Genomic DNA, 57,352 nt, shown 5'->3' with positions numbered 1-57,352 from the left:
TTCTGGTACATGTACTGTGAGTTCCTTCAACCCACCAATCTTAAGTAACGGTTTGATATCAGTGCTCAACTGAGCTTCCAAGCTCTCCAAATGTTCCATGTGTTGTACAGCTAGTCTGAGTTCTTCAGAGTCTATCTTAGTTCCTGATGGTAGGCTAAGTTGTGTTACATTCTTACAATGGCTTAGAATCTCGATCAGTGTTGACGGTATCACGTGATCAGGAAAGGCCAATCGTTTAGTGTAGTCTCCACAAGCCTTCAACACGTTCATCACAGAACGTTCCTCTCGACGGTCATAAAGTGGCCATACAAACTCACTCCATAGTGATGGCGTTTCGCTCACAACTCGTAGTGTTCGTGAAACATACCGCATCTTCACTTTATCACGTGCAGCTGGTAAAAAATACATGATATAAACTAACAGCTCCACAGGAAGACTTAAGATGTGTAACGATTTATCCAGCTGTTTCCTACCCCCACAGTTTTCCGAGATGCGAGTCTCGGTGCGAGCCGACATGTCCAAGATTTATCTGTACAAAGTACATTTCGATTGTGGGTAGCATAAGTGGATCTGAAGTGGGGAAATGGACTTACAAATCTGTGTGATTATGATTACGATAAAGTACGGCACAGCCTGTCCCGATCAATACATAATATTATTCAGTTATACAAAAATAAAATCTAGAAGCAATATTTCAACTAGCTAGCTATTCAGTTCAGTCAATTCTACAATGGCTGCAGGCACTTGCAAATTGCAATTGGTTCCAATCATTAGCTAATTATTCTATTTTAAAAAAAAAAAACAGTTAGATCTGCACAGTAGTCTGGAGTGATGTTTGAACAGCTTAAATTAGTGGCCCCTACTGAGTTGAAGTAGATGAGATACTGAGATGATGAGGAGCTAAGTGTATAGGTCAGTGAAGTCACAGTCAAAATACCTATTCATAATTTCAGTTGTATATGTAGTAAGATTAGATCTCCTCGAAAACGTCCTATATGACAGTGAGGGCAATGCAAATGTAGACAATCTCTTGGAATTTGGGACCAGTCTATAGGGACCCGCCGATTATGCTAGCATAATTTTGAGCATAATAGGTACCTAAAAGCATTGAGCATAATGCCAGCATAATAGGTTAAATATTTGTACGATAGTGTAAACTCTTGCTGGGAAAATGACAATTGCAAAATAAGATCGATATACTCTAATAGAGCAGTCAGTAACTCTAATAGAACAATCATCAAACTGACTGTTCTATTAGAGTATATCGATCTTGTCTCTTACATGCAGGCATGCAGCAAGAATTTATTATTTGTGTTCCAGCCACTCATTTTTTTCTTTCTATATAGTGTTAAACTAGTAGCAAAGCATATGAACTAAGGCATGAACATTGAGCATAATCGAGCATAATAGGTAAATATTGAGCATTAATTTAAGCATAATAGGTGAATTTTTTAGCAGTGCAGCATAGCATAATAGGTAAAATTATGAGCATAATCGGCGGGTCCCTACCAGTCTATAGACATACATTATAGGTGCTAGAAAGCATCAAGCATAATGCTAGCATCAGGGGTGGATCTAGGATTTCAGAAAGGGGGAGGGGTGCTAACATGGACATTTATATATGTGGCAAGAAAGTTGATACAACTAGTGTGCAAAGCACACTCAGCATGTGGAGCATGCTCTATTTAGGGGGGCCTGGGGGCATGCCCCCACAGGAAAATTTTGCAAATTTGGCCTACTGAGATTGACTATGGTAGTAATTTTGAGTGAGAAATGATGTCACTTTGTTTATGTGATACCATTATTCCCCTACAGTTTGTCAATAAAGCTAAAGGGCACAGCCAGTAGCTAAAATTCAATCTTAGACTACAACATCTTAAAGAACTAGTAGTGGAAACATATGGGTATCAGCTGCATGCACATGATCAAATTTGCAGTTGGTATTTGAAGTATACCATAATTTACAGTCTCATGGCTCAAACTACACTAGCTGTCCAAACAGTAGAAAGGGTAAGTGTGAGTCAAGATGGCAAGTAGACTCACCAGTGTGTGGAGTGCACGTGCACTCAGCATGTATAGAATTCTCCAGCTAAGGGGGTCTGGTGGCATACTCCCCTGGAAATTTTTGGAAAATGGCTATCACAAGATTGAATCTAGAAGCTATTTTTAACCAAATGTGGGTACAAGATGAATGAGTTAAGTTTTAAATAAAAAACAGAACTATACACTGTTTCTTGTTATTGGATTTTAAGAAAATGTTCATATAATAGTGGCTTGTCAAAGAGAATAAAGAATGTATAGTTAATTGAATGTAAGGTCAAGGAGAATATTTAAAACACAGGATTGGATCTGCTTCAGCCACTGTTCTGTAGTGCAGGTTGCAATTTCAATCTAACTTTTAAAATGATGGTCCATTGATGGATCCATCCATCACCATAATTGCTAGTCTACAAATACAACTAGTTTTTGGCCACAACTAACCCCTTTTTAGCACGCAATGATCATGACAACATAAATGCTGCAATATCATTAATTTAAGCTTAAAGTTGAGCTTCAAAGGATTTGATATTGCAAACTCCAGAAGCTGCTAGATTTAGATAAATATAGCATGGGATTTGATCAAGTAAGAAAAACAAAAACAAACAGCTCTCAGATGTTGCAGTCTTGTGAACTTTATAAATGCTATGAAATTTACTATTATATAAGACTATATTATTTTACTTGCAAGAGATGTGTTTCAACCCAAGAATCAAGTTTGTAGCAGAGCCTAAAAACACTTAAACTATTTGACAGAAAGAGTTGTTTTCAGAATAGATTTTCAATAATGATGTTTTATACAATTCAGTATGTTAAAAAGGTATAAATCTTTTTCCTAAAGTGATTGGTATATGGCATGCAGGATGTTTGGTACAATGGTGAGGGTAGTAGTGCACAGATCTATAAAGAATAGGTTTAGTTTCAGCTTACACTCTGGTAATTTCTTGAAAATTATAAATGATGAATGTTCTATTAGAGTAGATGACTGTTCTATTAGAGTATTTCGATTTTAGCAGCTTCTAAGGTAAGACTTACTCCAAAAGTATAATTTTGAACGCCTCCTTGGATAAGATTAGCTATTCCCTTTGCTCTTTCCATCTTTCCATTGCCCATACATGTGTATAAAATACAACTGCACTTGTACTACAGCTTCTATAAGCTTCCTAGCTTCCTCATTGTAATTTTGGAGGGGGGTGCTTCAGTCCCCCCCTAAATCCACCCTTGAGCATAATAAGTTGAATAATTTCAATTTTCCAGCAAACTTAGTCTGTGGACCAGACTTGCATGTATTTCATTGCATAAAGTGATTAATATACTCCATTACAATAGTCATAAAGCTACCAAGCACCTTCCACAGACTTAGTGCATAAACCAATTTTGCAAATTTTGCAATTTAGCTAGTAGCAATTTCAGATTAAATTTTACGTATAATAACATGCAACTTTTCATAAGTTACTGTATAGTACAATGAAATGAAGTGAGCATAATATTGAGCACAATAGGGGAAATGTTGAGCAGTGCATGCAGCATAGCATAATAGGCCTGGGTTTAAAAAAATGAGCATAAAAGGCTGCATGGTCCGTATACTCGGAATGTATTGACACCTGGGAATCATTCACACAAGTAGCTACAGAAAGCCAATGGAAACTTGAACAGTCAGTGTACTTTAAGCTTAGCCATAACGACACAGTGAAGAAATTGAGGCAAATATAAGTAAGTTAGAAGTTTTGTGTCTCTAATAGAACAGTTCTCTTTTTTTTAATAATGAATTTATTTCCCAGGCTAGATGGAATGCCCTTGCCACCACCATCAAACAGCACTGGCTGTCAAGTGCTGGGCAGCTCAGCCAACTCTAATAGAACAGTCACAATACTAATGTCATCACTTGTAATTGAGTTTTGTAAATTATATATTATACTATCAAAGAAGTGTTATCTCAGATAGCAAACTAATTTATATGCTTTGCAAAGCCCAAATTCAAACATAGCTGGGAGGTATAATTTTAATTTATTTTTCTCAGCAACTTGAGTCTTATTCAAAAAGGTAGCTATATATTATGCCCTTTATTCATCCAGCTATACCAAACAAAGTTAATATAACTAACTTGTGTACTAGAGTTCCATTCTTCTTTTAGTGGAATAAACAGTGTTTTATATCTTCTTACTCCTCTCAGCCCCTCCTCTAACAGTGTCTCCTAGATTTGCCTATGAGCTACAGCAACCATGCATGGGGGGCCATATCATGGAGAAGAATCGAAGTGATCTTTCAATCATTTTTTAATTTGTTTATTAAGACTTTACAACACAAGTGCTGAAGGTCTGTAGGACTCCTGGTCCTACAGCCTGTTTAAATCCATAGACCCCAAAATGTTATACTACAGCAGGACTTCTGAGGCACTCAGTTTGCAGTGTGCCAGAATTCAGTTTAGCTAGCTAACTACATAGAGAAGTTTGTATCTGTTGAAATACTTGACAGCCTTTTAAGAACAATCTATAATGTGCATTATACTCAATAACATGAGGCCTGTATAGCTAGCTATACACATACATTGCTCCAAATTATGTACCAACTGGTAGCTAAATTCGAGGCTGTTGTGCTTACGGTTCCTCATGCACTCTCACCTTTTCTGTACTACAGCAACTCAGTTACAGAATTATACACATTACATTTATAAGCTCTGTAGTGCAATGTTACAGTATAAAGACCCGAGGCATAGCAACAATGTAGGCAGGTGGGGCAGTTGCCTCACCAAATGTTGGTGACTGAAGTCATTGAACTGAGAGCTACATTGGACCTTTTAGATGCATTGAAAGCTTGCATTAACAAAGTTTATATGCTATTTGTACATAGTAAGAGTCCATCCAGGGGCAACTCTAGGGGGTTAGCTACTGAGGTTTTCAGAAACTGGTCAAGCAAGATCGATATACTCTAATAGAGCACTCACCCTAATACAACAGTCAAACAAATTTTTAATACAAATCAAATTAAATTTCAATCTCAGATGGCCTAACTTTCCCAGGGGAGCATAACCCAGACCCCCTGGATTGACCTGTTACCAGTGCTTATATATATATATATATATATATTCAAGGTCTGAGCAACATGCATAAAACACCATAATGTGCATTCTTTGCAATTACCATAATAGTAGGACTAAAATTACTTCCAGATTAATTTTCAAAAATTTCCTGGGGGGCATGCCCCCAGACCCCCTAGCTGGAGCATGCTATGCTTGCTGATTGTACTTACACACTAGAGTGCATGCATCATTCAGAGTGCATGCATCATTCATAAAGCATTGCAAGGCAGGCATGGGGCGAAGTACTTTGGTACTTGTACTTAAGGACACTAAAGTACACTTTCTTGAGTACTTGTATTTACACTTAAGTCCTAAGTAATGCACTTAAGGTACTTAAAGTACTTCAAAGTACTTTGAAGTACAATGAAGTCCATTTACATATGTACAAGTGAAATAAGTTGTAGCTATATAATATTATATTGGCTGGATTTGGCTCAAAGATAATACATTCCTGAAATGACATGGTCAGCTTTTGGTTGAAGTCACAATTGCTGCATTTGCTCTAAAAACAGGATTTAAAAGGTTTCCCATCTTCTGATTCATTTCTCTGTTGATCTTAGAAACAGTTGTACTGCTTTTGGCCTGAAAGATTTAGTTGATCATTATAAGAAGCAAGCAGCTATAACAGCTAAGAAGAAAGATAATGTCCTGAACAGAAAGTCAACAACAACGAAGTACACTCACTAAGCAGTTGGATGAATACATTGAAACAACAATGGCCCAAAATCCAGCAAATAAGATAACCAAAAGAAAGGTATTTACTCCTGAAAGATTTCTCCTTACAGATGGCATATTTTCATAATTTTATTAGGTGCAACCAAAACTACATAAATGTAATCGTGAACACTGTAAGTATAGTCTGTACTTGTACTTAAATACTTTCAAAAGTACTTGTACTTTACTTAAGTACTTTCACATGTACTTCACCCCATGCCTGTTGCAAGGTCTGCCTCACTTATTTAAAATTTCTAGCTACGCCCCTGAAGACTCCCTTTTGACGTGGATTATGAGCTCTTTCTCACTAGTAGCTATATAGCTTGATCACAAAAGTAGCACTAGATAATAAACAATGTGATGTGCATGCATGCATGCAGGCTGTCTGGTATAGCTATATCTAATTTCATGCATTATACTCAAACGATCATGCTTTTTTAGTATTCGACTACTCTCTACAGTTAACAATTGAGTATTCACGAATACTAGCTACTTGCAGTCTTACCCTTGTGACATGTTTTATACTGACTTTAAGCAGTTGACAGCATTTTCAAGTAACAACAAAGATACACACACTGTATTAAAGTACAAGAAATTATGCCAATCACTTTATAGCCTTCATTACGCCAATTCCTGATGGCAAATGCATCATGTGAGCTAGGTTAACAAGTACTCGAGTACCAATTTTACTATCTGAGTACCAAATCCTTAATGAGTACTTGAGTATTTACAGTATATTTCAGCCCTATAATACTCATTCTGATTTAGCTCAGGCATCACATAAATTTATATCTCACGTAAAATGCAGCTATATGTTAATGACATTGTGTTATTATTATCTAATCAAAAACAGCCAAGCTGTAAAAAAAGGTGCGGCCCCCAAAAAGGCCATGGTGAAAAAAGATGTGAAATCCAAGGTGGCGGCCAAGAAATGGCTGTGATGGTAGGTTAATGGTTACATTTTAATAACAACAATTCAGGTGAATTTGGTGCCAAGGCCAAGCGGCACAAAATTCACCTGAATTGTCGTTATTAAAATGTAACCATTAACCTACCATCACAGCCATTTCTTGGCCGCCACCTTGGATTTCACATCTTTTTTCACCATGGCCTTTTTGGGGGCCGCACCTTTTTTTACAGCTTGGCTGTTTTTGATCAGATAACACTTCTTTTTGTATTTGTATACTGCAAAGCCGGCCTATGGCTGGCTTTGGGGCTTTTTTAACCCATGTGGTTTTTTTCTTTACTACAGGAAGAAGAACTTAAAGAAGAATTTTAGTACTTCAATTATTTTTTGATTTTATTAGTAATTATACAAATTATATACATATATTTATTACATGCCCATTATTCCCCACAGGATATTTTTTGCAGCTGATCTCTCTACTGGGTGACTTGAAATGTAGCTGAACTATATACAGGATGGTTTCTTTGTAGCTGAACTCTCTACAAGGCAACCTCTTCTAGCTGGTCTCTCTACAGGGTATTTTGTTTCTAGCTGAACTCTCTACAGGTGGTTTGTTTGCAGCTAAACTCTCTACATGGTGGTGTCTTTGTAGCCGAACTCTCTACATGATGGTTTCTTTGTAGCTGAACTCTCTATAAGGTGACTTCGTGTAGCTGAACTCTCTACAGGGTGATTTGTTTGTAGCTGAACTCTCTGCAGGATGATTTGTTTGCAGCTGAACTCTCTACATGATGGTTTCTTTGTAGCTGAACTCTCTACAAGGTGACTTCGTCCAGCTGATCTCTCTACGGTGTGATTTGTTTCTAGCTGAACTCTCTACAGGTGATTTGTTTGCAGCTAAACTCTCTACATGGTGGTTTCTTGTAGCTGAACTCCCTACATGATGGTTTCTTTGTAGCTGAACTCTCTACATGGTAATTTCTTCTCTACAGGGTGATTTGTTGTAGTTGAATTCTCTACAAGGTGGTTTGTATGAGGCTGAACTCTCTACATGGCGGTTTCTTTGTAGCTGAACTCTCTACAGAGTGATTTGTTTGCAGCTGAACTCTCTACATGATGGTTTCTTTGTAAATGAACACTCTACAAGGTGACTTCTTCTAGCTGATCTTTCTACAGGATGAATTGTTGTAGCTGAACGATCTACAAGGTAACTTCTTCTAGCTGATCTCTATACAGGGTAATTTGTTTGTAGTTGAATTCTGTACAGGTGGTTTCTTTGTAGCTGAACTCTGTACATGATGGTTTCTTTGTAGCTGAACTCTTTACAAGGTGACTTCTTCTAGCTGAACTCTCTACGGGGTAATTTCTTTGTAGCTGAACTCTCTATACGATGGTTTCTTTGTAACTGAACTCTCTACAAGGTAACTTCTTCTAGCTGATCTTTCTACTGGGTGATTTGTTTGCAGCTGAACTCTCTACATGGTGGTTTCTTTGTTGCTGAACTCTCTACAAGGTGAATTCTTCTACCTGATCTCTCTACAGGGTGATTTGTTTGTAACTGAACTCTGTACAAGTGCGTTTTTGTGGGTGATCTCACTGCAGGTTGATTTGTTTGCAGCTGAACTCACTAAAGGGTGATTTTGCTTGTAGCTGAACTCCTTGCATTGTATCTAGTTTCTAGCTGATCGCTCTACAGGGTGATTTGTTTGTAGCTGATCTCTCTACAAGTTGATTTGTGTGTAGCTGATCTCTCTGCAGGTTGATTAATTTGCAGCCGATCTCTCTACAAGGTAATTTGTTTGTAGCTGAACTGTCTGTAAAGTGATTTATTTGTAGCTGATCTCTCTGCAGGTTAATTTGTTTTAGCTGAACTCTCTACAGGGTGATTTACTTGTAGCTGAACTCCTTACATTGTGTCTAGTTTCTAGCTGATCTCTCTACAGGGTGATTTGTTTGTAGCTGATCTCTCTACAAGTTGATTTGTGTGTAGCTGATCTTTCTACTGGTTGATTTGTTTGTAGCCGATCTCTCTACAGGGTAATTTGTTTGTAGCTGAACTCTGTACAAGGTGCTTTTTTGTAGGTGATCTCACTGCAGGTTGATTTGTTTGTAGCTGAACTCACTAAAGGGTGATTTGCTTGTAACTGAACTCCTTACATTGTGTCTAGTTTCTAGCTGATCTCTCTACAGGGTGATTTGTTTGTAGCTGAACTCTCTATAAGGTGATTTGTTTGCAGCTGAACTCTCTACATGGTGGTTTCTTTGTTGCTGAACTCTCTACAGGGTGTTTTGCTTGTAGCTACTCTCTACAGGGTGATTTGTTTCTAGCTTATCTCTCTACAGGTTGATTTGTGTGTAACTGATCTCTCTACAAGCTGATTTGTTTGTAGCTGAATTCTCTGCAAAGTGTTTTGTTTGTAGCTGACCTCTCTTCAGGGTGATTTGTATCTAGCTGATCTCTCTACAGGGTGATTTTTTTGTAGCTGACCTCTCTTCAGGGTGATTTGTTTCTAGCTGATATCTCTACAGGGTGATTTTTTGTAGCTGACCTCTCTTCAGGGTGATTTGTTTCTAGCTGATCGCTCTACAGGTTGGTTTGTTTGTAGCTGAACTCTCTACACGGTGATTTGCTTGTAGCTGAACTCCTTACATTGTGTCTAGTTTCTAGCTGATCTCTCTACAGGGTGATTTGTTTGTAGCTGATCTCTCTACAAGTTGAATTGTGTGTAGCTGATCTCTCTGCAGGTTGATTTGTTTGTAACCGATCTCTCTACAAGGTAATTTATTTGTAGCTGAACTGTCTAAAAGGTGATTTGTTTGTAGCTGATCTCTCTGCATGTTGATTTGTTTTAGCTAAACTCTCTACAGGGTGATTTATTTGTAGCTGAACTCCTTACATTGTGTGTAGTTTCTAGCTGATCTCTCTACAGGGTGATTTGTTTTTGTAGTTGATCTCTCTACAAGTTGATTTGTGTGTAGCTGATCTCTCTGCAGGTTGATTTGTTTGTAGCCGATCTCTCTATAGGGTAATTTGTTTGTAGCTGAACTCTCTATAAGGTGATTTGTTTGTAGTTGATCTCTCTGCAGGTTGATTTGTTTTAGCTGAACTCTCTACAGGCTGATTTGTTTGTAGCCGATCTCTCTACAGGGTAATTTGTTTGTAGCTGAACTCTCTACATGGTGGTTTCTTTGTTGCTGAACTCTCTACAGGGTGTTTGCTTGTAGCTGATCTCTCTACAGGGCAATTTGTTTGTAACTGATCTCTCTACAGGGTGATTTTTGTGTAGCTGACCTCTCTTCAGGGTGATTTGTTTCTAACTGATCTCTCTACAGGGTGATTTTTTGTAGCTGACCTCTCTTCAGGGTGATTTGTTTCTAGCTGATTGCTCTACAGGTTGATTTGTTTGTAGATGAACTCTCTACAGGGTAATTTACTTGTAGCTGAACTCCTTACTTTGTGTCTAGTTTGTAGCTGATCTCTCTACAGGGTGATTTGTTTGTAGCTGAACTCCTTACATTGTGTGTAGTTTCTAGCTGATCTCTCTACAGGGTGATTTGTTTGTAGCTGATCTCTCTACAAGTTGATTTGTGTGTAGCTGATCTCTCTGCAGGTTGATTTGTTTGAAGCCGATCTCTCTACAGGTAATCTGTTTGTAGCTGAACTCTCTATAAGGTGATTTGTTTGTAGCTGATCTCTCTGTAGGTTGATTTGTTTTAGCTGAACTCTCTACAGGGTGATTGCTTGTAGCTGAACTCCTTACATTGTGTCTAGTTTCTAGCTGATGTCTCTACAGGGTGATTTTTTGTAGCTGAACTCTCTTCAGGGTGATTTGTTTCTAGCTGATCTCTCTACAGGTAGATTTGTGTTGATTTGTTCATTGCTGATTGCTCTAAAGGTTGATTTGTTGCAGCTGAACACCCTGCAAAGTGTTTTGTTTGTAGCTGATCACTCTAAAGGGTAATTTGTTTGTAGCTGAACTCTCTCCACAGTGACTTGTGTGTAGCTGAATTCTGTGTAACTGAATTCTCTAGAGAGTGACTTAATTGTAGCTGAATTCTCTACACAGTGCATGACTTGTTTATAGCTGAACTTTCTTCAGGGTGACTTGTAATAATGTTCTAAATTTCTATAGTGATATATTTGCTTAACTCTCCACATGGTGACTGTCTTCTTGCTGAACTGTCTATAAGATTAACTGTTTGCAGCTGAACTCCCTACAGAATAACTTGTGATGTAATAAAATTCTATAATAAATTAGCCGAATGCTCTATTAGGGTGACTGTTCTATTAGAGTATCTCGATCTCGCATTTGCTACACGGAGTAACTCAGTGATTTGTACTCCGATTCTTCTGTACTACTGCAAGGACTTTCTATGAAGATTATTCCAGCTATACACCAATTTTCAGCTCATTGCTCTAAGCGATTTGCCTGGTAGGCGTGAAAACTAATACTTTTTTATTCATAAAAATCGATCACGTAATTGTGACACAGGCTGGGTTTTGTGTCATATCTCCGTGGTCTTTATCTCGATTCCTTTCAAACCACCAAAAGGCACTCCTACGATGGTTACTCCATCTACATAGCAAATTTTCAACTCATTCCATGAAGCGGTTTACCCTGTAGGCGTGACAACAAATCGATCTTGTTTTACGCGAATAATCGGTCATAACTCCTGAACCAGTCATCGGATTTGTACCAAATTTGATGCTAGGATTCGCCTTTGGACTCCCTTTCTGTGTGCCAAATTTCAAGGCGATCGGAGTACGTGTTTGCTTGTTATAGCAATTTTTGCAAGTGTGCGAAAAGACGAAGAAAAAAAAAACGAAGAAAAAAAAACGAAACTTTGGCAGCTCGTATCTCGGAAATGGCTGGAGCGATTTCCTTCAAATTTGGAATGTAGACTCCCTTGGCTGGCGGGCAACTGCGTAGCAAATTTGGTTCCAATCAGATAAGTGATCACCGAGATACAAAGGTGTGAAAACGACGTTTTCGTTCTTCCTGTCAATATACTCACGGTGTGGCGCGCCGGCTTCTTGGGCCGCACGACACACTATCGTGTGTCTTGATATACAAACATCTATACTGCATGTGAAGAGGACTGTTCTATACTGCATGTGAAGAGGACTGTCATAAATTACCAGATTTGATACTCTGTTCACAAAACATAGCTTGTGTCTTAAATTTTAATCCAATAAAACTGAGTTCCGACAATAATACATCCTTCACTTACCACATCAACCATCCATGCACAACCGCAACTTTTACTTGAATCTTTTTTGAAAAATAAACTACTATAAATATTTATTCAGCATAGTTCATTTCTGTCACTGTGTGCATGGCAGAATATATGTGTGGTTCAGGATTGTTTGTATAGTACATACAATTATGATCTGAGCAACAGACACAAAGAAGATATGTGTAACTATCCACTGCATGAACTGATATTCAATAAATCATCTGTTTGAATGCATGACTATAGTGAAAGTATGCATTTATATTCCAATGGTTTAATAAGGTTTTCTTAATGCTATACATAATATACAAATCTACGTACATACAATTTGCATACAGTATACATAGCTATAATCCATTTAAATCAATACACATGTTTTACTTACTATTTTACTGTCACTTGAAGCATTACCTTTAAGAAAGAAGAGAAGCATAATAGCAGATGGATTATAAATATACACTGCACAATAAATACGTAGCTAATTCATAAACCATTACAGTGAAAAATCTAGTGTCATGGCAGCCTTACATAAAACTAGTAATTCCAAAAATTGCAATCTCTGTTTATAGTCAAAAATTACAATCTATGTTATGGTCAAAATGTGTCGAAAAGGTTTCTATGCTATTTAGAGTAGCAAGGTTGGTATGGGCAAGGGATACTCACATGTAAGTAGCCAAGCTTACATAGTCTGAGGGATCTAAATAACATAGAAACCTTATCAACAATTAGAAAAATTCCTTAATCAAAGTAGATTAAAAAAAGAAAGAGCATACATGCAGGAGAAAGGGCTGCTAGTATTGAGATTAGCTCTTTGAGGTTATAGCCACAACACCACTCTATGACAGTAGTGTAGTTGTCTAGCTATAGGCAATGTAGAAAAGAAGTTTTAAGACAAAGAATAAAACCAATACGCTGATAAATGAAATCAGGGCATTTGATAATACAGTATATGCCAACTGTGAACACAAAATGACCCGCACACCCCATAGCTTCTGCTGTAATTTTTCAACACAAGTTCAGTTTTGTGGCTAATATATACTGATATGCTTCAAACTTGAAGTGATTGGCCCAGTGGATTTTACTGTTGCTAGAAGAGTAAGTTGGGCCATTTTGACTCAACGTATAAACCCTTATCAACAACCATTGCATACCTAATTCTTTATGAAGACTTTCATTGCTTTGATATTTTAGTGTTACTTGCTCCACTTGATTTTGTGTTTGCTGCAATTCCATACGTAAATTGTAAATAGTAGCATTTTTGGCTTCTAAATCAGTAATGACTGTCTGCATGTTTTCTTCAGTATTATCCAGTCTTTCTTGTAGCGTTGTATTTTCATTTAGGATTGCAACTTTTTCAGAAACTTGAGACTGTAATGTTTCCTCTAATGCGGTTTTTTCCCTTTTAAGTGCATCGGCACTTTGTAAAGCATCCTCTTGTTGCATAGTCAGTGATGTCATGCTTTCTGTTAATGAGGTATTTTGTTCGTGTAATCTAGCGATTTCTACTGTTAAGTCTGTAATGGTAACATCTTTGGCTATTGAATCAGCCATAGCCTTTTGCATACCTTCGTCGGCACTTTCAAGTTGAACTTTTAACAATTCAGTTTCTTGTTTTATTGAATCTTTCTCAGCAGAAAGTTGTGATTGTAGTGTTGATATGTTTGCCTTCAGTGCTGTGATCTCCATTGTGAGTTCTTCATTGTTCCTCAGTACAATTTCTTGTTGTTTGAACCTTGTAGTAAGAACTTCTACATCTTGGGTTAAACTGACATTTTTCCCTTGTAATTCAACATTTTTGTCAGCAAACTCCACAGCTTGTAAATCAGCAATCTTCTTTTCTTCCTGTAATTCTACTTGCCTTAGCTGAGCATCTTCAAATTTTGCAGTAATTTCTTTTTGTCTTCTTCGTAATTCTTGTACTCGAGCTTCCAGCTGAGCAATTTCTCTTCTGGAATCTTCCAATGTTTCTTCTTGTTGTATTTCACAAATAGTCTTCAGATTGATAACTGTGTCATTTAGCTCAGAGTTCTTGTGCTCAAGTTCTTGAATACGCTGGGACTGTTCAAGCCTTTCTGCTTCACCTTGACCTGAGCTGAGTTCTTCCACCCAAGCTTCTATAGTGTTCACCTCACCGAGTCTTGAGCTAAGCTTCCTTACCTCTCTGATTAAAGCAGCCTATTAAAATACATACATAAGTGCATGTACGTAACTCTTGGCCACTAACACTGAGTGTTACTATAAGTACACCCAGGGGCAGTTCTAGAGAATTTGTTGTCTGGGGGCCAGGTCCATACTGAGGCATTGTAACTAAAGCTATGAATAAAAATCACCCTAACAGAATCAATGATTTCACATTCCTAGCTTATACAGAAACATTAATTTTGATGCTTTATTGAGTTGTTGCAGAGAATATGTATAACAGCTAAACCAATAACTATTTTAGAGGTGCTTAACAGTTTTCGAGGCGTAAGAGAAGCGACTTTGGATTATTTTGTGGGCAGAGAAGTAATTTTATGTAATTTGATCCCTAGAGGCTACTTAATAAACTATCTTTTTAGTAACAAAGTTGATTTTAGACTTAAACTTCATTGAAAGTTTTTAATTTTAAAAGCTGACTGGTTTCCAGAAACCTGTGAAACTCCTCTAGAACCGCACCTGAGTACACATATGTACATAGCACAAATCTTACTAGGGGAATAGGGCCTAAATGTAATTGGTACAGTCATTACAAAAAGTTGGGATTTTCCCACACAGCAATACCACCATCCATACATCTTGCTTCATAACTTTTTATTGCTTTGATCCCTACTTCATACGTATTTACACCTTCAAGTTATAGCATAGGAATAATTTACACATGTGACTGTTCTATTAGAATAGAATATCATAACATTAGAATATCTCGATCTTGCTGCTGATCTCTGGCAGACGCATCCCATGTGATAAATCAGTAAGAGGTGTGGTCAGTGTCACTGTGCCTTGTGTTTTTCCATGAAACCAATTGTTGTAAGTCAGCTAGATCATTAAGGGGAAAGGTTGCCGTGCTCTCGATGCTCTGTTATCTCTACTGTACCAAATACAACTCCTATCCCGATGTAAGTACATTATTTTGCAGCATATATGCAAATGCCTGTACAGAAAATGTCAATACAGTGGAAAATTAACACCTCAATATGCATGAAGAAGATGATGACTGGAGATAAAAGGACTTATTGTTGATTTTATGTTTCAAATTCCCCCACTTTTCTATATCTCACCACCTAATTTGGTGACATCATGCAAATCATTAATCAGATGTTTAATGATTGTATGGAAATTCTAAACTAACTTATATAGCTAGGCATAGAGGAAGCAAACTATATGGCCTGAAGATCCCACCTCAATGTCAGGGGAGGTGAATTTAACCCTTTCACTTTTCGTGATAGTGATACTATGGAAGATTGAAATACTCTAATAGAGTATTCACCTTACTCCAATAAAATAGTCAGGTGCAATATTGAGCTGCCCACAAACATTGATTTAGGCTAACTTTCCTGATCTGAAATATTACTGGCCTAAATACAAAGCACAAAGGACGACTGGCACTTGTCAGTACGCACATGCCACTTGTGGGTTTGTTATTATGGGCTAAAATGGTGGTTGTATATCAGTTAGGTAGTCCTTTGACTGTGGTTGGATGGGCAGGCAGGCAGGCTTGCAAGTAGAAATTTTGCACTTGACACTTCAAAAGATTTAAGTTAGAAATACTAAGACCCTTACGTAAAGGTGCCTTTTTTTCACATAAGGTGGTTTTTAGCAAAAGTGTTTTGGCAGGGATGCCCTCTAATTGAGTTGGGTTCCTAATAAACTGGTAGTGTATATGATAGTGCTTGTATAATTCAGCTTACTTCGTTAGTGACATTACTGGTGTTACTACTCGATGAAACACTTTCAGCCTCTAGCTTTTGCAGTTTACTTTTAAGTTGTTGTATTTGGCTGCTCAAAAATGCACTGGTGCGTTCCATGTTCTGTTTTGCCGCATCTCTTTCTTTTTCACTGCCACACAAACTATCCTTCAGCATTCCTATCTTCTCTTTAGCACTCATCACTGCTAGTTCACTGGAATGTTGCAAATCTACATTTGTGGTGTAAAGGTATAGACATGTACATGGTATAACCTTCATGCATGCATGTGTACAAGGGATTGCATGTATGCTAGGATCACTTGTCATTTTCAAACACCAAATTATTGAAGGTGTTATAATGATTTTTTTTGTTTTAGCTAAAATGATGCATGAGATTTGTTACTAAGCGACCAGGGACCACATACACATGTATTAAAAAAAACTGATTACCTTCTAATACTGTGGTATACACCTTGTGTTGTTCTTTGCTCTTATCTTTTTCTTCAATGAGACTGATTTGCAAAGATTCGATCTCCCTTTGTAGCTGACCTTTCATTTCTAGAGCACTATGTTGTACCACCTGCACATCACGTTCTCTTTGCTCTAGCTGCAACTGAAGATCATCCTTTTCTTTCTGAGTGGTTTGAATAATTTCCAACACAGATTTTGTATTGGTTTTCATGTCTTTTAATGCCACACTTAACTCAATACCAGTTGGACGACTACTAGCATTATTATTCAAACACTGACGTACCAATGGAAGAAGATGACTGTGAATGCCTAACAAATCAATGTGATGCTTTCGTCTCACTACTTCAGCCTCAGTATTTATATCACCTTTAACCTCAGGGTATTTCCCTGTTCCCATTTGTAGCATGATCACTCCAAAAGAAAATATGTCAGTTTTTGGAGATATCTGAGGAGGTTGCCGGCCTAAAACCTCTGGGGGCATATAGTTAAGTGTACCAAAGCCGGTCAATGACCCTGTTTGTAATTCAGGAGATTTTACATGCTTGGCCAATCCCAAATCACTAATCTTTGCAGCCAGATGAGTAGTGAGCAGTATGTTATTACTGGACAGATCTCTGTGTATGATGGGATCCTTGTGACCGTGAAGAAAGCTAAGGCCAACAGCTACATCATGTAAAATGCTGATTTGTGCATCCAATGGCAAAACACCATATTTATCAAGCAGTTTAGTGAGGTTAGTATCCAATAGTTCCATTACTATGGAAGGAATATTAGTGGTGGGATCAGATACAAACCCTATCAGCTGGACAATATTTGGATGGCGTGCTTGTCGGAGTAGTTCAATTTCTCTTCCGAGCTGTGTCCAAGTTTCAGCATTCTCATCTGGAAAGATGGCAGAATGAAACATCTTGACTACGCATGTCAATCCTTGCCATTCTGCTTTATACACTGTACCAAAAGAACCTTTTCCAAGCTCTTCATTCAGCTTTACATCAACTCCTTCTAGTATTTCATCTCCCTTTAGAAGACTTGAAACTATGCTGAAACCTATATAGAAAAAAATGCCATACTACTTTACTATATGTGACCATTGCAGCAAAAACTCAACTTGAGCATGCGTTTGAGAAAAACGAAATTTCTTAAAAATCACAAAATTGCACATGCTACAAAGAAAAAACACACAAGTTTTTATCAGGCCATTACTTAGAGAAGGAAGACTCAAATCAATTAAAACTAAACACCATCTTATTTGCCTGCTAATGGAGAATTCGAAAATCTTTGTTTTGTTTCTGTAACCCCAATAGTATGCATGTCACATACGTTTGTTTACTATGCAGTAAACGTAAACAAGATTGCTGTCATTTCTTCAACTAAACCATCTTCATACCCATATGTGTAAGTGACTACAGGGTTAACACTATACCTTGGTTGATTTACTAATCCATGGTGAACATTTTAAGCCAAATTATAATGTTATAGACTAATGCAGACGGAAGTTATGGCTGCGAATGTTAGTTGCAGACTAATGCAGACGGAAGTTGCTGTACAAATCAATTTCCTTGCTCTTATTACTGTCTAGTACTATAATTCCAAAACTGCTCACCACAAAACTGAAACTTTGGTGATCCATTCCTTGGACATTGCAGATAATGCTGAAAAAAAATTAAAGTTGTGTGAACAAGTTGGGATTTGCTGAGACAGTCACATCAAGCATGTGTGGGATTAATAATCTGTGCATCAAGACACACAGTAGTGTGTCATGCTGCCAAGAAAGCCAGCACGCCACACCGTGAGTGTATTTACAGGAAGAAACAAAACACAATTTTCATGCATATGTAGCTCCATGCTCCCTTCTTGAATTGGAATCATTTTTATACTGAAAATACCCTCAACCTTCAGCACCCCACATACCACAATTGTGAAATATGAACTTCAAAATTTGGCTTAATTTCTTCATTTTTTCTTCATTTAAGGGACTCAGGGGGCTTAGATTATTCTTTTTGCACACTTTACAAAAGCCATTATAAAACAAGTACAAAAGAAATTTGGAATTTCAACTAGAGTAGGGACCATAGCACATTGATAAAAAGTACTGAAACAAGCTGGAGTAGTGCATGATATTAAATCGCAGTAAAACAATAAGTTATAGTTATATCCCGGTACAAGGGTGATATCATTGTTATTACACGAGTCCGAGGCGGAGCCGAGGACGAGTGTAATAACAATGATATCATCCGAGTATACGGGATATAACTGTTTTATATCCCAGTGTGCGGGAGTGCGCAGAAGTTTACGGATAGTAAATTAAGTTCCTGTTTGAGTTCCTGTCACTGTGCTCAAGATTTCGTCCGAATTGTGTGGAGATTCTACTTCGTAGCTACAAGAGAGACCTTACATACTGCCTACAAACTGTAGCGAAGGGCGGTGTTATGAAGCAGCGGTTCCAGGTACGATTCGCCTTCGTCAGAAATTGGTATGGCGGTGTCGCGTGGTGTGCAAGAGAAAAATAAAGACCAACAAGTGGCTACCATAGTCCAAGATAGAACGATGAAGCTAGAGGAAGTTAGTTCTTCACCATAGTGACCGTTGGGAGTGATTGCTGGAGCGAAAATCGTCACGGACTATTCTTGACATTTGTTAAACTAGCTATCACGGTATTGGTAACTTGTAGTGTTATTGTGTAAAGGATTAACAGTTTTCTTGTAAGATTTAGGTAGTTTTAAGTAATGTATTGGTGTGTTTTGTATCAATATTTCCTTATTTGGCTCTTTGTTCCATTGGTAAACAATGCCATTCGCGGTTATTATGATGTCACGAAAGAGACTGAGTGGCTCTGCAACAGGGTGATAAGTTAGTTATCACTGGGTGATAACTAATATATCGTACAGTAGCAGCGCCGCTCTGTCTAGCTGTATGGTAGTTATAACCCAGCGGCACTTTGATACTCCCACGCACTGGGGTTTAAGAAGTGTTATATCCCGACTGTGCTCAAGATACCATACACAGTAGGGATATATCACTTCTCATTGTTTTACTGTGATTTGATATCATGCACTACTCCAGCTTGTTTCAGTACTTTTTATCGATGGTCCCTACTCTAGTTGAAAATTCCAAAATTTTTTGTGTACTTGTTTGTTAACTTTTTTTGGTAAAAATTATTGACTGGTGAACCCACGCATAACACATCAAAAGAAAGAAATGGCGCTGCACTCCCCAGCTATCAATTATCATCTGAAAAGCGAAGTATCCATTATGCTTATGCTTCATTGTCAACTATGTTCAACCCGTTATACAGCATTACGAATCAAGAACTGTTCAAAAAGCACCTCTGGAATCAAACTAGCTACTATGAAAAATATGGATGATTTCCATTATGAAGGGAAGCCATCACGTGCTACCGCCAAATTGACACTTTCCGCTGTCAGAAAAGATTACAAAGGAGGACACTGGTAAGTCTATGAAGAATGCATTATACGTATTGTGGTATGCCAAAAGGCACCTCTTGGGCCGAAGCGACCTCGAACAGTGAAAAAATCAAGCCCGTAGCCTTAGCCATTATAATTGTCTGAAGGCATCAATCTATTTAATTTTTTTTATTTAATAATGCTTTACAGCACAAGTGCTGAAGGTCTGTAGGACACCTGGTCCTACAGCCTGCTCAAAGACTTTAGCTACTTAAGATGTGTTTGAAAAGTTGGAGAAAGGAGAAAAAATCCATGACTGGACCTAGGTAGCCTTGAACCTGCAGCCATCCGATTTACGCTCAAATGCTTACAGGAGTCTACCAGGTGGTCAGGATGTTTTCTCCTTGTCATTTTCATGTAATTATATCCATAGGAATTCTAGAGAGTAACTCATTTTCTCTAAGTACCCCAAGTTGGACACTAGTTTATTTATTTAATAATGCTTTACAGCACAAGTGCTGAAGGTCTGTAGGACACCTGAATCAGTCAGTTACTCAGTCAGTTACTCAAGTAGAAATTCCGTTTAATAATTTTTTTATAAAAAAATTCATAGCAACTTGTTGAGAGCATTTTAAGTCGATCTGAAGGCTTGTTTGGGCTTAGTTTTATCTAACCAATACTGCTTCATCGTCGTCAGGGAAAAGTGAGGCTGGTGATGTTTTTCATGGGCCATGCCCACTTCTTTTTGGTCCCTACTATACAGTACTATCGTACTGTATGATGCAAACGCCTAGCTTGATTTTCTTGAGTTTTGGTACACTTTAAGAGTGTATTGCAGCACAATCACATACTAAGTTTGGTGTAAATCTGATTAACAGTCACAGAGATATGGAAGATTATTTGCATTAAAAAAAGGCTGACTTGTCATGCCTACAGGGTAAACCACTTATGGGAATAACTTGAAAATCAGTATGTGTATAGGTTAACCATCATAGCTCAAACCTTTAAAAGAAATCACATTGATAGCTGTAGAGTTACAAGGTAAAAACCAAACAACTGTAAATCGCGAGGTCAAAATACTCTAATAGAACAATCACTGCGGGTAAAAAAAGGTGCATGAAAAATGTCAGGGGGAAAAGCTTACCAGCATTCCTCCATACTGAGCACCCAAATCTTTAACCACTGAGCCAGTGCTATCACAGCTGTTCCTCTCTACTTTATAACTGCTAACAATAGTAAAAGTTCATAAATTCATAGATCTACCAATGGAAAATCTAGATTGTTCTAGAACATTCTATGTGTGTTCTATTAGAAATCCTTGAAAACAATGTGCCTTCTATTAGAGAATTACAAAAGTAATCAATAAGCTCTGCAATACAACACCATTGTAACTTCTCTAGTATTCCATTGAATCAAAGCCAATATTACAGCCATTTTGGTACAGATCGGCAGGGTAGTACACTACTATTAAGACCTACTCGCGACAATCGCCATCATCATAATAAGTGCTATGCTAGTAAAACTTGTGACAACAGGCTGGAAAAATTGTATTCTAGCATAAAAGGCGCAGGATTTGTTTTGTTAAAAATCAAGATACTCTAATAGAACAGTCACTGCAAAATTCTAGTACACAAATAGCACAATTATGTATACTTAACTTGAAGGAATTTACTTTGTTATAAAACACTTATAAATACAGGCACTATAATATAACCATGAACAAGCAAGCACAAAATTATAGAGCAAATATTAACATAGATCCTTTGGCTTTGGTATCAGATCAGTAGGTATTATTTTTTCTGTGTTGGTAGAGCACTAGGTGTAGGTTAGAGACCTAGCATGAGGATCTTCGTGGGTTTTTAAAATCCACGAAGATCCGAGGGCGTAGTCTCTGACTGACTTAGAAAATGTATCAGCATTATTTTTATATGGGCATATAGGTGGAGTCATTATGGGATTGGGTCATATGTTGTACTGACATCGTCACACCGGCAATGTAATAATCATGGAAGACTGAACGTGCTTTTGTCAAAGTGCTGAAAAAAAATCAAAGTTCGCATTGCTTCCTTTCACAAGTTCACAAGCCGTAGACTTGGATCCAACACAGCTGGAACGGCAATGATCAATAAGGTCGCTCAAGTTAGCGGTAGCCAGTGCTCACAGCAGTATAAAGAACACGTGTGTCAAAAAGCAGCTTGTGTGGATTTATACGATGGGAACGAGTTGTGCCTTCAGTGGCACCACAGTAGTACGAAGAACAGCCGACACGGTTTCGAATATGGACCCTACCCACATTACACGTAGCAAAAAATAACGATTCTACAAGGAAGCTTACCCATTTAGGTCTTTAGTAAAGTCCATCCATTGTTCAGAAGACAAAAACAGCCTTAAAACACTCTAGAAACAGATGGGCACTAAACAGAATTTTCCGTGATATTTCTGGACTTCTCCATTCATCGTAACAAACGTACGTACAACGTTAGATTCCATAATCGAATTGTTGTACGCATGCCTATAAAATGAATAGAGTGGTTAACAGTGTTGGGAGTAACGCGCGTCACGTAAAATTATTACTTTCATGGTAACTAAGTAATATAACGAAATACGCTAGAAAAATGGGTAATATAACTCAATTTACTTTACTTACAAATGTAACGCGTTACCTAAGTACTATAGTTACTGTAACGAGTCTAATATTACATATTATTATTACTACAAGTAACGAAGTTACTACTCTCGTTAGTTAACCTCTGAGTAACACCTAGCCAAAACGAAGTAACGAAGCTACTGAATGAAGCTTATTCACCAGTTTCTTACTTATAGCCAAGATTTGCCCAACAACGCAATCATGTCATGTGATAAAGTGGTAGTTTCACGCGTGACAGTTTAAGGCTGTGGACACAAAGTAATATAATATGTAATATTATTATTGTTACTTTATTTTATGGGTAATATGTAACTGTAACTAAATAGTTCAGTTGCAAGTAATATGTAATATGTAACTAGTTACTTTTACAAAGTAACTTGCCCAACACTGGTGGTTAACCACACGTTGGCCTGGGTGACTGGTCGCCCATTGCAGGCCATCAGCCCTGAATATGCTTGGAGGGAGCATTGCAAATCAATGATCGAAAGTGAGATTTGTGATGGCTTGAGGTCTTTCTGCTAGCAGGTCTCTAACCATTTTAAGAACCTGCCAGCAGGTCTCTTATTGGATTTTAAAGACCTCATTATCCTCCAAAGATCAAAGCATATTATGCATACCATTTTCTAATTAACAATTTTGTCTTATATCATCATCATTGTATCTGTAGGTAAGAAGAACAATGATTTGTGTAAAAACAAACCTCAAAGCCAGTTTATGGTTAACTTTGTGGTATATATTTAAAATACAAAGACTTGAAGTAAAAACAGCCAAGCTGTATTAAAAAGGGTGAGGCCTTCAAAAATGTGCATTATTAAAATTTATTATCATCAACATCATTGTAGCCACCACCTCAACTTTTTCACCCAGGCTTTTTGAAGGCCACACCCTTTTTATACAGCTTTGCTGTTTTGCATCGATATATTATACCAAGCATAATGACTGAATGTATGGAAACTTTTTCATAAATATTACGGTGAGATGATAGCCATCTAAACACCAGAAACCAAATTATTTCATAAACAGTTTAAACTATATCTGTTACATAGGCACCAACCAAAACGACCACCTTTTAGTATATAGTTGAATGTTCTTGTAGAGTGTCATAAATAAATACCTTTTACCCTGATGGCGTGTGTATAAGACAAGTAATGGATTAGCCGTTCATGGAGGAATGTAATGGTGCAAGTCACAACTCTATAAAACATAATTTACATAATATTATGAGCAGTGCTGGTATTCTCTGATTTATTAGCACTATGTGAAGAAACAGGGTGCTTTCACAAGACTAACACTTATACATTTTGTACAGACAGTTCCATTCTTACATGATAAACCAAAAGAGTTGGGAGTAATGTGTTACAAATTACATAATATTTTTAATTTTGCAGTAAAAAGTAATATACCAGAGTAACAGTATTATATGGAGATTACTTCTGGAAATTGTAACGGATTATTTTTTAATTACGCATTGTATCCAGCATGTGATTGGTTTAATTTTGTGCTCTGACAGCACTGGAAACAGAATTGTAGGCATGAACAAAGAGTGATAGTGTATGGGGAGTGGCCTTGAGGCTGCAACAACAAAAATGTTTTCGTGGCTGAACTGCACCAGAGAAACGTGTGTCTCAGCTTGCTCATGTAACTTACAGTTGTAGGCTGGAAGCTTATATTTAGAAGGTTGGATGTACTTTCTAGCTAGTAACGGGCAAATATAATAAGTAAGATTAGCTTAGAGCTGAGCGATAGTACAACTATCATAATCACGATTTGATAGTAACTTTTATATCACAATAACAATAGTATCATGATAGATACTAGCAGTTATTAAAGACACTCAACTTCACGTATACAAACACTTGAATACTCCAATTATGCACACACCACACATCTGCTTTTCTAACACTCCACTAAAAATTGTTATCTGTCAATATTACAGTTGTCATCTTTGTTGTCCATGCTCAAGCCACTGGTCTTTTACAGTTTTCTGAACTTCAACATTATCAAATTTGCTTTTGCTATCCATATTTTTGACCAAGCACAGATATGGATAAGTAATCGTGATAGCACGATAGTATACTATTAATATCACGATTGTTACTAGCTATCACAATATTCGATTAATTGCCACTACCGCTCAGCTCTAGATTAGCTATATACTGCCCTCAATGTAATTTGCTGCTTATGTTCATAACTGAATATTTATATTGTAATGAGTTACATATTTTTGGAGTAATGACCCAAACTCTGTAACACACTGTACCTAGTGTAAGTTACAAATTATCAGCACACATCAATTATCAGCAAAAAATGGCACCATGATATTCAGGATTTTACAGCAGTTTCCAAAGTTAGCATCACCTAGCTAATTCGCCTCGTGTACAACCTCTTGTGCTGAAACACTTGGATATAATCTTCACAGGGTATGTTAAGCCACTAAATATGTTTCGTATTTATGTCTACCTCTATTTGTTTGTATTATAGGCAATGTCAAAAACTGCTCGCAGAAGGAAACATTGCTTTTGCCATTTCCCTATCCTCACCTCATAAAGTGATTAGAAAACAGCAAACTACAGACTCATTCCCAGATGGAGGCATTGATGTATAAGCTGTTAAGTGTAAAAGAGCTGTTGTTTAATGTGGAATACTGATGATGCCAACACTACAGGACAGAAAACAATGGACCTGCCCACCAGTATGGAATGAATAGCCCATAGAGCTAACCCTGGTTCTAAATCATTTAAACCAAGCTGAAAAAGAGGACCAGATCTCTGTAAATTAAAGTATGCGGAAGTTATGGTGCTGTGTTTATTAGACGGTGTCATTTTCACGTATATTTTACGGATTTTTATAGTGTACGGTAAAAGTTGACAAATGTTTTGATTTAAATAAGCATTCTGAGCCAAGTGAAATCATTATTTCCTAGTAGTGGTGGGTTTCATATAAAGGCACAACATCATAAATGCTGCAGTATATGCATAGTCTGAGTTCAAAGTTGAAGTTTAAGGGATCTAGGAGTTGGTCTTTGTTCTTAATGATGGATGTTCTATTAGAGTAGTTGTTATAGTATTTCAATGCTTAGCAGTTTTACCCCTCTTGTTGATCCCTAGAAGAGATTAGCTCTTCTCACTCTAGATCTTTCCATGTTTTCATTTCCCATGTATGCTTTAGATGCAACTGCATGTACATGTACTGTAGCTTCTACTATCTTTCTAGCTATAGTACATAATAAAATATTTGATGAGGCCCCCATGCACCCCCTATAAATCCGCCCTTGGGTTAGGCAACAATATTGTGCCAATTTCCTGTGTAAATCCCTGAGGCAATATATTGATAGGTGCATTACAACTAGGACTGAAGAATCAAGTTTTATAATTGCTATCTGAAAATCCATCAGCCCCAGCCAGTGGCTGTTGTATAGTATGATAGACTATTAAACATTACACAAATTCTCTTTGAAGCACCTCAATCTTGCCTGCACTAATAATGTATAGTGTTACACCAGAGCAGCCAAGCCCACAAGAGATCCATCAACCAATGAACCAGTAGAATGGCTCCTGAACAATTAAAGAGCATTGATCAGCAAGACCATCACTTAATAGTAGCACGTAACAATAATTGCAATGAGTGGCAATACCGAGGGGTCGCCAGCCGCCCACGTAAACTTCTAAATTGTGTACAAGAGTCCCAATATTTAAGTATTTCAAAACGTATTTCTGTACTATTTCAATAAATATTTCATGGATTTATAATTGGATTTCTCAGATAGTGTACGAGAGTCCCAATACGTTGGCTACCCCTTGGGCAATACCATGTGCACAGCAGTTTGTTGTGGTGTGAATTTATGTTTGTCCGTGTTCACCTATATTGCCACGTGCAAACACTAGCATGAACCATAGATTGCAGCTTGCTTGAACACTAGGTTTGCCTGCTTCTAGATCTCCTCAGCTACCCTCTCTGTCTCATCATATGCACACCATCTGTATTATATATAAAGGATCTATGGTATTACTGTAGACAAAGCATTCTTCATGCTTCAGTTACATGTTTCTGACTCCCTGCACTCACAGGCTTTAAGCCTTCTCACAGGTCCCTAGTGGGATAGCATTCACAGAGAAAAAAATTAGCTCAGTGGCGTAATTGTACGGTGTAATATGTGCATTTCACTTTCAATATGCATGTGGGTGGGCCGGGCAGGATACTGCGCGCTGTCACATGAGTTACCTCGTCTAATACTATTTGGTATATCCATACATGCAATAAAACACCTCGGGGCCAGTAAAACAACTGTTATCTCTGCATAGCGCATGCATGAGCTGATCCATAGATTCAAAACCTATCACGGCAGCGGCTACGCTCACTAGTCGTGACAACGACAGCAACATTTAACGTTTGTGTGTTGCACAAATAATACATACCTTCCACGTTAGACATCCTAGCCGTAGTCTCCAGTAAAACTATGATTAAAGTACCGAGATCTGATGATGCTGTCGAATTCGTATTTTTAATTACGAATTACATATTTCATGCATAATTATGAATCAACCACACAATCTAGTATTGTACCACGTAAAACCAGCAACACAAAACCTCAATTCAATCTAATAAAATTTTAAAAAGTCTATGTACATTAGTGAGTGAAAGTTACAACAGAGAAATGTGCATGACAATAAATATACACATAACAAACACACACACACACACACACGAACCGTACAGCAACCAAAATTTACATAACAAGACAACAAATGAATGCTCTTCCAAAATAAGTGTGATAAGTACACACACACATGGTGAAGTATTAAATACAACATGGTGAAGTATTACATACAAAAAATGACAATGCTTTGTGATTCATGTTCTCCAAACAGGTACAGTGTCTTTCTTGAAGTGGCAGACCTCGCACTCCGTGAACAGTGAGAAGTTGAGGAAGGTGCAGTGAGCACACTGCCATTTGCCTTCCACTAGAAAGAATAAAACAAACATCACAATCAATTAAGAACATCACTCTTACAGATGCCATTAAATTAGTTAAAATGGGACTTATTCGGGGGTGCCAGACAATATAGCTGACCTACTATTTCTAGCGATCAATAAATGACATAGTGGACGGTAAAGAGCATTCATCCCACCATTCCACAACCATACACAGTCAGTCAGTGACATGGCACCTGACCATATGAAACTACATGGCCTGCTCAATAGTACGATAAGGTCATCTAGAATTATAAAAATGCCTCATTGTGCATTTTTCCACAAAAGAAAATGTAGACAGCCTTCACGGTGTAATAACATTTTAAAACAGTGAAACCATGAGGGAAGATTGTGGTGCCAATCTACTGTGATGTCCCAAAGAGTACTTCATGACCTCATTAATAAGACCACCTTAGTGGCTAGAGTTAAGGTGTACTTCATGACCTCCTTAATAGAACCACCCCATTATAGTGACCATGTCAAGTAGGTCCCAAACATTGCTAAGGTGTACTTCATTAGTTCATTGATACAACCGCCTCCTTTATAGTGCATGCATACCACATCATAAGACATAAGAAAGAACAGCACCTGAGTTAATGTTTTCATCTGAACACATGTCCCAACTATCAATTACTGACTGGAAAGTGAAGTGGCCATTACGCTTCGCTTTCAACCAGCGCTACAAATGAAGAACAGTAGGAGGAGCCCCTCCGCAATCAATCCAGTCACCACAAAAAATATAGATGATTCAAGTGTCCCAAATATCAATTACTAAATCGAAGTGGCCATTACGCTTGCTTTCAGTAATGCCAAGCCTGTTACACAGCGTTACAAGCAAAGAACAGTAGAAGCGCCTCTGCAGTTTCCATGGAAAATATGGACGATTCCTGTTACAAATGTAGCCGAGAAGCCATCATGCTACCATGAATCGACACCTTGGGCTGTTAGCAAAAAAAGAACGGAACACAAAGGAGGACAAAGGCAAGTCCATGATGCATTGTAAGTCCATGATGCGTGCATTGTATGTACTGCAGTATGCCAAAAAACACCTGCCTGACTGAAGCAATGTCAAACACTGCAGTAACTTCATTACTTAGGTAACGCGTTACATTTGTGAGTTATATTACTAGCTTTTATAGCATAATATTACTTCGTTACATTACTTAGTTACTACAAAAGTAATAATATTACGTAACTCGTTACCCCCAACACTGGTATCACTACATACTAAAAGGCCATACTTTTGGTCTCTAAGGCTTTAGTCTTGCGGTGTCATATACATGGCCAAAGTATGAATACACAACAACACAAATCTACAAACCTTCTCTCTTCAATTGTGACACAGTTTCATTTAGTTGTGCAACATCATAGTCAAGTGTTAAAACAACAGCATTGTGCTCCTCAATTCTTGTTTTCTGTATACATACAAGTACCAATAACAGCATCTGATAGTGCAGTTCTGCTGACTTACATTAACTGAGGGGAATTTAGACTGTAAAAACATCAATCTTTCTTGCTTTCTTGCTGTTTCATGCTTGAAAGCTTCTGTTTGTTGATTCAACAAATCTATCCTCTAGAGAAAGGAAAATAAACCATAAAATGTTTAAGATTACATAAATAATAAGATGCACAAAGTACTGCATATTTCTTACAAGACATTCAACAAAGAGGTGTGAAGTGTCAGCAGAGCATAGGGGAGGGTGGAGAAGAGGTCAACAAGCTTTGAGGGTTATTGTCACGGTATTTGGTGATCCAGCGGATTATAAAAAAAAAAAAAAAGGTTATCCAATGAAGACTGTAGCCCTTTAAGTTCCTATCCATTTAATGTTTCTCACAAGTTCACAAGTTCTGTAACAAAGCTAATAATGGGAATTACTGACTTCTAAAAGCCTGTCCATTTTGAGTCTGTAAGTAATCCATCAATACTAGAAACATGTCAAGTAATCCTCTAACACAAACTAACGCACAGATACTTCAAACACACATGCAAGCAAAGACAATTTTGCAACTGTTCGGTAGCTGTTATTCTATACCAAGAGCTCATCGAATTCTATGAACAAGGGAGTGTGTAACTCCGTACACTACCAATACTATAGGCGAAATTCAAACATGGCGTCCAGTGATACTACTATATATGTATATAATTAGTTACATCATTCTTACGCACAACAGGGATACACTGAATGGGCTGCTACTCCATTGTCTTATGTAATGCTGCTTCAATAGGAAGATCGTCGAGTCAAAGGTTTGGAATAGTCAAGTGGAGTAATTTCGCATGATTTCAGGTGATCAGTGACTGTTCCTGCTAAGCCTGTGCTACTATTCCTCCGTCATGCCATTGAACTTCGTTTCCATAGCTTCGCTTTGTCACAACGGAAACGTGACGTACTCGAGCATGCATCCCCTGTAATATCCTAATTAGGAAATTTTAAAAGTTACTTATTATAGTACACAACAGCCATGTTTGAATTTCGCTGTTTACGGAGTTACATGCTCCCTTGTCCATAGGATTTGATGAGCTCCTGTCAATACATAGGGCTATAAATAAATATAACCTATTAAAACATCTCTGCTCAAACCATTGGTGTACAGCAACCTAAAGCCTGATTTTGGGTACTCATCATTGTACTAGTATTACCCAGTAAAAACATGCACACAATGATGCATTACAAACAAGAAGTGTTGAAAATATTGTAGCCAGTGAGGGCAGAAGTTGACAAGACCAAAACTAAAGGCTCACAACAACATAGCAGCAAATGATATGTGTAATGTTATCAATACAACGACAGTACTAGAAGTGTACTTTCAGACAAACAGAATGTGCATAAATTACACAATAAACACATAATGAATGTTATAGAGTGACACAGTTCAATTAGATCTAAGACAGTGATACTAGCTAGTATCATGTTACAATGTGGTAGCTTCCCTTTAGTAATTGTGATGTCTGTGTACCCAATGACTCAGCATGGTGTGTCATGGTGTACATACATTAAGTCATAAGTTAATACAATGTACCACTTAAATCCTATATGTCATTCCTGTGGGCACCCACTATGTACACAACATACAATGTCCATTTTAGGACAAGTTACATGTGAGTATTTTAGTGAGTGAGTGTGAAATGGCCTGTAGTATTGCAACATTGTTCCCACAAAGACAACCACAAAGTGACAACACTGCCCAGATGAATGTTATTTTCATTGGTAAGGATTCAGTTTTTGTTTGTACACTACAGTTGCACTCCAAGCATTTTCTTTGAACACTTTATCACATTCTTTTAAAAACGACATCACATGCTCACCTTTTCTAGTGCTTCGAGTTGTCTTCTCTGAGCAGTGATCGTGTCTTCAGCTGAAGGTATGGACTGGGTAGCACTGTGAGCTGTAGCACACAGGAAAGATAGAAAAAAATGATAAAGTTGCACTGTGACCTTTGTCATCCATATGTACACCCCACTAGACATACCATTTCCCAGGGCATTCCCCTGGTGTACAGGAGCACCTAATTTTTTTTTTTACAGCTTTATAACAGGAAACAGGAAATAGGCACACATTCAAGAAAAATTCTTTTTAACCCTGCAACTGACCTTTCTTCAAAGACTCAAGACGTTCCTCTCTTGTTTCAGGATAAATACGATCACCATACTGTTCTCTTTGTGCTTGTGCTGCAGAAAATTCTGCCATTGAATCTATATAGTCCATTGGTCGGCTTGCTTCTAACAACTTGCTGCTGGCGCATTCAGAAGGTGACTTGTTCATATCATTGAGTTTGGGAGGAATTTGATTGTTCACTACTTTTGGCTGGTGGTACCGATAGTTCGCATGTAATGTGTGAGTGCCATGTTTTCTTAGCTCATTTGCACCACACGATGTAGATAATCCTGATTCTGCTTGCTGTTGTTCAGATGAAGACATTCCCTGGGGGTAGCTCATAGTTCTTGTGTACTTTCGCTCAATTGTAAATTTCTTTAACTCATTTACGCAACGTTCCACATTTCCATCACACTGAAATGTACAAACACAAAGTGTTGCAACTATTTCTACAGCATAATGTTCAAATAACATCCTATTCTTTGCAATTAGCTCCAATATTATGTAATTATAAACAGAAAATGTATGAATACTACGACTTAGATTGTTTACACCATTATCTACAAACAAAAAGCCCAGACACGGCAGATAATGGGGTTGCTTTATTTGTCCCAATAAATTAGAATACAGTTAAATATTTGCTACGAATGCAAAATGCTGTTACACTCACGTCTCTTAGAAGATGTTCGATGGCTATGGTCGTTACATTTGGCATTATTCGCCGCACCTCTTCCACTGCCTTCTGAAAAGAAGCGTCGGTCATGCCTTCTCCGCTCATCTTAAATACTAGGGTTTGAGTATAAATACGCAACTAAACACGTAACAACAAGTAATAAATGGGTCTAAAACAAGTCCATTAGCCTGGTCAAAATCCGTTAAAACTGCTGAATCTCCTACAAAAAAAATCCCCTGCTAACAGTAACCGTATTATCACGATAATTTACGAGATTTTCTAATTAGTGCTCTGTAACAATGGCTAATGGGTTAGAGGCGAGGTCAGTGGGTCAGTGGCGTGACTTGGTCTGTACATAGGATATGGTCTGCGGAAGCTAATAAGGAAGACTGTCCACAAATAAGTGTACATAATATATTTAATATTTGTTGAAACGCACACACGCTTTTGTAAAACATATACTACCCCTCAAATACCTCGGCCAATCCTGTGACCTCAAATGTTTGGCCTCGTTTCTGTTACCGGATTTTTTCTTTTCTGTAGCACCCGCAATATTCAGTATTATCTATGCCACAACTCCAATGTGTGGTCAACTGACATGACTGATAGTTGAACACCAAACCCAGGCCTGGACTGACCTTCGTGCCAGTTGGAACACTTGTGATTGGAATCTAAATTTATGTTCATTGTGAACTCTTGCCAGAACCAAGCTGGAGTTTTGATCACTTGATACACCTATAATAGAGCTTTAAGTTTTTCCCTAGCCTTGGCTGTGGTGTTATGTTTTATTATATCAAGGTTGAAACTTTCAAATTGTGCCTTACTAGCCCAGTGTACAAACTATAGGTTATATAGTCAATACACTAGTTAAATTAAGTGGCAAGCATTTATGTGTACAAGGGGTATCACGTATGTTTGTGTTGTAGGTAGACCTGCGACTGCGGTCAAAGGTTTTAACCAGCCAAAATTTTGCTGTGAGCTTTGACTTCGATTGTGCATTGGAAATTTTTATCCTTGACTGTTGACTTGGAGCAAATTTAGTGTGACTTATGACCATAGTCGCAGATCTCTACCTACAGTGAGTACCTGTGTGTCACCCCTTTGGTGTACAACCAGGAGCTTATGAACCGCCGAAGGTGGAAAGGGAGCATGAAACTGAGTTCCATGACAATTTAAATTACATCACTGTGTTTGTTTTAAGTCACGCACAAATGGCGCTCCAGCTGCATGAAGCAGAGACAAGTTCGCCACCATTGAAGAAGAGAAAGACCTCGAGGAAGACTCAGCCAGCTTTGCCATCGCCATGTGTCACTGGTCACGAGCAATTTCGTATATGGCTTCAAAGAATGATATTTTACTTCCTTATATGGAAACTAATCGGCGATTGATTTGGGTTGTGATGGCACCTGGCAGGTAGTGTAAGTTTCATGCTCCTTCGGCGGCTCATGTGCAGAGAACCAAGGGACAAGCAGTTTATGTAGTACATTGAGCCATGATACAAATACAGCTCACGCATATACTGAGGCTACTCATGCATTCTCTCACTTCTTCTTATTTGGAAGTGAGAATCTCCTCTCCCTGGCTACCATCTTGGTTTGGTCCAAAGAGAATGTTCTTAGATAGTTTTGTAAATTCTGTCTGTAAAGTCTGTCACATTAATGTTTGAACAATTTCTAATAAATAGTTATAGGTTTTCAATCACCAAACCAGCACATCACACAAATATTAGCTGCACCATGGCCGTCACCTTTCAATAGCCTTTGTCAACTGAAGCTATTATTATTATCTTATACGTAGTGTTGATTGTAAACTTGCCTGACTATTACATAAGTGCATGTGTGACATGTACTATTTTTTACCTCATAATATGGCACAGCTGACTGAGCTAATACTACCCATTAAACATTTTCCCACATCACTGTTTCTCTGGCCACATTAACAAACCATAGTACCCATTGGTACAGCCGTTGGTGGTTAGCTAGACAAACAAGTTGCATTTTGACTTGAGTAAGTTGAGTTGTGTAATTCAATACAAACTGGTTAATAAATAAAATATAAATCTATTATATTATACCCACCTGCATCACTATTTCTAATTATGGTATAGGCTTTAGTTGACTGCTCATGTAGCCTTTGCTGTCTTTTCCTGATGCCTTAACATATAAAGGATGCTAGTATTACATAAAAGTTCTGTAAATTTGATGATGCATTAATGTTATATAACCTGCAAGTTTCTGATTGGTTCTGATTCTGATTTGCATGTTTTCTACAGTTCATAACGATGAGTAATGAATTGTCACATCACAACAACTGCTTGATCAACAGTCTCCCATCAGAAGTATTTGTCAATTCGATATTTCCTAACCTTCACCCAGTTGATATCTGTCGCTGTAGATGTGTGTGTAAAACATGGTTGTCTTGGACTATTACGTATTTCCGACTTATTAAGAGTCTCAACTTTTGTGATGGCTTCTCAGAGTACTACCTAGATGAAGCTGGACTATTGTCAGTAATACGTAGACTGTTTAATTTGAAGTACATCAAACTGGACGGATTGTGGAGATGTGCTACAGAAGTGAACTTGATCAAACTTGCACGTCGTTGTCACAGACTTGAGGTCTTATCTATACCTAGTTGTAGAGGTGTTACTGATAAAGTGCTCAAGACAGTGTCTGTAAATTGTACACACCTGAGAGTTCTTGATGTCAGCAGATGTCACCAGGTAAAGTATGCCCATGCATTGTGATGTTGGCCTTGCATGGTCTATTAATGGAGACTTTTAGGCTGGCTAAATAAAGAGCAGTGGAATTTCTGCCCAACCTACACTTCTCTATTAAGTCCTTTTGGTGCTATGAAAGATATTCATTACTGCAACACAATGAATGCTTTTCTATTTTAAATGACAGTTATTACTCAGTTACCTGTATCAGGGTAAACTGCTAGCTGTATGGAGTCTTTCTACAGTGTATGCTAATACTCTGTAGGTTCTGAGTGCCCAGATGCCCTAGTGGACAGTGTTAGGAGTAACTAGATCCACTGAGTACCACAACAAAGTAACAAAGCCCACCTCAAATATGAATGTTGCAAGTAATAGTATTAAGTAATGAGTTACTTTTAAAAAGTAACTTCCCCAACACTGCTAGTGGAATTATAGCTATCCAACCAATGCAGTATGCTTAGCCATCTACCACAAATTAAAACACACTATGGATTTTTAAAAACAAACTTACGACATTTTTGGTGTTTACATATGTATGTATCCCTTAGCTATATACATAAACATGTGCAACTCACATGTATTTTTGTTGTTGTGTTTATAAAAATTAATTGTTTAATAGGTTACTGACAAAGGGATAAAATATTTGGGGAAGCACAGCAGAAGACTGAAGGAGTTGTATGTTGGCAGTTGTTTTAGTGTTACTGATGATAGTATAGAGGCAGTACTCAAGGGTTGTAGTGAACTAGAAGAGTTGGACATCAGCAGGTGTTATCTGGTATCTGATGACAGCTTGAAACTTGCTATAGTCCATCCCAACAAGTTATCACTTGTGAGACTAACTGGCTGCCCTAAGGTATGTATGCGTGATCAGATATAAGAAATTGAACCAATTGGTCACAGCTGACCATGTACAATTTTCTTAAACTTGGCGGATGTACATGAGTACAGAAATCAGAGCCTCATTTTTCATTCAGTTTTCAAACTAGGAGCCCACCATTGGCCCTTTTATATCCGTGCCTGTTTGTTTCCTTATTCATGATTATGACTCTACCAAACGTTCCCCTCCACCCCTATCTAATATCACACGTACCTGGTACTTCTAACCTATACAGAAATGACTAGCTATAACATACTGTATTCATGCAATAGTGGAGGCTCTATTAACTATGAACTCACACCACAGTTATAGGCTCACAATGCCCAGTTCTAATCATGCGTTTTCATTTGTGTATGTATGCATGTATAGCAGCAAGGTATATTCCCTTGCCCCACACAAAAGCTGTTTTGGGCACAAGACTATATATCTGGATATCACATGTGCATGCTTAGTTAGAAATGAGCATTTATCACATGCGCATCACATATCTGGATGTCACATGCACAAAGCTGTTATGATAATATAGTTGCATAACAGAAAACTTCACATACAAATAGTGTTATGAAAGTTCTTAATGTTTCTTGTATACTGTATAATTATATAGGTAACTGATCAACTCCAACAGACTCTATTCACCAACGGAATAACTGTGAACAGTTGTTACTAAAATTCCCTTGCTTGATCCGTTTTATAAAACAAAATTTTAATTTTTTGTATATTGTACTTACTATATACTATGCAGTGACACATGTGTACATGCTCACAAATGTATGAGTATGAATGTACATCTCCTAAAAACATTAACGTCTTAGAGGAAATCATTGCATGCATATGATACTTATAGCGCACAGTATGCAAGTCAAAATTTTCCGTTGCGTGTAACTGTGTATACACTACAGTAAAATGAACAGCAGCCTCTAGCTCTAGTTTACCCTGTAGTCATGACAAAGGCATCAATCAATAATCATTCTGGTATAATATTATGAATTCACACATCATACAGTGTCTAAGTCTGCCTTTCGAGGCCATTGCAAGAGTTTTGTGTCTTACATTGATTTTTGTATAAAGTGTTCAAAAAAGGTGGAGAATTTAATTTTAAGCCTTGTGAACTTTTAAGAAAAACATTTGGCCACCGGGAATGGCTAGAACGTTTTTAATCAAATTTGGAGAGTGGCCTGCCTTATCTAGCAGACAACTATAATGCAAAAATGGTGAGAAAGCGCACCATGGACCCATGCATGCATGAAAATCCTGTTTTCTTTTTCTTACAGTCAATGTGTGGCATGCCAGTTTTCTTGGCCACACAACACATGAAGTGTGTCTTGCATGATGACTTGATGCACTGCAAAGTACATCACTGTAGACTGGAAACTGGGACATTGTATTGATCTCTGATTCTTAGCTGCATTCTATTCCTTATGTTTTACTGCATACAGTAACACTTCATATTTTTAAATACGTAATACAATCTCATAGTAACACAAACTGTTACCTTGCATAGGTATACAATAAAAAGTTTCACTAGACAACCTAATGGAAATTCAGCTACATACTCAAAAAGCAAGCATATGTTTTAAATTTTAATGACGAATGCAATACAGTTTATAGTTTAGCCACCTCCTGAGTTATTTCTTCAATAACTCCAGCAAGATCATCAACTTCACGAAGTTTACTCAGCAATGTTGAGTATGTTTTAGGACTAGCACCATTTGAAGTGCTTAACCAATCCTCAAATAGTTTCTGGCAGCACTTCTTAGGATTATGGCCTTTTTCTCGTAATGAATTAACAGTGTGAACCTCATAGCGCAAAGCATATGCAACATCATCCCAACTAGCCATTATCCTGGGGACAATAATCTTGTTCAAATCACCCATTGCAGGTTCTGAAATTTTTATAAACACACAATTCAAAATTCAATGATGGTCATGTCGTTCTCACTTTCATTGTATAGTGTAAACATTGATACTGAACACTGCTTTGGTTGTGTTGGAATGAAATTGGCTGTCACTAAATAAAAACACACACAATTAAAACATGGTATGCTTCATATACAAAGCAAACAATTTTCAAGTGCATACTTATATATATAGTGTACGTACTTTGAACACCAGATGGTATGGTAGTATCAGTATTCTAATATAGAAATACAAAAGAATATACTTATTACCAAAGTATGTATCAAGGGTGAAAATAACAGTCAGCTTTGCTGATCAAAATGCAAGACCGCAGCCCATTACCTTTTTGTTATGACATATTTCAGATCAACAAAGGCAGTTGGGATATTCTTTCCACACTGTGTTTACACAGTTTATATATTATATAGATATTAATTTTATACCATAGTGTCACAAGAACCATCTGGTTCATCTGACATTTATTTTTGTCTGGATACTTTTGAAAATTATCTCCACCCCTGATGATACATGTCCCACATCCCTGTATATGTTGCACAATTCTGACTGGTATAAACACATGTATATTTGACACAATGGTTACCACTAGATGAGTGCAAAAATTTGCTACTACAAAAGAACCAAAAGCATCAAATAGAGATAAAATCACTACGCAATGCCATGGCAATAATATATTTTCAATGCATTATGCTTAAAAACTGTCTGCTTGTCTACCATCTATCAATGCAATGCATGTACCAGGGGTGGTTCTAGAAAATTGCTGACTGGTTTCCATTTCAGAAGAAAAATGACTGCTTAACTTATACAAGTCGTAGTCACAGGGAAAGCTTAGTATTACTGTCTCCATAGTTCTAAGGTGTTAAAATGGTTATACAACAATTATTTTTAGAGCTGTTTATACACTTAAAGGTACTGGAAAAACAGTTTCATGATAAATCAAAGCTAGTAAGATCACTGTAAATTGTACAATAAGTAATTCATCGACTCGACTGTTCTATTAGAGTATATCGATCTTTTCATCAATTAGATAAGAAGCTGACTGGTTTCCAGAAACCAGTGAAACCTGCATCTGCAATGCACATAATAAAATGAAGTTCTCAATAACATTATAATATGTAATTCATTTCTGGTACAAGGTGGAAATTGTGCATGCTCTTCTGCTTGTGCCAGCTGTTTATGATGTGCCCACGACATCTCACAGTGCACTAGCATTTCCTTGTTTCATATTGCTATTATCTATATAAAACATAGCTACACATTTGCAGTGCCAAAACTGTACGTGGAGCCCATCAATGAAGTTGCCTTTTACACAGCTATGTACAGTGGACCCTTGGTTATCCGAATCCCAGTATGTCTTAGGCAATGGTAAAAGTGTTTAGATGAGTGAATTGATAACTGAGACCCATACATTTATATACAGAGCTCTGTTGAAATACTCTAACAGAACATACACATGTGCCCAAAATACTCTAATAGAACAGTCATTTCCAATTTTGGATAAACAAGAGGGTATGGATAAACGAAGGTATGGATAACCAAGGGTCTACTGTATATACGTACTACTACTACTACAAATTATAACAGATCATACAAAACATGTAGTTGTAACCTTTTTAAACCATACTGTGTGAGATTCTCCAATCACAGTAATGTGAGAAGGACACTTGCCACATTTCAACAGACTAAGTGAAGAAACGTCAGGGTTTTTAATAACAACTATATGATCATCACTCTCATCATTTCCATGACATAAGAATCCATACTGGAGCTTTTCTAGATTAAAATTCAATTGTCTACAAACCCTTTCAAAATATCTTTCCAATACAAGGAGTACTTCAGGATGATATGGAGCAATGACATCTCTCTTGTAGTGCCTGACTGTCACTTCAAGATAATACGTTCGGTCATGTAAACGCAAACAAGTTCCATCAGGTAGAAGGAAAGACATCACATTGTTAAAATGTTTGGTGTCACTACAAAACTGTACTGTCCAATTGTCAGGTAGTTCCTCTAGCAGATGAACAACAAGTGAGCAAAAGAAACCACGTGGAAGAAAACCTGATGAAAACTGAATTAACAGTGGCTCACTCAGTGGAAATCTGTATCGATCACTATATTGCACTGCACTGGAAAGACCACAGGGTAAATAATAATACTCAACTCCTTCTACCACTACAGTAGCAATTACTTTCAAATGAATTAAAATATCAAAAGAATATTTCACTTCCTCTATATTTATATCTTCCAAGTCTATTTTTTCTAGTAATTTCTTTGCCAACAGTCTTTGATTCTTAAACTTCTTCATTAAATGGTAGTCAAGACATTTAACTTCTTTTGAAGTCAAGTGCATAATCCTACCCAAATTAGTAAACAACCATTTGAGGTCAATAATAATCCAGTCACGTAATTCAGCCACACCAAAATATAGCACAACTCCTAAAATATGAAAGTATGACAATGATGCTTTAATTTCTTTTTCATCTTTCATTGCTGCATCGTCTTTTGCAATTGTGCAATACTCTTCAAATGTTAAGTATTTTCTACAATTTCTAGCATGCAATTCCTGTATTGCAACTTGCAAAATCATCCAATTAATTGGTAATTCCTTGGGCTCCATTTCATTAATTATTTCCCTGATGTGACTACGAACTGTTTTAACTGTGGGATCCTCTGTTTCAGGATCACCAGCAGTGGTATTATCAACTGGAAAAATAACACCATTGCCTGGAGACAATACCCGTAAGCCACTTCTCTCATTAATAATGCTAGTCAACATATCATTAGTTTTAGGCAGCACTTCTTGGTCATCTTTAACTTTATCATAATGTGTTCCAACAAAACCAATGTAAGATTGTTCTGGTATTCCAATGCATTGTGGTAGTTGTTCAATTCTTTGCTCTAGTGAATCAGTAACTAAACACAATAAAAGTTGCATCATTTCCAAATTTGAGTAATTCAGGATATAGCCAGAAACTTCATCACAATCTGCTCTTTTGTAACGTATTAGTACTGGATCTGTAAGTTTCTTTGTCAGGTCATGAACAATAAAGTTGATAGTAGGAACACTATTAATAGCTGGTAACAAAGCACTATACTCTGGCTGACCTCCGGTATCAAAAACTGAAATCAGATCCACTGTATCACCTGTTTGTAAATTTTCAGGCAATACAGGACTTTCCACAATGCTTTTATCAATCTTTGTTTGACTTTCTAGCATTAGTGATGCTTCTGGCATTTGTGATGCTTGTTCTTGTAGAACTACTTGAGTATTCACTGTGAAACTCTGAGACACTAACAGTGTTTTCAATTGCTGTAATTGACTTTTAAGATCAAGTTTAAGCCACACTGTTTCATCGGCTTTATGTACCTGACTATAGCTGTTCACAGCAACTATGCTCTGTTTGGTTTTCATTACATCAGTGCTGCTGTATTCATTAGAAAATGTAGCACGAAAAAGTAGATTAGAGAAGCTTGATTTTCCAACAGCAGGTGGACCTGTCAATAGGATCTTGATATGTCTAAATTTAACAACCATGCCATTTTCTCTTGCTGTAGTCAAATATTTTGAATAATCTGTAAATGAACAAACAGCCACCACGTACTAACAGCACAAACGAAAATATCAAACAATCATATATACCACTTTCTGTCACATTTACTATATCATACAGTATGGTAGTACTGTATAGTAGAGATCTCCCCCCAACAATGGCACTCCCTAAAATGCTGCCACAATATACTTGATTTGTGCAACAAAAAGCACCTTCATGGAACTATTGACAGCCACAGCTACCATATGGTGGCATGGCATCATAACTCACCTATAGAATAAACCTTTGCCTTGCTATAACTTGTAATTTCATATAGCAGGATGCACTAGTACTGAAGTGGACAGACCATAGAGGTCTCGTTTCTGGGACAACCGGATCCTTCCTGGACTAGTGTTTGTTATGTAAAAGCGCAAAGTGTATAACCTTTCATAATAGGCGAATTAAATTGTTCTTTGAGTTGAAAAGTATTATTTGATAATAAAGAAAGTATTATACATTGATGGAAACAGGTAAAGTCGACAGTCAGCTGCTTTATCCCGTATATGGGATGGTGGACATGTGTGCATATGCGCATGCACAGCAGCAAAAAGGGGGCAAATCAAAAAGAAACCAGCTGTGGAATGGATTGCACTGTAAGTAAACTGTATAGAATAGTTCTTTGGAGTGTAAGCACCTTAGTAAATAGTTAGTTGGGATTCCGTTGTTTGTTCATCTGAAAGTTTACTCTTTGCTATTTGATAACTTTGCTACGATTACTGTTATGTAAACAAAAACAACATTGTCAACCTCCTTAGTTTATAGCAAGTATTTAGATATGGTTACTAAGTAGTTTTGTGTATTGGATGGTTAGTATGACACGATTCGGCAATTCAGCCAGTGGTCTCTGAGAATTTGGCCTTCAATGGGTTAAAACAAGAAAACCCTTTCAGAACATCTAGAATGAATGTTTAATTTCCACAATGAGACCAGCTGGTGGCTACATCACATTTGATGAAGTTTGCACACAGTATACGACAGACCAATACTGTAAAATCGAGCGATCAGTGTCATATAATGTGAATCCTGATCTGATTAGAGGTGTACCGATAATCGGATCGGCTATAATATCGGCCACTAATATGGCAATTTTTACCAATATCGGTATCGGTACAGAACAGCAGGAGGACCGATATCGCTACCGATATTTATACAGTAGCAATAGTTTGTACATAAACGGATTGTGCATTGGTTTTCTACATTATTCATGTGGCTCTTTAGTGCCAGTGGCTTATTGTTCACTCTGGAACAAGCGCTACGCTACAAGAAGCCATATAAATACATGCGATTCTACTATCTGTTGCTGGAAAGCTTATCACAGACACAGTCTTTATAAATGAAGCAGTTATAGAGTAGCTATCTTGTAATAAAAAGAAGGGTCACAGGATAACCAAGGAAACTTGCTGTCACAGTACTAGCTTTCTCACAAACCATTAGAATGCAGAAATATCCGTATAAGGCTTCATGGGAGTATACATAAAAATGTTTGTGGATGCCTAATTGTCTGGATTGCACAATAGAATCCCAAGCTGTGTACCACCACAGGCAGAGTATAGCAATGAATACATGCACATGTTGTTGTAGGGTAGGTAAACATACACTTTTAACTATAATGCAAATATCGGATCGACTATCGGTTATCGGCCTCTTTTGGTGGCACCAATATCGGATATCGGTACATGCCAAAAACCCATATCGGTACACCTCTAGATCTGATGTCAACATTCTTTGGTTTGATGCCATGTCAATATTATCTGTGAAGCTGTGGGTACTAACTGATACTTATTTTAATCACAGAATTGATGCAGGTGGAGTGAATGAGTTATGAGGTTTGCAATTGATAACAGCACACTAGTAGATGATGCATGCAGTTGCAGTGCATTTTGAGCGTGAATGGGTTGGGAATATGATGACCACAAAGACAATAATTCACCTTGATCTCAGCTTTGAGTGAAGGTATAAACATAAGCAAGGCCATAGCCCTCCCCCTCCCCCTCCCCTGTTGAAAAACAAGAGTGAAAAAATCTTGAGGAAATACTGCAGCATCCATAGATTGGCATTGTTATGCTGGTTTTAGAATTTCTCATCCTTTTAGCATCACATTTAAAGCCGTTAAATTGCAAATCCTTGGGATAAAATCCCCAGAAGCCGTGAAGTTCCACTTTATAGTACAGCCATACAACAACATCCATGTTGTACTAGAATCACCACTGCATGGGTATAAAATTGAGTATGATACATCATCATACAGTGCTTGATGTCATTTCTTGCCAGTTGTGTACTGTTGGAACTGTTTGCTACAGGACCATGTGATATAATAAGTGCGTAGTTGGTGGATACACAGTAGCTCAATAGCTGTGATTAGTGTATACTGATAAGTGGGTAAGAAGTGTTTAGCATTGCCCAACATGTACAATGAGTTTGTCTGTAGATCAGCTAAGTGTATCCAGCCTTACTTGTGTACTAGGTCGGCAATGTGATTATCACTTGTACGTATTGTTTAGCCTAGCGTGGGAAACACAATGTGTGTATATATTCCCCAATGGCTCTCTATACTGAAAAAGTCCAATGGAATTTACACAAGTGATCATGAAATATAATTTTATGGAGGAAAAGTCCCTTACTTGTACATAGCCACTAAAAGGCATTTTAATCTAGCCATTTTAGTTATTAAATCAATGATGTGTGGCTGCCTAATACAATGATTGCTCAGGAAGAGATACTGTAAGGTTTGTAATTCAATTACCCACAGCATACTACATTACAGTAATAAGATGCAGCCATTAATGATAGAACTAGATCTATGCCTACACATTTAATGTCATAAGTGACCTTAATCACCTGATTTTAGAAAACCTACCTTTTGAGTACATAAACTTTTAAAATAACACCATGCAACATGAGATGGCTACACTATCTGACTAAAAATTCACACACCAACTTTACCAGGTCTACTCTCTGTAAACAGACTTCTGTATAGGCGTGTTAAAACCCATACATCACTCTAGAGGCTCTGGAAAGACTCTGGGAGTGACTTCAAACAATGTTATTGGCTTGGAGCATATTGCAAAGTTACAAAAGCATTAAATGTGTGTCTTGCGCCATTGTAGTACATCTAGAGTTCCCAGGGGGTCTGGAGCTCGCCATTATGATACTATCCATTCTGTACTCCACGTATTTCCCATCCCACTCCTTTGTAAGGACTCGTGATCCAGCGACACTCTTGAAAAAACCTATCTAAACTGGCGGGACTGCTTCTTGTATACTCAAAGGCCATAAATATCTCCATCCTTAGGGAAACTTTTACTTGCATAGCTGCCAACTTATCTCACTAACCTTGCCAAGGTTGGTGAGTTATTACCATTTTAAATTATAAAATACCATTTATCTACGAATCTTCCATCTTCTTCTTTGTGCACATGAAGGAATAAAAGAAACTACTACACCTCATGGATTTGCCAGTTCACAATAAACATGTCCCATCTGTGTACCTTGCTTCAGTCAAGAGTTATGATTGATTAATTAAGCACCTGTAATTTATTTATAACAACCGTTGACTTGGGTTATTAAGAAGTGCACTCGATTATTAAGTACACATAGATTAGTAGGGAGCACATAGTTCTAGGGATTGTTTTATTAGGCTCTTATGGGAATTACAGCTAGGCTGTTTGGTATTGAAATAGCAGGGAATTGACAGATACAGCTGATGGTAGATGGTAGCCAAGATGCTGAGAAAGTACAACATAAAAGTTATACTAGAGAGTTTATAAGCTGAGAGTCGTCAAGTTTTTAATCGAGAAATGCACTGCGTGGTTGTCAGTCAGTCGTACATTTCATGGAGTTAATGGATATGGTAAGAGTTCTTTACAAATGTAGCTAGGATAAACAAAATAAAACCATGGCTATGTAGCACACTTTGATACTAGACGCATGTTTGTTGTAGAATGTGAAAAGCGCATGTGCTTAATAACCCAAGTCTACAGTATTGCTGCTATACAAATCCAATTTCTCACTGTTCCAAATTTCTAATGCTATTACTAATACACCAAGGCTTTTATTCATCATTAAAAGACCAAAACTTTGGCAGTCCATTCCTTTGTTGCTATAGATATCAGAGAAGCAATGAAATGGAATTTGTGAAAACAATGGGTTTTTGTTCAGCCGGTCACATTATTAATAGGCCTTGTGGTTTACGATCAAGTGGATGAAACCAACCTTGAAGATTTAGATAGCTTATCTTTGTAAAGGTTCAGTGCATAATAGAATGTGTACTTGAGGACCATACAGTCAAATATTCAGTAACTATATAATATTATGGCAAAATTTGCTTTTCGCTTCAGCACTAATAATCATATTATTCTGTATGTATTCAATATATTGTATAGATTGTGGTATTTGAAATATACCACAAGCTTTGCCATGCAATGATCTGATTTCAGTACCACCCAACCGTACCCATGCAGGGTAATGTTTTAAAAGTCCTCTCAACTGTTATGCGACATAGTTATGGACAATTCACATTTGCTTACCCAGGTTTCCCACACAGCTGGGATAGCGTAAGCAATCAATTATCGACTGACGTCCATTATTGGCCAACTTAACGTCTATTTTTGTCAGATAGAATCTGGATTCAAACATGGAATTTTGGTACACTAAACTGCCTTGTGCTGCTTTGTTTTGTTGTGCTAGTAGTTTAAATCAACTTCTATCATGTTGTACTGAATGACAAGACGTCTGTTTATGACTTATGACTCTCGCTCACTCTTTTATATGTGGCCGGATGCTACTGAAGAACGACACTGCTTCGGGAGCTGGTAGGTTGTGGACACCTACCTGATTAAATTTCCTATTGCTGGGTATAAAATGTTTGTGCATATCTTGTTCTAAATGAGAATCCCGTAGGTTGGCATACAGCATTGCTGATAATTGTTTGCTTACAGTAACTGGAGCAATGTAAAGTTTCTTGCTCAAGAGTCGCTTGACCAAGTACACACATACACAGCAACACATCCTACATACCTTGAGATTCAGCTGTGCCTATGAATTTCACACCGTATAATACACTGATGGCATTCATTATTTTCTGGTCCTTATGGTAGTAACTACACAAAATATGCACATGCAATTCAACCACCTATACACAAACCAAGCTACTAACTGTCGCAATAACTCTGGATCTCTCTGAAGCTCCTTTATTATCCTTACAAATGAGGGGTCATCAAGATAGTCCTTTGTGGTGTGGTGCTTCCTCAGTCGCTCCAAAATGACAGGATCTTGGAAGGGATAATAACCCGCAGCACTTGCGACAACTAACATGAAGTGGGTGAATAAATGTTAACGTCTTTCCATTTTCTTACTTTTAATCTTTTTCTCTATATCAGCTAACCCATCCTTTTTCTCTATATCAGCTAACCTATCCTTTAGTTGCTGGTTGTTAGAATCCAACTCTAGACCTTTTAGGTAAGTTGCAAATGCTTCCCGTAGGTGTCCAAGGTAAATAAGCGCTGTGCTTTTTCTTGAGTACCCCTGTGATCAGCACATAGCATGCATAGCTAGCTACACACAGAAATGCTACAGTATTATTTACTTTGGGCCAGTCTGGCTTCAGCTGAATTGTCTTGTTCGCATCTGTCAAGGACTCTTTATATTTATGGAGTCTAACGAAGGCAGCTGCGCGGTTACTGTAGTACACGTAGTTAGATGGATCCAGGGAGATAGCTTCGCCATACAACTCCACTGCTTGCTCGAAGTTGCCTTCTTGAAATGCCTTGTTTCCCTTTGTCTTGAATTGCTCAGCCCTACGGCACCAAATGAATTATCACGTTCAACCACACCATGCCTCACAGTGCCTTACCTCTGCCTTGTCCGTCATTGTACTGCAGCTATCTATTAACATAGATTATATCATGTATATGTTATTAATCACTCAGTAAACATGCGCCGGGCCAATTATATACAGTAAATTATGGGTTGCGCCAGCTAGTTACGCAACATCCGGTGTCCTTCGGCTGAGCCGCCTATTGTTTGATTTTTGATTTGAACTCTGGAATTCGGCCAAGGCCATTCTTCCATTCCAGAGTATACACATAGTTACACGCATAAAAGTACAAAAACAAAGCAATACTATGATATAGAAAAGCACAACATAGCTAGCTATCTAACTACACAAGCAAAACATAATTAGCTAGCTACACACCATACAATAAATGATCATATAAATCGTTACGGAAAGAAGACAAAGTTTGAAATAGATCGGGAGTTCCAACAGGAAGTTGCCTTTGATGAAAAAATTGTTGATGAAAAGATAATCTGCTATAGGAGAGTCTATAATTAAATCCCTTAACTAATGTACTGATCTAACATAACACACAAGGATCAGTGCTGAACCAGCGTTGTAGGAGAGATCTAACCATGGCTTGCCAAGGATGAGAGATGTGGTCACTGGCAGACTTTGTCAAGCCACATGTGATCCGAACAGCCCTATTGTGAAGTCTTGTAATTCTACGCAGAGAATCTTGATGCAATGTGGGTACCCAAAAATTGCTAGAGCATATAGCTAAAAGTAAGTGACTCCACAAGCATCTTTAATATCTGCGTTGGCAAAATCTTTCTATGATAATTGCTGTATAAATAATAAACCATACTCTTGCGCAGACATTCGCCACATGATCGCATGGGAGGAGAAATTCAAGGTGGTGTCAAATGTTACTCCAAAATACTTTTGTGTAGCTACTGAGATGTGACAAAGGTTTCTCATTAATTGCAACTGGGGTACTGTCATATTCCTTGATCTGGTGGAAAACCACGTGACACTAGATTTAATTGCAGTTTACTGGCCTGAATCCATGTTGATACTGATAGTGGGTGTAGGTCAGCATTTAACAGATCCCCAACAATGGAAGGTGATTTTCCAGAGCATGTTAGGTAGGTATCAGCAACAAACTGTAGCAAGCAGCTATTATACTTGTGCTGGCATGTCACAGAAAGAGCAGCGGGCCAAGGACACTTCCCTGAGGAATGCCACCTAAAACTGATTCCCATTCAGAAAACTGATCTCCACTCTTAACACGTTGCATTCTTTGACTAAGATAATCCATAAACCACTTTAGTTCTTTTCCCAAAATGCCGTTGGATGATCCAGAGAATCAAAAGCTTTCCTGGGATCAAGCTAGCTGCACAAACTGATTCTCCATTGTCAAGGGCTTGAGTGATGGTGTCAACTGCATATAATAGAATCTGTTCTGATGATCAGCCATGGCGATAGGCACCTTGAAGGTTATGATATAATTGGTTACTTTCCAAAAAGGAGTTCAGCTGATTGCTGATGTGGCTGCAACGTGCGAGTCCATGATGACAACCATGGAAGGATTGGGCAGACTCAGCAGAGTTTGCTAACTTTGCTTCTCTACCAACAGAATTAATGTATAAAACAAGAATTAAATTGTAGCCTAGCTACACAAGCAACAAGAACTGACTAGAGAACTATACATGCTATACAAGCAAAAATTACCAAGGCAAACACCAAATTAAATATAAACTGCAACTGACATGCATGGTGTGGATCTGCAAATGATCGATATGACCTACAGAGAGATGCATTTTAACTGTCTGGTTTTAATGATGCTATTGATCTGATGCGAACTGATCCAAAAGTCTGTTATGTTCATGAAAATAGGAATTTAAAGATACTATATTATGTTGGCCATGGTTTGCCACCACTCTGGTTCCAGTATTAGTTTGTGTACTGCCTCAGCAGTTCATGAATAAAATTATCACACGTATTATACAGCTGCAGGAAATTCCAGCATGTACATGTGATTGCAGTATATCTCAGTGTCTCACTGATCACTCCTTCAGGTGTCATGATCATCATTGGGAATCTCACTACAGAAGTCAAGGACAGCCCTGGAAATGGCTAACTGCTGGCAAGACTCATGCAGTCTGTAGCATGTCCATTTGTTGTATATATTTGTGGTCTATGACCATTATTATAGTTGTACTCTCCATTTACATTCAGTCAGAAAATCTATCCCAGGAGAGGTTCAGTTCTGAAACTCACAATTTTGCTTGGATCTTGGTCTCATCATGATCATTGGCATGCATTATGTTGAGTATTATGTCCATGGAGATCATATGCATCATAGTGTTGAACAATAACTGTGGGTGAACATGAAATATAATTATTTAATTGTGGTCATGCAAATGATGCAATTCCACCACTTGACTGTTAGGAGTTACAATAACAATATGATAGAGTCAGGGCCGCCCAGAGAAATTAAGAGGCCCAGGGCAAAGAGTTAAAGTGGGGCCCTTGACCCAAGTTGTAAGGTGAAGACCAAAAAAAAAAAAAAAAAGGTCACAACCTGCTGGCAATGACAATAACTACCCATCACCAACCATATCTCCTTATCTATAAGCTTGCTACACTGCTCCTCTAAAGAATACTGTGACTGCTCTATTAGAGTATATCGATCTTTTAAACAGGTATTCAGGGGGCCCTTCATGGGGCCTCCTGGGGCCCCCTTCAGGCTGGGGCCCAGGGCAAAATGCCCCAGTTGCCCCCCCCCCCCCCCCCCCCCCCCCCTGTGGGCGGCCCTGGATAGAGTTCATGATCACATATCTGACCAGACAATATAGCCAATTGCAATGTGTTCTTAATCAAGTATTCATGCTGTGAGAGCAGATTCTTACAACAAAGTATTATTAATATTGATAGGTAAATTAATTTTCCTACTGTGACAGGATTTTGGCACACTATTATATAGTTAACCAATAAATCACGTGTGACAGTTCACTGTTCCTGTTGTGCTGTTCCCTGGAATGAACACCAATCACTTCCTCATCCAGTCGCAATTGCAATTTGCATGGGAATTCTGCCATGCAACCAGCAGTACTTTTTGTATACCTCTTGCAGGCAAAGCTGAGCTAACGTTACCCATTATATCACATGACTTTCTGTTTTTCTTAATGCTACATATTGCTACCTTAACAAAGTGGGGCAGTCATTAGTGGCTATAACTAAACAATATACATTTTGCAACATGTAGTCTCAGCTGTCTCTTATTATTTTTTAATGTCTAAAGTCCTTTTGGAGCTATGGTAGATGTTCACTTCTGAATGTTTTCTATTGAAAGCCATGCAGTATGCACAGTTACTGGTAGTAGCTATATTCTACTCAGTTAACAGACTAAATTGCATGCATGCACGCACATGCTAGCTAGAGTATTGTGTAGGGTATACATTGCTCTAGAGGAATAGCCATATCCAACCAACCAGTTAGTACGTGAACATGTTCCATTCACGCATTCTTTGTTGCTGTGGTTAAACAGTTACCGACAAAGGGGGAAATACTTCAGAAAGCACAGCAGAAGACTAAAGATGTTTTTTTTATGTCGGTACCAGTAGTAGTTTTTGTGTTAGCGATGATGGTATACAGGCAGTGCTCAAGGGTTGTAGTGGCCTAGTGGGACTGGACATGAGCAGGCATCTGAAGATAATTTGAAACTTGCTATAGCCTATCCTAACAGTGATCACTTGTGAGGCTCACTGGCTGCTGTAAAGTATACTTATAATCAGATAAACCTGCATGCATGAATACAGTTGTAGTTGTTTCTAGTACATACATGTGGCTGTGCCCTGACCAGAAGTGGTGTTATTGATGACTCATTGTCTTAAACAGTCGTAAGTTGAATTTAATTTAGTTTTCAACCTCTGGGAGCCCACCATCATCCTTGTGTATCCCATTTTTCTCTTTACACTCACTAATAATGGCCAGCCCATCACCTAAAAGAGTGCTCCTGGTACGCATATATACTTGCAATCAATTAATTGGCTTTAGCTGTATATAATGTAACATACATATGTTACACTAGTATAGTTGCATTATTTACTTTTAACTTTTATTTAGTAAATGAACACACTCTGCCTGCATGTGCATAAATCAATACAATTTCACAAACAGTATATGACAAATGTCACCTTCATGTGTAGCTACAAGAAAAAGATACCACTACAGACATTCTATACAGAGATAACTACTAAACAAGTATAACTATATGCTTCAAAATTTAATGAATAATGGCACACTTTATAGTTTAGACACTTTCTGAACTATTTCATCAATGCCTTCAGTGAGTTCTTCAACTTCACGAAGTTTGCTCAGCAATGTTGAGTAGGTTTTAGGACTAGCACCATTTGAAGTTGTTAACCAATCCTCAAATAGTTTCTGGCAGCACTTCTTAGGATTATGGCCTTTTTCTCGTAATGAATTAACAGTGTGAACCTCATAGCGCAAAGCATATGCAACATCATCCCAACTAGCCAGTATCCTGGGGACAATGATCTTGTTCAAATCACCCATTACTGGCTCTAAAAGGACATTATTTAACAAATAAAGTTAGTGATTACTCTATAGACTTACTTTTATCTTGCCATGAAAGTGTTGACATTGAATCCAGAGGTGGCAGGAGAGTGGATGTCTCTGATTCAGAAGTATCATCTGCAAAATGCATGGCCATTTGTCAGAATTTATTATAACATTCAGTACAGCATAGAGCATTAGTCATTGAAAATTCTTATACTTTATAACATTCTCTAAAAGTTCTTTCACAGCATAGTCAGCATTATGATTTAAAGTGAAATCGTAAAGCGTCTAGAAAAGTTCAGTTGTAGTACTGTTAGCAAGTAGTTGGGCCTTTCTCACAATATCACCTGAAGGGTTTCACTTTGCAAGCAAGCTTTTACAGAGAAGTTCATTTTATCAACAAACTTTATATACTTATATTACTGTATATACCAAGAAACATTTGAGGATTGTGTAACACTTGTATACTGCATGCACATAAAATGTAACTGATAGAAAGGTACACCCTTACTATACTGCACCAAATTAGCACTTGCTGACATAGGGGTAGCAGGCTGAAGCTCGAATTATGCTTCTCTGGTAAGGTTGAAAACCATGAAAACACATCAATAAACTCTAGAGAATTCACAGTTCAAACATCCTAATAAAGCAGTCAAAGAGCTTCACACCTGGGTAAAAATATTTTTAAAAAGTAGTCTAAAAGTATTTGACCCTAGCAGGAATGGAACCACTTGACTCTTAGTTTGAGAGCTGTGTATCTTCCCACTGTACCAATTACCTAAAGGCTGCTTTGTACTGCCTATAAAATTAATGCTGCACAGATATTAGTATGTATAACACTGAAAGCTTGCCAAAACAACTTTTTATTGACTGCAAATAGCCTGTTTGTATAATACTTATGACTATAAGGTAGTGTAATAGTGTTTTAGTTAAAATGCAGTAGTGATAAAATTAATATTGTGGCATCATTAAAGCAACATGTAAAATGACTGCATACTAGTGATTCTGGTCAGCCCCCTTTACATCAACAACTTGCTCTGCCGTTATAAATTCATGCACTTTAATTAGCTACAGTATATAAAGTACAAGCACACTTATGTGCATACATACTTTGAATCCTGGATGGCAGTGGTAAATCAGTACTCTATAAAATGAGATATATATACAATTTAGCCATTAATCTATGTACACTTGTATACATGTACACATTGCCGTATGTATGAATTGAAAATTATGTATACATGGTATTATCATTTTCCCATTTTCCTGTTGATAGGTTTCTTAGTTTGCTATATAACTGTGTGTCATACAGTAGTATGCTAAGAATTGTGAAAGTTTGCAATTTCCTGCCAAAAACCAGCCTCACAATGACTATAGGCATGGCATGCATGCATTGGCTAGGCATAGTCAAGCTCAAACATATACTAACAGCAACCTGAAATAGTTTCAACTAGTTTCTGTAGAATTTTAAAGAAATTTATCTAACAGAATCTTCTTCTGACTATAGCATGAGCAACCATTTATTGGATTGACTCAATTACTGGAAACGCATACTTCAATTATCGGACAAGTGTTATACCACTAAAAACAGTGGAATTCTGTGGTACATACAAGAAGTGGCATGGTAGAGTGCATTATGTTTGTTAAAGGTTGTAATTCTACTGATAAATAAATGGACAAAGGTTAACAGTTGGTGTAACTTCCATACTGTAGATTTGGGATTGTTTTTAGAAGCGAGTTCAGCCTGCACCATCAATGGCACTTTCTCTTTGTCACTTTGAAAGCCCATGACAATCTACTGTTAATATCTTCTTCAATGTTAGTCACCAAGCAATAAAGGAAACAAGTCAAGCCATGATCAAGGCCAGTGGTCACTGAAACTTTCCACAGAAAAACATGGTATGGCTAGTGTCGAACTTCGGAGTTGAACTGGTGTAACCTAAGATGACATGGCAGCTGTAAATGAAAGATAAGATTGATGAGAATGTATAGTCCAGAATAATGTACTACCATCTAGCCAACTGTTGAGAAGCGTATGGAACCTAATATTCATCTCCACGACCAGAGTTTAAGTATGCCACCATGCTTTCCCTACAAAGTATCTAGAAACCACCAAGAAATCAAGAACAGAACTAAGAGAAGGATTTACAATTGGTTGGGAGCTGGTTGTTTCACTATTAAATACTGTAGAGCCCTTAAATGACCATTGTGTGTTTAATTACCAAGCAATTTGTGTGCATTTTTACAACAACAAAAATATTAGATGATCTGACATGCTGAAATTTTGCATGGATGTTGGTTAGACCTTCATAAAAAATATATATATATATATACAGGATTTTTGTGAAGTTCCAGAGCAAGGCCATGACCAGTCATTGGACCATTGTCTGATAATTGAAACACGCAAGCCCAGTGATTGAGCCATGGTTCCGATAAACAGTTACTTTGACTTTGCATGTTTTCAGCTGTTATACTGGTCAGGGGAAGCACCTTTTGACACCAAACTTGGTACACAGGAAGACAAAGTCAAGATGAATACCTCTGCCAAAAGTTGTGCTCCAGGAGTGTTTGGACAAGAAGGGACATGCCAATGGAATAAACATTCCGTTCATTGGTAGCTTACGCTACATAAGTAACAAACTGATGCCTTCAGCCAAGCATAACTTAACACTGTAAAGCCAGCCAATTTACTGCAGACCCTCATAAAAAGTGGAGCCATGCTAAAGTTACATAGGGGGTCTGGGTTCCCCAGTTGAAAATACATGTCAAAATATTGGTGGTGTTTCAAAACACTTTTTGTTAAAGAACTACTAAATAGCTGACGGTCTTATTAGAGTATTGGACTGGCTCTATTAGAGTACCTTGGTCTTCCTATTGAGTACAGTGCTCTAGTGGATTGTGCATGGACATTGTTAAAATGCACAGTTTGTCCAAACCTACTGAACCCTTCCTGAACAAGGGCCTGAATGTAAAGAACACTTCCTTAGTAAGTATATATGGTATGGGAAGTAGATATATAGACAATGAGGTCATCATTGATTATGATGATAAAATGCTAATAGTTGGCTGTTTATAGAAACACAATAGACAAGCACCATTTACCTTTAGCTGTTCTATTTTGTGCACTATAGTCTAATCAAAACTTTACATAATAATGTCAAACAATGAATGCCTGAGTATTGATGTGAATGCATTAACTGTAAGTACGTATGTAAGAGAAGCAGTTTGAATTTTAATGCAATTAAGAACGAGGATTTAAATTCGATAGCCTATTTCGATAATCAAACATTTTGTGAGTGTTCATGAAATGGAATAAAGACCACAAAGATATAGCTGAAAAATCACTTGTGTATGATCAAGTATATACAGTGTATATGGCAAGTTCCAATGGGCTGATTAATATAAAGTGTAGACATCTCTTAATACTTATCACTTTGAAGCATATAATTACGTATGTACCTAGAGGACTGCATATTATGTTTATTTTATGCATTGCTTCTAGATGTGCCAGTTGCTGATTGTGTTCTTCCACAATGTCTCGCATATCTCATGCTCCTAAAACACAAAATGATAACATTGGTTTTGTTTAACTATAGATATATGCGTCTACGTAATAGGGTAACCCTGTTAACATACGTACGTAATTTTTATACACCATTTGTTTAATTTATGTATATGCAATATAAGCATGTAATTATAAGTCACTACCTTTTTAAACCAAGCCGTGTGAGATTCTCCAATCACAGTAGTGTGTGAAGGCTGTCGGCTACACTTTAACTGACTAGGTGTAGAAACCTTGAGGGTTTTCAAAGTCACTATATGATCATCAGTATCATAGTCTCCATGACACAAGAATCCATATTGAAGTCGCTGTAGATTAAAATTCAATTGCCTACAAACTCTATGTAGGTAAGTTTTCAAAACAGGCAGTACTACATGGTGATATGAAGCTTTGACATCTCTCTTGAAATGTCTAACTGATACCTCAAGGTAATACGTGTGGTCGTGCAAACGCAAAAAAGTTTCATCAGGAAGAAGGAAGGTCATCACATTGTTAAAATGTTTAGTGTTACTACAAAACTGTGGTGTCCAATTTTGAGGCAGTTGTTCCAACAGATGCACAACAAGTGAGGAAAAGAAACCACGAGGAAGAAAACCTGATGAAAATTGTACCAACAGTGGTTCACTTAGGTGAAATCTGCAACGATCAATATATTGTATTGTACTGGAAAGACCACAGGGTAAGTAATAATACTCGACCCCTTCTATTATCACAGTAGCAATTATTTTTAAATGAACCAAAGTGTTAAATAAATAATACATTTCATTCACTCCCAAATCTATTTTTTTAAGTAGTCGTTTTGCCAACAACCGTTGCTTCTTGAATTTCTCCATTAGATGATAGTCAAGACATTTGATTTCTTTTGGAGTCAAATGCATAATTTTACCTAAATTAGTAAACAACCATTTGACGTCAGTAACAATGATGTTATGCAATTCAGCCACTCCAAAATATACCACAATTCCTAAAATATGAAAATATGACAAAGAGGCTTTAACTTCTTCCTCATCTGTTATTGATGCATTCTCTCTTGCAATTGTCCGATATTCTTCATATGTTATATACTTATGGGCATGTAAATCCTGTAATGCAACTTGTAGAATCATCCAATTAATTGGTAACTCCTTGGGCTTTGTCTCATTAATTAAATCCCCAATTTGACCACGCACTATTTTAATCGTGGGGTCCTCTGTTTCAGGATTACCTGCAGTGGTATTATCAACTGGAAAAATAACACTGTTTCCTGGGGACAGCACACGTAAATTGCTTTTTTCCTTTATAACACAGGTCAATAGGTCATTAACATTTTGGAGAACTTCTCGGTCATCTTTAACTTTATCATAATGTGTTCCAACAAATCCGATGTAAGATTGTTCTGGTATTCCAATACAGTTTGGGAGTTGCACAATTCTTTGCTCCAATGAATCAGTGATTAAACATATTAATAGTTGGATCATTTCCAAATTTGAGTAATGTAGTATGTAGCTAGGGGCTTCTTCACATTCCGCTCTTTTGTATCGTATTAGTACTGGATCAACAAGTTTTTTTGTCAGGTCATGAATAACAAAATTGATAGTAGGAACACTGTTAATAGCTGGTAATAAAGCAATATACTCTGGCTGACCTCCCGTATCAAAAACTGACACTAAATTATATGTGTCACCAGTTCTCAAATCATCTGGTAATGCAGGACTTTCCACAATACTCTTATCAATCTTTGTCTGACTTTCAGGCACTTTGATAACAAAATGTAATGCTTCTTTTTGTGGCACTATTTGACTACTTACTGAGAAACTACGAGATTTTAATAACGATTTTAATTGTTGTAATTGGCGTCTAGGATCAAGTTCAAGCCACACCGTTTCATTATTTTTCTGTAGCTGGCTATAGCTCTTTACAGAAAGTACACCCTGTTTGGTTTTCAAAACATCAGTGCTACTATACTCATCGGAAAACATGGCATTGAAAATGAGATTTAAAAAGCTTGATTTTCCAGCTGCAGGTGGTCCCGTTAGTAGGACTTTGATGTGTCTGAATTTAACAACCATACCATTTTTCTTTGCTTCTGCCAAATATTTTGAGTAATTTGCTGCATCAGTGTACTCAGCCAAGTAGTCTGTATATAACATACATACAGTGAAATGATTACTTTGCAAGTAAAGAACATGTATGAATCTAATGTATTAGTCTACGGAACTATTATGGTGTATAAACATTAGCTACGTACTTGTTAATGTTTAATTAATCCCCAATTTGTAGAGGCTCCAATCTACGTACTGCTTCTAAACTGCTATAACTTATAGCCATACCTATATCAAATTACTTGCTATTGAACAAGGAAATGGATTATCTAGTTGTTGTTTGCACAGCGGCCATTATATAAAATTCAAGTGCAAAAATCAGCCTATATACATGAAACAACGTGTAAAATCTCACAACTTAAGAGTGGTTATCCCCTTAAGTGAATGGGAACAGGGATAACTGGTCTTTTGTGCACTATTGCGGGTAAATTGATATCATCACACACTTTTTGATGGTCAGTAATTAGCATTGTAGATGATTCTTCACAGTGATATTAGCACTACTAATAAGGAGATGGATTATATAGGTTAGAGTGGCTTCTTTTGTATGTCTCAAATTAGTGGCCTCATGCATATATGCACATGCCGAATGCCTGAAAACCAGACTTGGTGATAATTGCTTCGACTGTTAATG

At 37.5% G+C, this 57,352-nt stretch overlaps 5 protein-coding genes and 1 long non-coding RNA gene across 7 annotated transcripts in view; 2 read left to right on the top strand and 4 right to left on the bottom strand.

The window, feature by feature from the left end:
• Positions 1-12,153: 12,153 nt before the first annotated feature.
• Positions 12,154-26,888, bottom strand: LOC136257694 (probable serine/threonine-protein kinase kinX). Its single transcript, XM_066050985.1, has 5 exons — positions 26,794-26,888; positions 16,307-17,374; positions 15,860-16,086; positions 13,124-14,147; positions 12,154-12,383 (listed from the first exon to the last, which is right to left on the bottom strand). Exons 1-5 carry the CDS (start codon positions 26,807-26,809, stop codon positions 12,331-12,333), a joined length of 2,388 nt encoding a protein of 795 aa, XP_065907057.1. The 5' UTR covers positions 26,810-26,888; the 3' UTR covers positions 12,154-12,330.
• LOC136257572 (uncharacterized) lies at positions 24,595-25,160 on the top strand. The gene is made up of 3 exons (XR_010702078.1): positions 24,595-24,798; positions 24,860-24,993; positions 25,044-25,160. It is a non-coding gene; the product is annotated as an uncharacterized lncRNA (long non-coding RNA).
• Positions 26,889-26,966: 78 nt separating the features above from the next.
• LOC136257755 (uncharacterized) lies at positions 26,967-31,878 on the bottom strand. The gene is made up of 6 exons (XM_066051058.1): positions 31,613-31,878; positions 30,939-31,356; positions 30,654-30,733; positions 28,821-28,922; positions 28,671-28,764; positions 26,967-27,339 (listed from the first exon to the last, which is right to left on the bottom strand). The coding sequence occupies exons 1-6, from the start codon at positions 31,718-31,720 to the stop codon at positions 27,230-27,232; spliced, it is 912 nt and encodes a 303-aa protein (XP_065907130.1). The 5' UTR covers positions 31,721-31,878; the 3' UTR covers positions 26,967-27,229.
• An 8-nt stretch (positions 31,879-31,886) lies between these two features.
• On the top strand, positions 31,887-36,029 carry LOC136257756 (F-box/LRR-repeat protein 2-like). 2 transcript variants are annotated; one of them, XM_066051060.1, is made up of 5 exons: positions 31,900-32,020; positions 33,492-33,622; positions 33,888-34,337; positions 34,954-35,187; positions 35,816-36,029. In XM_066051060.1, exons 3-5 carry the CDS (start codon positions 33,897-33,899, stop codon positions 35,876-35,878), a joined length of 738 nt encoding a protein of 245 aa, XP_065907132.1. In that variant the 5' UTR covers positions 31,900-32,020; positions 33,492-33,622; positions 33,888-33,896; the 3' UTR covers positions 35,879-36,029. The 2 variants fall into 2 exon arrangements, with proteins under 2 accessions (XP_065907131.1, XP_065907132.1); XM_066051059.1 differs by lacking the exon at positions 33,492-33,622 and having other exon boundaries at positions 31,887-32,020.
• A 604-nt stretch (positions 36,030-36,633) lies between these two features.
• Positions 36,634-46,584, bottom strand: LOC136259307 (uncharacterized). Its single transcript, XM_066052797.1, has 9 exons — positions 46,562-46,584; positions 46,300-46,510; positions 46,070-46,238; positions 45,871-46,021; positions 45,732-45,814; positions 38,735-40,698; positions 37,312-37,345; positions 37,151-37,219; positions 36,634-37,094 (listed from the first exon to the last, which is right to left on the bottom strand). The coding sequence occupies exons 1-9, from the start codon at positions 46,582-46,584 to the stop codon at positions 36,814-36,816; spliced, it is 2,985 nt and encodes a 994-aa protein (XP_065908869.1). The 3' UTR covers positions 36,634-36,813.
• Positions 46,585-50,644: 4,060 nt separating this feature from the next.
• The window catches only part of LOC136259306 (uncharacterized), a 7,801-nt gene continuing 1,093 nt past the window's right edge, over positions 50,645-57,352 (bottom strand). The window contains exons 2-5 of the mRNA XM_066052796.1: positions 54,784-56,276; positions 52,186-52,219; positions 51,133-51,210; positions 50,645-51,080 (exon numbers count right to left, since the gene is read on the bottom strand). Of these exons, the coding sequence (XP_065908868.1) occupies positions 50,800-51,080; positions 51,133-51,210; positions 52,186-52,219; positions 54,784-56,276 (1,886 nt within the window). The 3' untranslated portion in view covers positions 50,645-50,799. The remainder of the gene's footprint in view (positions 51,081-51,132; positions 51,211-52,185; positions 52,220-54,783; positions 56,277-57,352) is intronic.

Source organism: Dysidea avara, chromosome 6 (genome assembly GCF_963678975.1).
Source record: "Dysidea avara chromosome 6, odDysAvar1.4, whole genome shotgun sequence".
Taxonomy (NCBI): Eukaryota; Metazoa; Porifera; class Demospongiae; order Dictyoceratida; family Dysideidae; genus Dysidea; species Dysidea avara.
The sequence above is the reverse complement of the archived record's forward strand: the minus strand, read 5'-3'. Positions and strand labels throughout refer to the sequence as shown.

Coding starts and splice junctions, on each gene's coding strand:
- LOC136257694 (XM_066050985.1), bottom strand. Junction 14,148..15,859: donor CCAGTAATGTCACTAACGAA/GTAAGCTGAATT, acceptor GTATTTTAATAG/GCTGCTTTAATCAGAGAGGT. Junction 12,384..13,123: donor AAGTCTTCATAAAGAATTAG/GTATGCAATGGT, acceptor TCTTTCTTAAAG/GTAATGCTTCAAGTGACAGT.
- LOC136259307 (XM_066052797.1), bottom strand. CDS start 46,584: ATGACGGACAAGGCAGAGGTAAG. Junction 40,699..45,731: donor AGGCACAGCTGAATCTCAAG/GTATGTAGGATG, acceptor GTTCATTTACAG/ATTATTCAAAATATTTGACT. Junction 37,220..37,311: donor CATACCATCTGGTGTTCAAA/GTACGTACACTA, acceptor GTTTTTATTTAG/TGACAGCCAATTTCATTCCA.
- LOC136257755 (XM_066051058.1), bottom strand. CDS start 31,720: ATGAGCGGAGAAGGCATGACCGACGCTTCTTTTCAGAAGGCAGTGGAA. Junction 28,923..30,653: donor AACTCGAAGCACTAGAAAAG/GTGAGCATGTGA, acceptor TCCTTTCTCTAG/AGGATAGATTTGTTGAATCA. Junction 28,765..28,820: donor CTAAATTCCCCTCAGTTAAT/GTAAGTCAGCAG, acceptor GTATGTATACAG/AAAACAAGAATTGAGGAGCA.
- LOC136257756 (XM_066051059.1), top strand. CDS start 33,897: ATGAGTAATGAATTGTCACATCACAACAACTGCTTGATCAACAGTCTC. Junction 34,338..34,953: donor ATGTCAGCAGATGTCACCAG/GTAAAGTATGCC, acceptor ATTGTTTAATAG/GTTACTGACAAAGGGATAAA. Junction 35,188..35,815: donor GACTAACTGGCTGCCCTAAG/GTATGTATGCGT, acceptor ATAATTATATAG/GTAACTGATCAACTCCAACA.